General features: G+C 30.7%; 2 protein-coding genes, 1 long non-coding RNA gene and 2 pseudogenes across 3 annotated transcripts; 1 reads left to right on the top strand and 4 right to left on the bottom strand.

The window, feature by feature from the left end:
• The first annotated feature begins 276 nt into the window (after positions 1 to 276).
• On the top strand, positions 277 to 3,429 carry LOC107991910 (uncharacterized; annotated as a pseudogene).
• Positions 3,430 to 7,720: 4,291 nt separating this feature from the next.
• Positions 7,721 to 18,997, bottom strand: LOC103501181 (uncharacterized). Its single transcript, XM_008464695.3, has 9 exons — positions 18,873 to 18,997; positions 18,270 to 18,320; positions 16,163 to 16,279; positions 12,228 to 12,659; positions 10,765 to 11,195; positions 10,156 to 10,255; positions 9,979 to 10,038; positions 9,070 to 9,156; positions 7,721 to 8,275 (listed from the first exon to the last, which is right to left on the bottom strand). The coding sequence occupies exons 1-9, from the start codon at positions 18,915 to 18,917 to the stop codon at positions 7,868 to 7,870; spliced, it is 1,731 nt and encodes a 576-aa protein (XP_008462917.1). The 5' UTR covers positions 18,918 to 18,997; the 3' UTR covers positions 7,721 to 7,867.
• A 14,007-nt stretch (positions 18,998 to 33,004) lies between these two features.
• Positions 33,005 to 43,312, bottom strand: LOC103501193 (ABC transporter G family member 28). Its single transcript, XM_008464712.3, has 15 exons — positions 42,792 to 43,312; positions 42,602 to 42,681; positions 40,975 to 41,253; positions 40,812 to 40,875; positions 40,563 to 40,709; positions 40,065 to 40,099; positions 38,839 to 38,912; positions 37,795 to 38,092; positions 36,517 to 37,135; positions 35,784 to 36,080; positions 34,974 to 35,468; positions 34,386 to 34,534; positions 33,973 to 34,262; positions 33,461 to 33,597; positions 33,005 to 33,269 (listed from the first exon to the last, which is right to left on the bottom strand). Exons 1-15 carry the CDS (start codon positions 43,064 to 43,066, stop codon positions 33,113 to 33,115), a joined length of 3,396 nt encoding a protein of 1,131 aa, XP_008462934.2. The 5' UTR covers positions 43,067 to 43,312; the 3' UTR covers positions 33,005 to 33,112.
• A 2,806-nt stretch (positions 43,313 to 46,118) lies between these two features.
• Positions 46,119 to 57,088, bottom strand: LOC103501203 (uncharacterized; annotated as a pseudogene).
• Positions 50,128 to 50,937, bottom strand: LOC127144263 (uncharacterized). The gene is made up of 5 exons (XR_007815868.1): positions 50,886 to 50,937; positions 50,677 to 50,802; positions 50,500 to 50,555; positions 50,327 to 50,426; positions 50,128 to 50,193 (listed from the first exon to the last, which is right to left on the bottom strand). It is a non-coding gene; the product is annotated as an uncharacterized LOC127144263 (long non-coding RNA).
• Positions 57,089 to 72,089: the final 15,001 nt, after the last annotated feature.

Raw genomic sequence — 72,089 nt, 5'->3', positions numbered from 1 at the left:
ACTGGGAAAGATTCAAAGAGCTTTGTGCTAGCTTTCCTTACCATCATATTTTTGACCCTTTCTTTAATTCAATATTTTTACTCTGTTCTTTTGTCTTCCAACAGGAATACGGTAGATGCGGCGGTGGGAGGAGCTCTAACCGACAAGACCCCCATCGAAGCACGGGAGCTCATTTCTAGAATGGTAGAAAATTCTTAAAGCTTTGGGAATAGAGCATTGGAGCTTGACAATTCTCTAACAAAAGAGGTAAGTGAATTAAAATCACAAATGTTAAATATGACTATTCTTCTTACTTCTTTTGTACAAGGTACTCCTCTTAAAGTAACCAAGTGTGGAGTTTGTGGCTTGGTTGGTCATCCAAATGACAAATGTCCCGAGGTGATCGAGGATGTAAACATTGTTCAAAAATACGACCCCCACGGTAATACATACAATTCGGGGTGGAGAGACAACCCAAACTTAAGATGGGGGAATGACAACCAAAAGCATACACAAGCACCACCCACCTCTTCAAACCAAGGTACGAATCTTGAAGATATTATCAAAGCTTTGGCAACTAACACTCTTTCTTTTCAACAAGAGATGAAACAACAAATGACTCAACTTACTACCGTCATAAGCAAGATGGATGGGAAAGGCAAACTTCTGGCTCAACCGGACCATGCTAATGTAAGTGTCATTTCACTAAGGAGTGATAAGATTCTTGACACCCCCACCACCAAAGAGAAAAAGGTAACTTCCAAACCCTTACCTCTTAATAGTAAGAATGAGTCCAAGGAAGAAAAGGGTGAAACAAACCCCTCACCATCTAATTCTAAAAATGATAAATCTCCTCTTAATGATTTTACTCCTTACATACCCAAACCTCCTTTTCCCTCTAGGTTGGCTCTAAAAAAGAAGGAAACACCCGAGGAGGAAGAACTCTTGGAGATGTTTAGAAAGGTGCAAATCAACTTGTCCCTTCTCGATGCAATCCAACAAGTCCCGAGGTATGCAAAGTTTCAAAAGGAGTTGTGTACCAACAAGAGGAAAACAAAAGAAAGAGCAATGGTAAGTCAAAATGTTTCGGCTCTTCTAAAGAGTAATAATCCGAAAAAATGCAATGGCCCCGGTATGTTTTCTCTACCTTGTGTAATAGGAAATAGGCTAATTTCTCATGCAATGCTTGACTTAGGAGAATCCATAAATGTCATGCCATTCAACGTCTTTAAAGATCTAGAACTCAATAATTTGCAAAAAAAACTAGTGTATGCATATAACTAGCGGATAGATCTTTTATTTCACCATTAAGAATAGTTGAAGATGTCCTTGTGAAAATTGACAAACTAATTTTTCTGACGGATTTTTACATATTAGAAATGAAAGAAGCATGCCTAAAACCATCTCACTCTATTTTATTAGGAAGACCTTTTCTTAAAATTGCAAAAGTCATTATAAATGTTGATAATGGTTCCTTGAGTATAGAGTTTGATGGAGACATTGTCACATTCAATATTTTTGAATCCATGAGATATCCGGATGAATGCTTGTCTTTATGTTCATTAGAATTGCATGATGAAGTTGATGAATTGTCTATACATGATGAATTTTTTGAACAAGAAATGGTTGAAAATAGAGAATTGTTAAAACCCAATGTTGACTATATTTTAGAAAAAAATAATAGTGATAATCTTTTCTTTTCTCCATAGAAACTAGGGATTGAGCTAAAAACTCTCCCACCACACTTGAAATACATATTCTTAGAAAAAATGAATATGTTTTCTGTAATCATCTCAAGGGAACTAAATCAAAAACAAGAAGAAAGGCTTATTGAAGTCTTAAAGAAGAAAAAGCAAGCCATTGGTTGGACTCTTGACGACATCAAGGGCATATCTCCCACTTTTTGTATGCGCTATATTATCTTGGAGGAGGGAGCAAAAGACAAAATCCAACCACAAAGAAGGCTTAACCCAACATTGAAAGAAGTTGTCATGAAAGAGGTACTAAAGCTAAAAGATGTCAGAATTATCTACCCAGTCTCGGATAGTACATGGGTAAGTCCAATTCATGTGGTCCCAAAGAAAACCAGGATGACCGTTGTAAAGAACGACAAAGGTGAGATGGTTCCGATGCGAATACAAAATGGTTGGAGAATGTGCATAGATTACCGGAAACTAAATGAGGTAATAAAAAAGGATCATTTCCCCTTACCTTTTCTTGATCAAATGATAGAATGCTTAGTGGGTAAATCATATTTTTGTTTCTTAGATGGATTTTTCGGTTTTTACCAAATTCCTATAGCATGTGAAGACCAAAAGAAAACAACTTTTACTTGTGATTATGGAACTTATGCATTTAGGCGTATGCCATTTGGTCTTTGTAATGCACCGGGCACATTCCAACGTTGCATGATGAGCATATTTTTCGACTTTATTGAAAAATACATTGAAGTTTTCATGGATGATTTCACACTTTATGGTGATAGTTTTGATGCATGTTTAGCCAGTCTAGAATTAATTCTAAATAGATGCATAGAAACTAACCTTGTCTTGAATTATGAAAAGTGTCATTTCATGGTGTCTCATGGTATAGTTTTAGGACACTTAGTGTCTTCAAAAGGAATAGAGGTAGATAAAGCAAAAATTGGCGTTATACAAAAATTGCCATATCCAACATATTTTCTAGATTTGACATCCCAAGGGCAATCATTAGCGATCAAGGAATACACTTTTGCAATCGGGCCGTTGAAGGCTTGATGAGAAAATATGGTATTCAACACCGTATTTCCACACCATACCTCAAACGAACAGACAAGTCGAAATTTCTAATCGAGAGATAAAAAATATCCTAGAGAAAACCGTCAACACAAAAAGGAAGGATTAAAGCCTCCACCTCAACGATGCACTTTGGACATACCGAACGGCCTATAAAACTCCAATTGGCACATCTCCGTTCAAGCTTGTGTACGGTAAGCCTTGTCATCTCCCTGTAGAAATAGAACATAAAGCATATTGGGCAATTGGACAATGCAATTTATCTCTCTTAGAAGCCGGTGAGAAAAGATTCCTAGATTTGCTAGAATTAGAAGAATTGAGATTAGAAGCATATGAAAATTCTAGGATTTACAAAGAAAAGACTAAACTTTTGCATGATAAAAAAATCCTAAGAAAAGAATTTGAAATAGAGCAAAAAGTTCTTTTATATAATTCTTCTATTAAACTCATGTCCGGAAAGTTAAAATTTAAATGGCTTGGTCCTTTTGTTGTGATTGATTTCTCTACTTTTGGTGTAGTTTCCATAAAAAGTCTTGATATAGGAAAAATTTTCAAAGTGAATGGGCATAGACTGAAAATATTCCATGAAGAGCAATCCGTACAACAATGTTCTATAGAAACACTTTCTCTCCCCCTCTACACTAAAGCCAAAGCACGGTCGAGCAACCAACCTTAAAATTTTTTTGCGTTTCTTGGAAGCAGCCAGACGTCAAGATTTTATCGCCTTCCGTCTTTACTTTTCTTTAATTTCTATCTTTTTAGTTTTTCCTAGATTAGTTTTGCATTGAATAAAATTGAGAGAAATTCCCTTTTTTAATATGTAGGACAATTTCACTTGAAGAAATCAAAGAATCATAAAACGAAGCAACCACTTCGCTTTGAAGCAAGCTTTAAAATCAAAGTCCTCAAATCCAGGGGAGTTTTCTGTTCCTTGGTATTTTCATACATTTTTTACATAAATATGCTTTAAGGACAAAGCAGAGTTTTTAAGTTGGGGGTGGGTACTAGTTAAACTAAGTTGCTAATTTTTTTTCTTCTTTTAAGCATTTGCATGACTTTGGTAGAGTAAAATTGACCAAAATTTTTTTGAGTATTATTCTGAATGCATGAATGGAATGAATGTTGTTTGCTTGAATGAATGCTTGCAAAAGAAAATGCATGGATGTTAATTTTTTTGCAAAGTTTCTTATGATGATTGCCTATGATACACCTCTCTTAGCAATTTTTGTTTTGATTTTAAATAGGATAAAGAACCATTTATGAAATTGAGGTTAATTTTTAAACTTTTCATCTCTTTGACTCATGAATTAAAAAAAAAAAAACCCTTTGTCGAGCCATGACGAACCTAGAAGTCTTTAGAAAAGGATAGAATGCTTAAATTCGCTTGTTGTAACCTCGAAAGAGCGGTCAATCATAGAACCTAGTAGATTAAATCCAAGATTAGAGTTAGCCAAGCCGGAGCTAAGCAAAAAGCTTGCTACCAAAAATAGAATCCCAATAAAAAAAAGAGTACAATTAAGTCAAACGTTAAGATTTTTTCCGTGATCAGTTAGGATTACCCGATGTTAGTGAGGTACGAATCCCTACGGAAAAAAGTCTATCATTTGCCTTAGTAAAACCTGTACAATTCTATCTTAGAATTTTCTAGCTAGTTTCATTATTTTGACTGAGGGCCGAGTTTAAGGAGGGATCTTTCCCGCTTCAGAGTAGAGGGAAAACAAGCCTAGGACATTTTTTAATTCTTTCGAAGCATGTCTAATGAGTCGAAATAGCAAAACTTAGATATTTTATCTAAACATGATTTCAATAAATGAACTTTATTAAAAATCAACCTCAAATTGACTACTTGCTTCTCTTGAATATTTAATTGATAATAAAAAATTACTTTGTTGAATTGTTAAGGTATGAGTAACATCCTTTGCATATTTGTTTGAAAACATCATCAAAATTTTTGCATGATTGTTTGAGTTCAATTTTTGCAAAATAATGTGTGAATCCCTTGCATGATGAATGACTAAATGTTAGCACATTTTTAATTTTCTTGCTCGGGACGAACAAGTCTTAAGCTGGGGGTATTTTGTTAGAGCTATTTTAGACCTAACATTATTAGACTAATTTTTCCTAACCTTTATCTATTTACTCACTAAAATGTTATTTTTATACAGAATATGAAACTTCACCTCGATACGAGTCCAACACCACTGAAATCACTTAATTCAGAGTTATAACGAAGAAGAACGGTCGAAAACAAGTTCAAGGGCAAAACCGAAAAATTGGAAAAGATCGGACGAATCAGATCGCACCACGTGGCATCACCAGATCACGCCACGCGTCTGCCTCAAAGTCGCGTGTTCGAACCCCAGACGCGCCCCTATTTTTCCTTTCATTTTTTCGCACGACCCGGAAACCCGATCTGGCAACCCAATCCACGAACTGGTTCGCGACTCGCGCCTAATCCGCCACGTGTCAAGCCCTCGTCTGTGTGCGCCTCTCCCTTGTCATGAGTTCGAATCTCAACAGCTGCCTTTCCTTTTTTTTTTTTAATTGGGCCAATCCAAGACCCGACCCAAGCCCATTCGTGACCCAGTTCATCATCTTCCCCAAAATTAACTGCAAAATTGTAGTTTTTAACCTAGTTCCATTTTTTCTCCCATTTTCTCTTCTATAAAATCCCTCATTTTTTTTTGGAGACAAAAAATTCCAATGTAAAAAAAAAAAATTCTCTTTCTGATTCAATTCTTGTAGCAAAATTCTTGAAACTTTATCAATAAAAGATTACTTTTGTCAAAGAAATGGATTCTTTCCTCAACAACTCTTCAAGAATTTCATCAATCTTCATGGGTTAAGGTAGTCTTTTGAGACTTTTTCTCGGGTTAAATTGTCATGTTTTCTTTGAGAATTAAATTCTTTTCTATATCTTTTCAATTTTTTATTTGATTGTTTGTTTCCCTTTGCAATTTCTTTTGGAATTTCAATAAAATAAATAAGTTTTTCCCATCAATTTTTCATTGAAATTTCTTTACAAACTCTTAAAGTGCTAAATTTAAATTTTGATTTGCAATGGTTTGTTATGATGAATTAATTGTTGAGATTGTCTTTAATTTTCTACTAATTGAGTCTTGCATAACAAGTTTGAAGTGGGCATTAATTTTGCTAAGGGTAGTGGCTATCCTCTCCTTAGCAAATCTTGATTATGATGAATTTTGTCTCAATTTGAACATGCTTTGGTTGCTGAGATTGATCATGTCTTAATAGAGATTTGGTTACTTTCTTTTTGTAAAAATTCCATTCGTGCATATTCAAGAAAAGATTAATTGATCTTCTTTTTTTTTTCAATGATAAGAAACATGGTAATTGCCCAAGAAAAAGTCCCTCTACTAAACTTGAAAGAAAAACTCTACTTGAATTACTTGTTGTCACTAATCATCCCTTAATGCTTGTTCTTTATTATAGTTCAAGAATTACTTCCACAATCCCCTCCCCTCTTTGTGTTTTTAATTTTCTTTTAGATCCTTAAGCTACTAATCGACCTTATTTACAAATTTTGAAAGTTTGAATCCTAAGTGCTCTCTAGGGTTCGACATCTTTCTTCCCCATACTACTCTTAATTTCCACAAAGGTAAGAAGGGTTAAAAAGATAATTTTGAAAAGTAATTGAGGTAATCCCTAACCCTCATATTTCATCTAGTATTTCTCTATTCTTGTATTCTTTTATTTTAGACTAGGAATAAATTCTTGTTATGCATACTTACATCCATAACAACCCATCATTTTTATAACGCCTTACCTCAAGAAAAAAATCCTATCTTTCAAAAGTCTCAAAACAAAGTAATTTTAGGGAAATTTAAAATAACAAAGAGAATTTAGAGAAAAATTAAAAATATACCTAAATAAATTCAAAGAACAAAGAGATAGGGTAGGTGGCGGCGACAGCGAGCAATAATGGTGGTCAAGGTTTCCTATCTTGGGCAAGGCAACGACAGTAGCGCGGTTTTCATTTTCTCATTCTTCTCCTTTGTTCAAATATGTTATATTTGGAGTTTTTAAAGGGAAACTCCCAATGCATCTCGATAAGCATCGGGAGTTCTCCCATACTCTCGACGAGTTTAGTAAGGAGTAGAGAGTATCCTTCTATCTCCTGACACACATATGCTTGGCATTAGAAGATACACCATCATTATTAAAAAAAATATATATTTCTATTGACACCCCTACGTACACGTTAGAAGATAAAAGGGTGCTCTCCACGCCATTGGTCATTGTGTTGCAAGTTTGTGTCTACTGTAGACGCGTAACATTACGCATCGAGAGATACACTATATATCGGATGAAGCGAGGGATACACTAAATACCGGATACACTATATACCAGATACACTATATACACTAAAAAAAAGTTTGTCTACACTACTGATGCCCCTATGACGGATTGAAGCGAGGGTTTTTCCAACAGTACATAAATAGGTGTCGGGATATGCAGAATTTCTTGTAGTGCTTGTACCCCAATCTAATTAAAATCCAATTTAATTAAACGATCTTGGTACACAATCTTGTACCAAATCTAAATGATTGTTTGAATATATCACTTATCTATTAGTGATATTGGGCTATCTCTATCTATCTGGGATAGACGACTGATTGTTTAGTTATTAGTACACGATAATATAGTGAAAAAAGAAAAAGAAAAAAGCACACAATAATACTTGATAATGAAAAAAGAATAAGGAAAAAATATTAATTTTATGAAAAAGATGACGTCGAAGATGAGAGATGACAAAGAATGAATAAATTATGGAGGAGGAGATGAAGAAATTCTAGAAGGGCAAATATGAAATTTATGAAAAAATTATCTCAAGTTATACGAGTTGAGGTTTTTTTTTTTTTTTTTCCGCTATATGGACAGTAAATATTTTTCACTTTTATTCTATATAGGTAAATTAACCATTAATCTATTAGAAGTAGTTGAACTTCAAGAACAAACCATAAAAAATTGTCATTATGAATTATCCAATATACAAATCAAACCCATCAAAATTAATTCAAGGTAAGAATAGTGAGAAAAAAAAAACCCCTATCCAACTAATTGATCATTTCTCAAATTTAAAGAATTAGATTTTATAAAGGCAAAAGATATTGAAACTCGAAGTCATAAGACAAAGTGTCAATTGTAGGCTGCGTTTTGGGATGCCCTCGAAAGCATTCCACAATTGATTTCCTCAAACTCCCCGACGTCGGCAGCTGGTGACACACCCACTCCACCACCGTCTTCATGTCCGCTGATGAAAATTCCGGCAAGCTTCGAATGAGAAGCTCCGGCACTGCGACTCTCTTGGAGCTGGTGACCACCACCGATGCCTGCAGATACTCGAGCTTGGATCTCTCAAGCTCCGCCACCACCCCCTCGCCACTGTATATTCTCACAGCCGGCGATGAGCGCGTCCCACAACATAGGGCGAATGTGACGTTGGGTTCTGATGATTCTAGGCCGTAGAGCTTCCGAACGATGGCTTCTTTGTTGTCGTCCTAGTTAATAATGGAATAACATATTATTGAAGCCTTTTAGCTTTGGAAGAGATGGATGAAAGTTTTAAATACATGTTTTTGGGAGATGAAATTTTTAGAAACAAAGAGGTATATAAATTGTGTGGTTATCATGGAAACTCAACTTCAACTTCAACTTCAATTGTAATGTTTTTATTTTTCTACTTTTTACATTGTTGAGAAATTCAATCTTCCTCTCTTACCTCTCTACTTTCCAAATTTAGAGGTTGTTTTGACACAGAGTTAATAAGTTTTTAGAGTTTATACGTAGAAGTCAGTTAGTAAGACAAAGTTTTTTGAAAAGTAAAGAAAGAAAGGAAATATGGAGTACTTACTCGAAAAATGTAAAATATAGAGAAAAATGAAAAGATGGACAAAATTACTCGATGATTATAAAAAGTGGAAAAAGAAAGAAAAAATGGAGTATTTAGTTGATAAAAATGTGCAAAGTGTTTACTATTAAAAGTAGTTGGTGGATTAAACGACCATTTATTTGAATAACTTTATCTTTCCCTTTTGCTCTAGATTTTACAATTATCAAAGAAATTCCATGTTAAAACTCTACACTATAAACACGTACGAGCTTATTAACTTTGGGCCAAGCCACCCTTTAAATTTTACTCTAGAGAGGATTTTTTTTCTTTGAATTTTTTTAGTGTCTATATCAAAATTATATGATTATGGGATTGAATCTAATCATTTTCAAAAATGCTAATTAATGTCTTATTTAGTTACAAAATTATGTTTGAAATATTATTTTTGGGATGATGAATTACCTCTATGTTAATAGACATTGGTTTCCTTAAAATGTAATGATCTATGGCTTGTGCATTTATGGTGTTGCCTCCGATGTTAACCATCGCCTGAATTAAAAAATACAAAGAATGGTTGCAAATATAACAATTAGATTCAATATTTGCATATATAGTAACATTTAAAAAAATTATAAATATAGTAAAATCTATCAAAGTTTAACAATAATAGAAATGTATCACCGATATACTTTATTGAGAATATTGGTCTATCACTGATAGACCACAAGAATTTATCATTGATAGAAAGGACTTTTGTTATATTTGCAATTTTTTAAAATGTTGCTATATACTTAATTATTATTTTAAAATTTATTAACTATTATAATTATCCGAAAAAAAAAAACTTCAAAATGTTATTAAAAAGTATATGCAATTATGATTAGCTACAAATTTAGGTTTTTATTCTAAAATATAATGGTTAGAAGTGGCATTAGAGTGGAAAATCATACAACTGAGATACTAAAATCTAATACTAAAACATATATTTTCGATAAAAGAAAGATCAAAGGTAAATTTGAATAGTCGTTTTATGCCTCCACATGTAGTGGTAGATTCCTGAATTTTGTTCGCGAAATATTTATAATGCAGTAAAAATAATCTAGAAAAAAAAACCTAAAAAGTAAGGCTTAAAACTGAGGTCTAGACAATACTAGATAACAATTTTTACTATTTGAATTAATTACTAATATTGATATCATTTTAGTTTTTTTAATATATATTATATAAATTAAAGATTATAAAGTTTAGGTGATGGTCGGGATCTGAGTCTATACTAAGCCTGCTGTCTAAAAAACATGAACAATTTACACACAGGGAAGAAGAAGAAGAAGATTGAAAATAAACCCATTATGATTTATAGGATTTACTTGCCTTATTCATCAAAGTGGCTAGTTTTTCTGGAGAAGAAGGAACTCCATATTGGAGAAATCCCTGAAAAAAAGACCATTATTATTTTGTTATAGAAAAGCTGATCTTAAAAAGGAATTGAATTAGTTGAAATGGTAAAATTAAAGAAGATGGTGCATGTTTTGATCCACAAGAATTTACATTCATGATACAAGCATTGTACATGTTGATCCAAAATGCTAGTTTTTGTTGGTAACTCAATGGCCTTAGATCCACTTTTTGCAAATTGCTCATCAACACCCTGCACCATTCACCAAAAGTGAGACCTCAAAGCCTACAATAATCTCAGAAGAAAGGAAAAAAAAAGGAAAAAAAAATAGACCTTATTTTTTGGTTGTAGGTCTTGAGTCTACCTAATATCTATGACTTTATTTGGTTTAGAAACAGTTTTTATATTTTTATTTTTTTAAGTTGAGTTTCACTTTCATTTAATTTCTAAGTTTCAACATGTTTCAACAAGGGTTAATTGGGTTTTTTTTTTTTTTTTTTTGAAAAAGAGAAAGTTTCAATCTTTGTTTTGCTTCAAACGAGTGGAAGTTTGAATATGAGGTTTTTTTTCATTTTATTTTGGTATGAATAACCCAAAATTGATTGGATCAATGTTGAATGACGTAGCTAGATTATGAAAACAATGTAAGTTAGCATTTTGTTTATGTCACAAAGCAGTGTGCAACGTGAAATTTAGGTCGTCCGTATATCTCTCAAATATTAATTAGACACATGAAGCTTAAAGAAGTGGGTTAAAAATACCTTAGCTTCCTCATGAGAGGGATGAAGGTGGCACTGGATATGGATTTTGGATCCATTGAAGTTGATGTGAATATGACCAAGTTCTTGTAAGGGCCAATATCCCTTGGTATCGATTCTTCATTTTCAAAGATGCCGTAAGGATCTTGTTGCCTCAGTTCTTTGTGTGCCGAAAGGCTTGAGTTCAAACCGTTTTCGACTCGGAAGCTTCTTGAGCTCAAAGAAGAATAATGCAAAGATCTCGAAATGGGACCTGACTTCTCTAGCTCCATTGTTCTTGAGGCTCTTAGCAGCCTCACATATATGAAGTTCAAACATTTCATGATACTCTCTGATAGCTTGTTGGGGTGCCAGTTTTGGATGTTTTCTTCTGCTTGAGTGAGCATTGGCATGGATTTTGGTAGTGGTATGTCTAATGGGTTTCTCTCTCGTTGCTAACACAAAAATGATTTCAGGAAAAAAAAAAAAAATTATCATATGATGGATGCATGTGATTAAACAACTTTTCAAAATGTACCTTTTTAGTTATAAATGTGCATTTAGTCCGTCCAAATTGGACGTTTAAAATAGATTTAGAAGGATGATATAATAAACTTTTTTCTTTTGACTAGAAAAATAATGTCAAGAAGTTCAATTGTTTAGAAGTTATCCCTAAAATTATTTTATATTGTTTTACTTTAATTTGTTCTAATTCATATAATTATTTTAAAATAAATAAACATTTGTAAGAGATGTTCTAAACCTAAACCTAATCTCTTTTGAGAACTTGAAAACTAATAAAGTAAAGAAAAATATAATTATTGTAAATAATAAAACTATTGAAACCATTTACTGAATATAACAAAATTTTAGATTTTATCAATGATAAACATGACTTGTATTTTAAAGATTATTCAATAACTATCAATTCAAGATTAGAAAACGAACCAAAGATGGAATTTTTATGGGATGACCAAATCTTAAATGTGCTAGGTATAAAATGTCTAAATCCTAACAAAATTAACATTTTACTTATGTTATATAAGTACTCAACAACTTGCGTTGAAACTACGTCTTCTGATTGTGGCTTTATCACCTATCGTGAAATAATTAGATCTCTAACGTGATTTGCAGTTGTGGGTGCTCAACCACTACAAAATTATAGTAGAGAGCTCAACTGCAATCTGATTGGGTATCACATTAGGGATCCGAATGTTTTTTGATGAATGAGAAGCCATGATTGTGTGGAGAACAAGTTTAAAGTTGTTGAGAACTTTGTGATGTCAATAGAATATTAGTTTTCATTGGTTTCAAGGTATTGTGTCATTCTGCATTGGCAGACACTTAGGATTTGGTCCTTAGTATAAAATCTCGAAAATGGATGATATGAATAAGGGAAATGATAAATGGAAGAGCCAAAGAAGAAAATGAATTATGTGTAAAACTTGAAAGACAGAATCAAATAAAACAAAATGCAATGTATATACCTTTGGAGAAGGATGTCGGGGGTCTCGCAAAGGGGACGAAGCAACGAGAAGGCCACTCTTTCGAGAAACTGATCTTTCATGGAGTTTAACCTCATGAAGAGGATGATGAGAGTCTTTGGCATCTCTAGGATCTAACTCATTGTTTTTTGAATTATCCAACTTAAAGTGATGATTGAGAGCATAGTCACCCTTGATGGCTTTGCTAATGAAATGAAGAGCCTTAGTGTCAAAAGTTGTTTTGCTAATTGGGTTCCAATTCAATGGTGGTTTATTATTGTTATTAGTTTGAGGTTGTTGTTCTGAGCTCCATTGCTTGGACTTTGTGGTATGTTGTTGCTCAATTTTCAAATCCTTTCGGAGTTGAGTTATTTGAATCTCAAGCCTTGCTATTTCACTTTCCACCATTGCTAATTCTGCTAACATCTCCTTCACCTGCATTCCATTCTTCTATTTAGTCCTACAACTTTAACTTTTTGTCCTTTCTTTTTTAAGATAATCAGTTTAAAGACAATATGTACATTAACAAGTTCAAGTACCAAATACATCAATCTTTTAGTATTATTTATGTTCAGAGACACTAATTTGAGTTATTAAGTAATAATAAGCATATTATGGATGGTTAAATAATGGACCATTCCCCTATGATCCTTTTAATTAAGAAAGGTATTGGTGTTGCCCTAGCTCATATTTTTCCTCAAAAGGTCTCAAGTTAAAAAGGTCATATTAAAAAAAAAATGTAGGTATTTTGTTGAAACAAGTAGCAAATATTAATTTTTTTAAGCATTTCTTAACTATATATATATATATATATATATATATATATATATATTTATATAAATTTCTCTTACTCGTATGGAATATCTATTTCGTTCATGTTTTTGTTTCGAACTTATAAACATTATAATAAATGTTAAATTGGGTTATTTTAACAAAATGAACCCAACTTAACTTAATGTGTCAAGTATTCCCAAAAAAGTACAGAGATTAGAGAAAAATCATATTGATGTAATAATATTCAAATCTTAATATTTTTTATTCATTATACGTATTGATTCTTTTTATTGTTGCAATCTTGTGCTTTATTAACATCATTTTAGTATTTTCATTCAAATTATCCTTAGTTCTTAAATTCTAAGAGCTAGAAATTAAATAAAAAAGAATATCCATATTAAATTTTAACATGTGGAGGGATGAAGAGTCGAACCTCTAACTTTTTCAAAAAAATATATTGGATATCTTTAATATATATATAACCCATACGTTTAGGTTGTATTAATATTCAATCATATTGGTTGTTAAGAATAACAAATATCTCGTAGTTTCCTCTCACACTAATGATAACATGTAATCCCCATCATACTCAACTTATAAGATACAACAACTACCCACTTAAAAATGTTGGCCCCAACAACACAATCAAGATCTTTCAACTTAGTCCTTTAAGATTAATTTTCATTTTGTTGAAGTTAATGTTAATGCTACAAAAGACACTATATAAAGATATTTTTACAACTTAAAAGGGTGCTCACACGTAGACTAGTTAAGATTTAGTTTGGGTTTGTTATACCTTTTTAAATAACTTCTAAAAACAATGTTCTAAAAAAATTATAGCACCAACCAACCTCTTATTTTAGTAAATAAACTAAAATAGAACCAAATATAAAATAATTAATTTAAAATAAAAAAAAAAAAAAAAAAAAAAAAAAAAAAAGAGAAAAAAAGAAGAAGCAAAGGTTAGCATCACATCATGAGTAGAGAGGTCCATAGAGAGGGAGACAAAGCAGAAGTTGTAACTCAAACATGAAACATGTCCCATCCAACATCATCTTTTCTTTTCTTTTCTTTTCTTTTCTTTTTTTTTTTCTTTTTCTCAAAATTTTAAATCATTAATGCACATTTAATTTTATTTAATTTTCATATGACCAAAAACAAAAAAGAAGAGAATAGCATGTCAGAAGCCTAAAAGAAAACCTATATATATTAATAATCATCTGACATCACAAATTTCTGTAAAAGCAATTATTATTCTATTAGTAGGTTTTTCTAGGGTTTAAGCCATTTTTCAACCTAATTTTGTTCACTACTTCAATTCTCAAATTCTGTCTTTTAATTTTCCAAAAACATACCAGAAAATTTGCAAAAAATACCTTGAATTATTAGGTGTTGTAATAATTAAATTCATAAAAGATTGAAAATTGTGATTTCAATCTATATATATGTGATATTTTATTTTATTTTAATATTGATAAAATGTTAATGTAAAGATATATTTAAAGAACAAAAAAATTCAAAACATCAGGCGAGAGCAAGTACGACAAACATATTATAGCTTTTAAATAAGTTAATTGACATGTCTATTCATTATATTATAATAATATATACATAATATTTTATTATTTATTTCTTACGTTTGTGGTTTTTTTATAATATACTGAAAGTATATATTGATTCACTTCTCTTTATGGTACGTATGAGAATGTGAAAATATCAACATAAATATGTTGATAAAAAAGATAATTAATATTGTAGTTAAATCCGGAGTTAGAATTACTTTTATCAACTTTTTCTTTTCCTTACTATGAAAACAAAGACATTTAAAGTTGATACGGAAAAACTAATACAATTTTGAAAAATTATTTAAAATGTAAAAATATTTTAAAATGTAGTAAAATTTTAAAATATTTCAATGATAAATATTGATTATCACTAATAGATTCTACGAGTGTACCAACATTACTGATAGAGTCTATAATATCTATATAGATAGATTTTAAAGCTTTGTTATATTTTATAAATATTTTGGTTATTTTGTTATATTATAAAATTATAACCTCAAATTTGAAAAAGAATATTTGCTCATTGATTCATTTTATATTTTTAAAATATAGACTTAGTTTTCCTCAATTCCATAAAATAGATTTTGAATTCTTTGTGAAAAGAATAATTGATTAAAAAATTATTGAAAAATATTTTACTTTAAATTTTTTAAAACATTCATAGAAAGTGTATAATAACGCAAAGAAACTTAGGGATGAATTTATAAAATATTAAAATTATTTATAAAATATAGCAAAATTCATCAAACTCTTTATAGTCTATTTGAAATTTTTTTTATATTTTGTAAATAATATTCTTTTTTGTTTGTGCTATTCATAACAATTCTCCATTTCGAAAAACCAAAATCCTAAAATCAAATCAAACAACAATTAATGCATAATCACAATATTTGAATATCTTGTAAGCATGAAAGATCGATACTCATACGTGTTACTATAATCTAGATATGTTTATAGATATATAATTGGATGATGAACACATGACATTTACACAAGTATCAAAATAGTGAACTATATACTATATTGATGAGGTATCTTGATGGACAAAACACATCATCAGAAAGAGTTATCAGCTCGATGGATTGATCCAATTTCTTGATGAACAAAAGACATCAAAATCTCCTTTCTTAAATGGCCAATTACATCAAGAAAAGGTTTTTGATAACATATTTTGGCCATCAAGTAAACTGACCCAGTTTTATTGATGGGCCAAAAACATCTCAAAATCTCCTTTCTTGATGGCCAATACCATCGAGAAAGGATTTTTATGGCATATTTTGGCCATTAAGAAAATGATTTTCTTAATAGGCTTTTCAATTTCCTTGATGGAAAATAAAACATTGAAGTCAACTTTTTTTATGGCTAATTATGCCATGAAGAATGAATTTTTGATAACATGTTTGACTAGTTTCTTCGATGGTCAAACTTTCTTGATGGACAAAGACCATGTCTTTACATTAAAAAAAAAAAAAAAGGGCTATATTTATAGTAGTGTATTTTGAATAAATTTTGAATGTAGGTTAAAAATAGTAACAAGATGAATTAAATATAAGGTAGAGTGTTGTTTTAATTTTAATTTATTTTGATATACATACATACCTTGGGAGGAAGCAAATTTGAGATGCCAATCGCAGAACCATTTTGTTGTTTATTGATGCCTTCTAAAATCTCATGCACCTTTTCTTCTTGATTTAATAATTTTTGAAGCATCAACACCTATTACAACAATAAAATCATTTCTTCATTATGCTTACTATATAAAATATTGCAAAACCAAACATAATTTGATTATTTTTTTTTAATCTTATAAATAGGAACATTCCAAAGTATAGAAACTATTTACAAAATATAGAAAAATTTATTAAACTTTTTTTTTAATCTTATAATTTTTTTCCCAATCCATAACATTTTTTCTATAAACATATCTATTTTAGTATTTGAAATTAAAAGAGAAAAAAAAAAGACACGAGGACTATGTTGTTTAACACATGTGTATTAATTGAGTGATTAAATATTGGATTACAAAAATAATATAACAAAGACTAACAACTTAATAAAATTTTGCAACTTTAGAAGGAAAGAAGTGTTATATTTTTCTCAGAAAAAATTATAGACTACTTAAAAGTTCAAGGGATCAAATTAAAATAAATGTTAAAATTTTTTATATTAAAATTGAAAAATTATTTCAAATGATAAAACTGTTGAAAATATTTTTAAATATAGCCAAATATCACTATCTACTAGTGATTAGTGTCTATCGATATTGCTATTTCTAAATATTTTGGTGATTCTGAACATGCTCATTTAAGATAATGTTTTTTGTTTAGTTCATCATTGTTATCGATCATATATGAGTTTTATGGAATTGTTATTCGTTTTTGAATGAAATGAAATTTAAACCTAAATTTAAAATATATATATATATATATATATATATATATATATATATATATATATATATGTATGTATGTATATGTATATATATATCTTTATAAACAAGAAATTGTATAAGATTCAAATTGCAATTTAGTGTACAAAATATAGATATATAATACTTTAGAAATAATTAATTAGAAAATGAAGTAAAGAAAAGTCACCTAAAATCCCCATTATTGAAAGTTAAGTTTTATAATGTCGGTTTCTTTTGATTTAAAAAAGAAGGGATTTGGGTGACTTTGTTCAAAAAGGCATAACAACAACACAACAGATGTTGTAATTCTTCCTTTGAAGCTAAGGTAAACACTATATAATTCTTTTAAGAAAATCTGCTAATAGCCTTTGTGAATGGCAATTTGGAGGAGATTATGTGTCACCCAATGTCTCCAAATCTCTATAATGAAAAAAGGATTGACTATTAATAATTTATTTTACTACAAAAAACAAAAAGAAATCTACCTATTTATAATGTATTTCACTTGCTTTTCCTTTTTTTTCTTTTTTTTTTTTAACTTTACTTAAATTTTTTTTTAAAATAATTAAAAAAAAAACTGTCTTCTGATGGTATAATGTAATTAAAAATAAAAGTTAATTTGATATTATTTTTAGGGTTAATGATTCAATTTTTAAGAAAACTTTTAAAGCATTTCTAGGATGATTGTATTTGATGGATTAGTATGGGTGACATAATCTATTTTCGAGAACTAAACCTAAATTTTATTATATTTGTAACAAATTTTTTTTGTTTGCACTATTAGTATTTTGGGTTTTCATTACTAAAATAAAATGATTATTAAGATATGACTTTTTTTTATGATTACAACAAAGTAAACTAAAATATTTACAAAATATAAAAAAATTAAAATTCTATTGACACAGGCATTGATAGAGATATCGATACAACAAAATTTTAAATTCTATCAAGAGTGGGAGACTCCGATAAACATCGATACACTTCGATGGAGTACGTAAATTTACGATATTTTAACTGTTTTACGAATTAATAGAATAATTTTCCAAAATGGTGATAAAAAAAGTTAATGGGGTTTTGCCATCCCCCGTGGTTGTTCCTCTCTCATGAATGAATTCAACAGTAGAGTACTACTAAGTTAATCCCATCCCCTATGGATCTATGTCTACAGATTCTGATCTTATGAATACATATAAAAACCTTATAATATCATCAAATTTAATTATTTCCCAATATTTAACAAAATAAAATCAACAACTAATAATAACAGCAACAACAAAACTTATACAAATTACAAACCTCTCTTTCAAGCTCTTCCTTTTTTCTTTGCCCACTAAGCTTCTTCTTCAGCTGCATTCCAAAACATCATAAAGAAGAAAAAAAAAAAAAAAAAGAAAGAGTAAACTTAACAATTTAATAAATTATTGTTGAACAATATATATGTATAAAAAATAAAATCAACTATACACAAAATTTGAAATGAAATGTAATCCTTTCAACAACTTTAGCGATTATTGTATAAGACTAACTAATTAACAAGAACCAGTTGGGGTGAAGTCTTCATAAAAGATAATTATAAAAATACACACTAGCTAGGAACTTTTTATTTTATTTTACCATTAAATATGCATGAGAACTAAGAAAAATCCTTTCAAATAATTAAATATGAGATGAAGATTCAAACTTACCTGAGATAAAAAATAGTGTAAAAACGATTTGAAATGAATATACTGAGTGTAGTATATTAATTGAATCAACAATTCACTATATAATTAAATTTGGGGACAAATTGTCATAAAACATACACAATTATATATGTAATTAGTAAGTAATGTGATATATTGTATAGTTTTATATAGGGTAATTGAAATGGGAAAGAAAAAAAAAGTTGAAGAAACTTACAAATTGGGAGGGAGAGTGAGGAGGAGGAGCAATAATGTGAGCCATTGAAGGTCCAAAAACAAATGTAAAATGAAAGAGATAATAATCATATGATTAAAAAGAAAAAGAAATTGATTGGGTTGGTGGTGAAGGGAAATGGGGTGTGTGTGATTGTGTGTGTGGTTGCTGGTGGTGGTGACATTTTATTTGCTAAATTTTTAAAGGGATGAGAGCTTTATCATTTTGGTGGAAGATGGAGAGGACCTATCAATTTTAGGAGAAAGGGGTGGTGGTGCCTTCTTTTTTTCTTTTTAATTAGTTGTTCTAACTTACAATAAATATTTAAATCTTTAGTTCTCTTTTTAACTAAGACACGATTAAAACCAATGTTTTTAAAAATATAACAATATGATAAAATATTTACATGCTTTGTAGAATAATTTGAATAATTTTGCAAATAAAAAAAGCTCACATGTCTACCATGAAAAATACTGAAAATATTTCAGTCAGCACCTAATTAATTGGTCACACGTGTGTGTGAGTAATCTTCTTCTAAACAATCGTGTACAACAATCTAAATGAATGATCTATGATCGTTTAGGTCTTGATATAGGATCGTATAGTTTTTTTTTAACGAGGAGAAAAAGTTTTTCAATTTTAAACGATGGTGTTGACCATGCTAAATGATCATGTTGACTATGGTAAATGATCGTTTGTATCATATATTCACGTGAGCATATAGTTCTTTTTAAACAATGGGAAAATGACTTCAAATTTAAACGATTGTATTGGTCATGCTAAACAATCGTATTGATCATACTAAACAATCGTGTATTGACAATGGTAAGTAATCGTTTAGATCATATTAAAATGATATTTAAATGATTTTGATATTTTTGAACATCAAGAAGATGAAATAACTTCAAAAAATCTAACCGAAAATAGTGAAGATGAAATAGGAGATTTAAATAAAATAATAACTTGTTTAAAAATAGAATAAAGAAAGTATGAAAGAGAATGACGAAGAAATATGGAAGAGAAGAAATCACAAAAAAGGAAGAAGATCTAGAAAGAGAAGCGATGATGATAATCTACTTTTTTTTTAACATTTCATTAGATGATTATAATGTTTAAATTATTGCAATTATTTGAGTTGTTATCAAATTTGACTGTTAATTAACTTGCTAAAACCTAACGCGATTATTTGATTAAGTATCGTCAGGTTTTAACCACGATAATTATATAGTTTATGTGTACATACATATAGTTATTCTTTTTGGGGAGAGATGGGTTTTGATTATTTGGAATAATAATGCAATATTAAATATGTAGGAAATGGTTATTAATGAGAGAAGATTTATATTTTAGTAATTTTTCCTCTATATCAATATTGAAATGTTTTGTCAATACCTCCATGTATCCCTAAATTGAAAAATTAGACATTGATGTTAAAATCAATTGATATCTCTCGTATCTTACGTATACACACAAAAAATAACATAAACTATCATTTATACATTCATCTAAATATAATAAAATTTATACAACTCAATTATTAATTTAAATATTTTATATAGTTTTTTTTAAATATAGTTTTTTTTTCGGGTACATAATCATATTCGTCAATATTGATTAGTTTTTCAATATGTTCACAAACTTAAAATTTCAATATTGATGTCGATATAGATATTTTAATCCTTACAGTTTATCCAACAAAGCGTTAGCTATTGTAACAACTCAACTTTTTATACTAAGCTAAGGTCATTACTACTAAAAGAAAATAACAACTATTTTAACAAAATAGAAAATAAAACTAACTTTTATTGAAAACCTCAAATGCTCGTCATAATTATAAATAAATCAAAGTATGTAGAAATAAATTTCTAAAAATAAAATCCTAGCTCGGACCCTATCTAGTTTTAAAAGAGAAATAACAAAAAAAAAAAAAAACACTAAAATATTGAAATCATAACTGTAAAGTAAAAGCAGAAGCAAAAAGTTTTCATATAGCAACTCACTATCACTTCTTGTCATTCCCCAACTTTTCTCTACCTCTACCTCTACCTTTGCCTGAAAAATTAAATATAGAAATAGTGAACATAAACATATACTCAGTAAGGGACCTACTAATAGTCCCGCTAGGTGCCTGTTACCTTCCTATTTGTGTCCTGTAAAGAAGTACCCCTAAACCAACGTATTCCCAAACAAAAGTAATCTAATGATCCTGTAAGGACATCTCTGGTTTTCGCCAAACCCAAAGGAACATCTAGGACAAAACTGGTTTTCGGTGAACTCGAAAGAACACTTAGGACAAACTGGTCTTTAGTGAACCCGAAGGAACACTTAAAACAATCGGGTTGTAAGTGATCCCGTCGGACCACTCATATACATAACATCTCCATGATCCCGTCGGATCACACAGTTATAAAAAGGTGGTGATCCAAAGGGACACCCTTGTGGGTACGTCTCTAATAGATAAAGTTAACAAAATACCCAATCCATAGCATATAATACATTATAACATCATAAAAATGGCATGAATATTAATCATAACGTTTCTAATCAAGAGATTAGTATTTTATGCATCAACATTAATATAAATCAGTCATCATCATCAACATAACTCAGTAATATATTTGGTATATTATCATTTAGATTTGGTTGTTTAGATATGACTAAAATTTATTTTTTTTCAATTCTATCGTTTAATTTGGTTACACAATCGTTTAGATTTGAACCCAAATCTAAATGATTTTTTTTTCAAAATTTGGTACACGATCGTTTAGATTTGTCTACACGATGATTTATTTTTTTTACACGATTGTTTACATTTGACTACTCTAATCTAAATGAATTTTTTTCAAGATTCTTTATACACGATCTTTTAGATTTTGCTATTTTTTTGTACACGGTCGTTTAAATTTGGTTTCCTAAATTTAAATGACGTAAAAAAAGAAGAGGAAAAGAAGAAAGATATGAAAAGAAATCGCAACGAAAAAAAAAAAGAAAAAAAGAAGAAAGATGATGGAAAGAAAAAAATTGTAGAGAGAAGGAAGACGATGAAAAAAATCGTAGCGACAAAGAAAAGAAGGATGAAAGGGTAAACCTGAAATATTTAAAAAGAATAGCTAATTTCATATGCTTTGTTACACGGTCCATAAATAGTTTGGTGATTTGTTACATTTATGAAAATTACCCTTTTTCTTTCTTATTTAATATCCCTATCAAATCATCTTTCTTATCCTCTTCCCAAAACACAATATATTTCTTTAAATAATTATATTGTCTCTATAATATAATTATTCTTAACTTTCCTAACTTAATTAATTATATAAATCACATATGTATATATAACTATCTATAATATCACCAATTTAAATCAACCAATATCAAACAACTTAAATCAAAACTTTTCAACACCAAAAATTCCAAATTTCAATATTTAATTAAATATTCTTCCTATAATATTTAACTAATTCTAACTTCCACGAAATCAAATAATTTTCCATAAATACCTGGAAATAACGTTCTAATAATTCCAACATAATTAAATCAAAGTTAAGATAATTAATTTTAAATTACCTTATTTTTGGGTGTTACAGCTATCTCCATCTTTATTTGTACGTTGATACAACTTTTAATTATTAATTGTTCAACATAACATGTAAAGAAAACAAATATAATTAATGAACATGGTTTTGCATGACCTCTTGGCAATTAGCTACAATGCTACTAGATGTTGAGGTCATTTTTGAACATGAACTAATGAAAAAGAGTACAAACATTTCTTGGCTCATTTATTTTCTTAAGCTTAATTACTACACTTTTTAAATATAGTCTGCCTTTAACTTTAATTTGATTATTACGGAATTCTGTATTCAATAAAAATAACACTTTCTTTGAACCTTAAAACCACTCAACCCTTCTTTACATACGTTCAAACAAGAAAATACAATGGAGGAAATTTAACCACTTATTACATACACGTAGTGTAACGTATTCTAATTATGAAGGTTTGAAATCAAAACTATATATAGATTTATTTTATTGTACTTGAAGTACCTACATCACTTTCTTGGATCTTTCTATCGACTTTCTATGAATTTTGGATTTTTGTTTTTCTAAATATTTTGTCAACAATTATTATGACATTTTCACGTTTCTCTAACCAATAGTTTTAACGACCCAACTTCTTATACTAATTAAAAGATAAATAAAATTTTTTAAATTAAAAACAGAAAATAAAACAAACTTCAAATACTCATTAAAAATCATAAACCCAGGTACGTAAAGATAAAATTATATAAAATCCTAACTCAGGCTCTATCTAGTTTTAAAGAAAAATAAATAAAATAAAATAAAATGAATGCATCAGATCAATGTCATAAGGCAGAAGCAAAAAGATCCATATAACTCGCCACGGTCACTTCTTGTCATTTGTCAGTTTCCCTGTACCCTTACCTCTACCTCTACCTGAAAAATTAAACAAGAAAGAGTGAGTATAAAAATATACTCAATAAGGGACTCACTACTAGTCCCGCTAGGTGCCGTTAGCATCTTATTAGAGTCCTGTAAAGTGGTACCCCTAAGCTGACATGTTCCCGAACAGTGCAATCTCTGATCCCGTAGGAACATATTTGGTCTTCGGTGAACCCAAAGGAACACCTAGGACAATTGGTCTTTAATGTACCCGAAGGAAACACTAAGACAATCGGGCTGTGAGTGATCCTGTCGAATCACTCATAATCATGTTTATGTCTATGTCATGCATATTGGACTGGTGATCCCATTGGACCACACAATCGTAAAAGGTGGTGATCCCAAGGGACACCCATGTAGGTACGACTCTAATAGCTATAGCTAACAACACAACTTAACCATAGCATGTAACATAACATACATCATTATAAACATGACATAAGTATCAATCATAGCATTCGTATTCAATTATTATCATCATAACATATTTTAATCGGTTCCAACATGAGCGTAGCACGGGTCAGCTTAGCGAAGGTGCAGCTTGGGTGCGCGTGAAGACGACTCTTCGAACGGATGGAGCACACTTATTGAGGATGTTGGGGGACGAACCGTGACGGCAAGTAGATGACCAACGACTTGCGACAGAAACGCTGACGACTACAGGCGATTTGCGAAACGCGAACGCGATGGCGAGGATGAAGGAGATCGGATGGGGACGGAGATGCGGTGGCTGTGACGGATGGGATGCAGCGGCTGACGGATTGGATTCGGTGGTTGTCGAACGGAAAAAGTGGCAGTAGCGGCGGCAGGTTGCTAGGGTTTTTTAGGGTTAGGGTTTTCTCCAAATGGAAGGGATGAAGTGCACAACTACCTATGCCCTATTAAATAATAATAATAATAATATTGCTATTATCTTTATTTTTCTCTCTTCGATTAAAAACCCACGAAATCTTCTCCTCTTTCCAATATTCTCTCTTGTCAATCAAACCACACATTTTTCTCCAAAAATATAAACTACTAATCTTAAATAATTATATTATTTTCATAATATAATTATTTTAACTTTAAACCCAAATAATAATTATATATTTCTAAATATAATTATTCAAAATTCTCTAAAAAAAAACATATACCCTTAAGTAATTATATTATCATCATGAAATAATTATTTTCAACTTCCAATCAATTAATTATACAATCAAATGTACAATTAATTAAATATTTTCACAATTAAGTAACACCTAAAAATTCAAAATTTAACTTAAGATAATTACAATTATATTACCTTAAATTTAGAGCGTTGCAATAATGACAAATATATCAAATCAATTGACAGAAATATAATATTAAATTTACATTCATGAATATAAGCTATAGTGAAGTAATGGTGTAGAAGGACTTGTATTCAAGCAAATTGCATATGTTATTATTATTATTTTTTTTCTGATTCATTGTTTTTTAAAACAATTGATTTTCACTTTAAAGTATTTTATGTGCTTCAGATTCACAAAGCATATTAAATGGTATAATTAAATTTTATGTCAAAACCACCACTAAACTAAGCTAATTTTGGTAATAATAATAAAAATTAACCCATATTATTTGGACTTCAATGCCATTAAGAATAAGAATCGAAGAAAATTGTATTTAAGTTATTTAATTGAAAGTAAATTCAACAGACTTAAATATAACTATCCATGTAACTGTGGAACCAATGATTTACATCTCTTAATTAATGCCATCTTCAGTATTTCAATCATATTGTACAAAATTAGCCAACAAGTTGGTTTGAAAATGTATGGAGAAAATGAGAAATTTATTGAAGTTTCTCTCAAATATTCGAATATTAATAGAAACATTAGATTTATTGTTATCATTTCTATTAATTTTGAAGAAGGGAATTCTCTCTCTCTCTCTCTCTCTCTCTCTCTCTCTCGTTTTTTCTTTTTTTAATTTGTTTTCATTTTCTGTTAACCTAATAAATGTTTTTGAAAAATTTGATTTTCATTTATTATTATCATAAATAATATAACAATGTAAAACACAAATAACACAAAATATTAAATGGTCTAATATAGGCCCTTAAAAAAAGAAAAAGTCTTTTAACATAAATAAAACCTAAACAGAAATGAAGCTATAGAAAATGACAGTAAAAAGTAATAATATAAATAGGAAATAAGTATTGAAGTCATTAATTATGAGAAGAATGCTTGAATGAGTATTTTGCTGTTGTTTTAAGAATGTATTAAATTAGTGAAAGTATCCCTTCAAAACAAAAAGTGGAAGGTACAACAAACCGCCGTTCAGAAACTTCTCCATTAATTAACATGGCCCTTACAAACGCCGTTAAACTGTCTGTCAAAATCATTTTTTCTAATGAATAATATTTCAGTTTCATGGTTTGGATTTAATTATAATCTAATTATATGTTTATGAAAACAATTATGAGCTAATTCTTTCTAAACTTAATTACCTTCTTTATTTTGAAGTTCGCTTTATTTTTGTTTACTCATTCCGACTTAGATACATGCTTTATCTTTAGTTCTTCTAAAAGTCTCATGTCTATGGACCATGTACTATATCTCATTTTTATATCCATAATTTTCCTTTTTTGTATACAACATGAGAGATTTTGGTTTCACTCCGACCCATCAATCATTATCTTGAGCAAAATAACTATATTGAGCATCATATCTATACATTTGACCTTACGACTAAGTCGATTCTTTCATCTTCAAAGCGCTAGGATTATTGGTAAGATATATCACTTAATCATGTCGATAGAATATCCTTTAAGTGGCAAACAAATAATGAGTTATGGGCCTAAGAAAATAAAGTCACGGAGAAGACTAGTGGTTTGATAAGTTCTATCATATTATCATGTACTTTAGAGAGGAGAAGTTAAATTTGACAAGAGCTAGATAAATAAATAATTATTTGAAGGGATTTGGCGTGATACTTTGTTGAAGAAGAAGATTGTTAGAAGTGTGATCAAAGTTTTTCATTGACTGATAAATTTAAGGAATACCGCGGTATATATAAGTATGAATAATTGCTTTTGTTTGCATTAGACAATTTTAAGAGATTTCAAGAACAAAGCTACTCAGACTTATCTATGAAATAGACAATATGATCATAATATTATGGATATATTGATATCTAGTTGTCCTTAACATTTAAAACTATCATTCACAAAACTAATTTTTACGCTATATCACTTATTCACTTTAACAATGTAGTAATCAGTATCAAGTATGCGTTTGTCTGAGAAAGGTTTAATTTTGTGGCCATGATTTTCATTATTAAATGAAAAGATGTCTAAACCATGTACTTTAAGATGAATGTAGTTCTAAAATAGGGTTAAAATGTAAACTTCTCAAAAGTTTAAACTCTTAAAACCCAACCTATGTGAAATTAGACAAAAGTAAGGATGAATAGGAAATTTAGGCTGCGTGGCCTAGATTAAAGACATGCACAACCTAAAGAAGGGGTATATATATATGGGTATGGGTATATGGGTATGGGTATGGCCTATAGATCGGAGCATCTCCATAAAGTTCATTTTGACATTGGACCTTTAAATACAAAATGTCTATTTTAATACAAACAACTCTTATTTACTCGATGCCCACAAAGCTGGAGTTTAATTTGTTGGCCTTCTCTAAATTTCTATGTTTCTTCGGAATATAAAACTAAGAATCATTCCATTTTGAAACATAAAAGTTTTGGTGGTAGGTTTTAGGTAATACATTATGGTTTTTATTACTTTTTGCAATTCTTAATTAAATCTTTCATCTTTTCAAGACAACAGTTCGTTAAAATTTGAACAAAACACGAAAATATTTATACTGTATAAAACAATTTAAAAGTAGAAAAAACCCAGAAACCTACAATCTAAAATAACAAAAATACCCTACAATTAATCTGTCACACACGACGTGAAAAACTTGGTACATTATCGTTCAAATATTGATACATGATCATTCAAATCTTGGTATATGATCTTGTACCAAAGCTAAATAATCTTGGTACACCAATATTGTATCATATCTAATCGAAACGATTGTATACTAGTATCTAAATGATTTTAGTACAAGATTTTGTACCAAATCTATATTAAACAATCTTGGCACATACTCTTGTATCAAATCTAAATGATCTTATACCAAATTTAAACGATCTTGTACTAAATCTAAATGATCTTGGTACACGATATTGTTCTAAATCTAAATGATCATATTGGTATTGATATACGATCTTGTACTAAATCTAAATGATATTGGTATTGATACACGATCTTGTACCAAGATCATTTTGATATTGGTACACAATCATTTAGATTTGTAGTGAAAAAAAGAGAACAAAAAGAAGAAGAATGACAAAATATCTGATAATGAAAAAAAATAAGGAGATGACAAAGAAGGAAAGCAGTATGGAAGAAGAGATGAAGAAACCGCAAACAAAAATACGTGAGAATATGAAGAAGAAGATCAAAGAAGTAATAACATAGATCACCACAAGAAATTGTGTTTTTAGTGGTATACAGAAAACGTCACTAAACGGCAAAAACACGTCACTAAAAGTATTAGTGACGAAGAGCCATTCGTTCCTAGGACTGCCGCTGGATAAAAGTTGTTTCGAAGCAAAACACCAACCATTGATGAATATGCATAGACATTCAACGCGAAATTCAAAACCAACAAAGACAAATAAGAAATTTATAAAAATACAGTGGTAGACTTTTATTTTTTGTTACACGAACTGTAAATATTTTTTGGTCTGTTCTATATATCTAAATTAATCTTTAAAGATCTCATTTTGTAGTGAATTAAAAATACTTCTCATCAACAATGGTGGGTTCTAAAAGAAAATGGGCAAAAAAATGGCTCATTTTCAAAGTAATTAAAAATAATTTTCTAGTGAAGTAAATTAAGTACTTCTCAACTATGGTGTGTTCTAAAGGAAAGTTGGAAAAAAAAAAAAGAAGCTCATTTTCAAAATACTTTTTAAAAATAGGTGTTGAAGCTCCAAATTTTATGGAGTGTTGTGCTTGTTATAATGTTTACTATTATTTGTCCGTACTTTCTCAGAATGTTCTTTCTTTTTCATACTAATTTCTGGGCACCATTATATTAAGTTTTAAGCTCACTTTAATAGTCCATCTTAGGTTTACTTCTCATTATTTTTGTGGCCTCAATATTTTAATCCTTTCTTATATCTACAATATTAAATTTTCATCAATATGTCTATCACTGTTTCCATATTTTCATGTATTTCGATTGATATGGACATGAGGAATGAATCAATATTCTCATTATTTATAAAAATCCACGAAACACTACAAATAAACATCAAAATGGCACTAATATACATATAATATAAACAATATATAGACATGTTTATTTATTTGGAAATACTAAAATATTCCTTTACTAATTTAAACCTGTTTTTTTTTTTTTTTTTTGTGTTTTTCTAATTTTTCTATGGATAATTTAGTTTAACTTCTTGTAAAATTAAAACATTAATATTTCCATTGACATTGATATTTTTGCACGATTATATCATAACTTAAATGCTAAAATAGAAATTGTTTCTTTTTTCTTTTTATAAAAGCTATAATTTAAGGTTGTTCGCACGAAGTTTTCAAATAAATGTGTTTTATAAAGTTGAACTTGTGTTGATGTAAATTTTGATGTGATGTGTTCAATCTCTAGAACTTGATCCTCCGATTCTCTCGGTTGAATGCGTATGCTTGTCTTGACAGAAAGCCAAACACATGATGTTTTTGAAATTGAGGTCTATTATGGAAAATTTTCTTTAGATCTTGGAATATAAAATTGAGATTTTGGCTAGAAAAATAATAAATTTAAAAGGTTTACTTTAAATAAATAACAAAGTTTTATTTTAATGGTTAATATGGCAAACTCAAAAAAATAGAAAAAATATTACTACGATATTACCTTAAATATGCCCATACTCTAGTAAAAAAAAAAAAAAAACTCACCTTCTAAATACAATCATTCTCAAAACCTAAAATACCCCTAATTCAATCACGCTTCCCAAACCAAATCAACATTTTCTTTCATTTGTTCGAACCAAAAACACGAACCGTCCCTGATTTATTGCCGTCAAATCCCAAAATTCCTTGCCAAACTTCACCTTCTTCATGTCCATGTCCATCTCAAACTTTCCATCTCAGGCACGGAATAGTACCCTGCCTCAACCGGCAACACTTCATCATGCTATCCATCAACATCTGCTTAATTGTAAATTGGGAGTACTTTGAAAACAAATCCAAAACCAATTTTATGGTGTTTTTCGGTAGCATGTAGATGAATTTGTCAATGTCAAAGAAGAACATCATACTTGGTCATAAAGTTGTACCGATGCTGACCACCACCATGAATTGGTCGTGATAGTATCCATCGAATTTCTCCTTCATCTGAAAATAACAACATGGGCTACAAAAAATTTAAAATGCCAATAAAATATTTTTAATAAAAAAATTATTAGAAAACGAAAATACCATAACACTTCAAATTAAATTTATAAATAATAATAAATAAATAATAATTTCCAATATAAATTATTAATAAATAAATAATAAATTAAGATTTGATTAAAAGAATCTGAAATCTAAAAAATACGACAAATTTAAAAGCCTAATAACTTAAATTGAATAAGAAGCAATCCTTAAATTTATTAGATAGTTTTTTTCATCTTTTAAAATTAGGAACTCAATAACATATTTTTATTTTTTTTTTATAAAAAAGTACTTTTACTTTACATTTAAAAAACACACAAATATCTAGTCATTTAATGGAAAAAAATTCTTACCATCTAAAAATTAAACCATCTTTTAAGTTGGTTTACAATTCTAATATAATCAAATCAATACTTTTTATTTGTTGAAATTGAAAAACAAATTTCAATTTGCAAAATACAAGGGAAAAAATTAGTGTATTAACAAAAGTGCATCAACAAAAGTGAAAAAATTTTCAATTTGTAAGTTGGTTTACAAGTCTAATATAATTAAATAAATACATAAATACTTTGTATTTGTTGAAATTGAAACAAAATAAATCAATATACAAGATAGAAGGAAAACATTAGTGCATTAACCTAAGTGAAAAGGCATACTTAAATTTTAAATAATTCAAGAAAACTTTACCATTCAAAAAATGAAAAATGTGAATACAATATACCTTGTGCTATTTAATTCACTCGGTAGAATCATTAAATATGCACGGCATAGAATCATTAAATATATTGGGTACCGGATAGTTCACTATTTAAAATATGTTGTGCTTTCAGTAACACCGGCCGATACAGAGTGGACAATCATGAATAAATCGTCAAAACTAGACACAAATAGATAGGAGGACAGAAAAAGTTTACCTTAAATACATTCAACAAAATGTTGAAATGAAGACTCATATGGAACATATATATACCTTAAGGACGCGATAATCGTGATACTGGGCAGTTTCGATCCATGCATAAAATATAGTCTTTACTCATTGTAAATTCATTACAAAAACTTATTAAAATTTTCTCATAGAAAGTACACCTTCTTTAAGGAGGATATTAGATTGTGAGGATTCAAAAGCTTCAAAATCAATTATTTTGGAATTGATTGGTTGGACAAAATGTTTTATTCCTGCTAAATTATTAGAATTCAAATGCACTATTTTTTCCAAAGTGTTGGACATCATAGAGTCAACAACAACACATAAATCATTTCGAAGAAATTTTGATAAAACTAACATAAGTCATGATACATCCCTTATCTTCAACAATTAATTCGAATAAGATTAGAACTATTGTAGCCAAGCTAGTAAACTGTCAAACAAGGCATAGAAAGATTGGAAGAGGGAAAAAGCTTACCTTGATTACAACCAAGGAATTGTTGGAATGAAGAATTGGATGAGGGAAAAAGCTTACCTTGAATACAATCAACGAATTGATGAAATAAAGAATAAGATGGAATGTAAACCTCAACAAACGATAATCGTGATATTGTGAACTTTCATTCTATTTACCATCGACCTTATTTGTTGTAGGTCATAGCAAACAAGAAAAAATTTTAAAAAGTAGACAAAATCTTAGTTCGTAAAAATGGGGAAGAATAAAAATTTTGGTACTAATTTGAATTTTAATTAGTTAAGAAATATGTTTTTTCTTTCCAAAATAATCAAAACTTTTAGATTGATATAAAAAATTCTTTTGATATTTAGATAAATTAAACTGAATATAATAAAACGGTTTTAAAACAATAAAAAAAAAAAAAACAACCAAATATTTATTTTTTTAAAGTTGATTAATGAAATATTTTGATATTTTTGGCAAATAAATTTATTTAAAGATAAATATAATTAGTTTAATATAAATTTAAAATAATAAGATAAACAAACCTATTTTTAAAACGTATTAAAAATACATATTTCGGAAATCTTATTAAAACTATATATTTATGAAATTCTAGTAAAAATAGATATTAGGGATTAGTTAAATTTAACTGTTCAAAATATTAGTAAATATTTATTAAAGATAGTAGGATATAATACAATAACTAGTTGAAGATATTAATGATATGGATAGATTTGTTGCAATTTTCTCTCACAAATAAATCTGTTAGGATAAAATCCAATAAAGGAGTTTGTAAAATACAAAGTGTTTCGCAAATTTGGTCACCTTCCCAAAAAAATACACCATATGTAGAAGTCATGAAATATTACCGAATCAAGGGAAAAATGAAATTTGCCAGAAAGTCATAAATGCACGGGTCAATATTTTGGTAAAAAAAATATTCTGCATGCTTTTTGCTAATTAAATTTCCAATCGGATAAAACCATTTTGCCATTTCACCTAATTCCTATAAACTTTCTCAACCCTCCTCCATTGATAGGGGTTCTTTAGTGAGCTTATGCCTAACTATATTGGATTGAAAATGTTAAAAGAAAAAGCAAAGCAAACTAATCTAAGGTTTTTTAAGCATCCACAAAATATGGAAATAAGTAGGAATAGTCGCAAATATAGAAATTAGATTGAAAATAATTAAGTATATAGCAACATTTGAAAGAACTTGCAAATATAGCTGTCAAAATCTATCAACGATAGAGTGATAGACTTTGTATAATTTTTTTAAAATATTATACATACATTATTCTAAAAATTACTATCCATTATAATTACTCATGACCGTAAATTAAAATTTTTTAGAAGTAGGTTAAAGTATGTAAATAAATATGTAAAAAAGAAAAGATCTAAAAATTATGGGGTTCAAGGGTTTTGAAGAACCTAAGGCAATCATTTTGGTAAAAGATGTGATGTGTATAAATATATAGGTGTGGGCCCATAAATCAAACAAACAAAGAAAGCTGAGTAAACAAGATGTTAGATAGGCTTAGAGTGAAAAGCAAGTTGGAGAGTTTTGAGTGAGTAAAAAGTAATTTCTTCAAAGTGTTTCATCTTTGTAAATTCTTAATAAAAGTTTCTTTCTTCCCTTTCTATCAACTTCTTTAGAAAACATGACACAGAGACTTTCCATTGACATTACATATTCAAAATATATATCGATAGTTCATTTGTTAGATTTTGTGTTCGGTTATCGTTTAAACATCACCAACCTAAACCATCTCACGACTACCTTGTCAGCTCTATAAAGAATGATCTATCTACAATAAATGTCACTTATTTTGCAGTTTAATCTCTCATAAGCTAAAAAAAATATTGTTCTGTTTCCCATTTCTATTTACATGAACATGAATGTCAGTTTCACATTACTTCTTTTGGAAAGTTACCATACAAAAGAATGCTGTTCCACGGCTAATTGCTCCGGTTGCAAATAGACAGATTAAACATTTGTACCAATTCTTGAGATCATAGCGATTTTGCATTAGCGATCCACATCTTGTAATCAACCATACTCCCGAGTACCTAAAAACTCGAAAAAAGAATGAAACTCTAAGTAAGTGAATCTGGGTTGTATCCACCTTTTTGTAGATCATTAAATAATCCAACTACAGTTTGATATTATCGTTCTTTTTTTATAGGTCGAGATGCACTTTAGTATTATTGGATGAAAAATAGGTAGAGAAAGAGAAGTGTTTCCCATGGTCATTGTTTACCTTTTAGCATTGGCTATGACAAAAGCCTCCAAGGCCCACTTTGTGTAGCAAACCTTACTTATTGAATCTACAAGTTTGTTGTCATCACTATTGTGAGTTGCAATGAGCATTAAAACAACTGGAAGGAGCACTGACCACTGCAAATGACACGACAACGTTTGCATTAAGCTTCTAATTGACTTTAGTCTTTATACTTTCAAATGTTCGTTTATTATTGTCAATCTTTTGATTCAAACTTTCTAAATCTTGATAATTAGTAAGACTATCGGGATGGTTCTGCTAAAAAAGGAGGGGCAAAAATCCATTTTATGCCAAATAGACGAAACCTTAAACCTACCTATTTAAAACTTTTTAAATGAAAGTGCCCAGACTTCTTAGACAAAGCAAAGTTCAAGAACAAACTTGCAACTGAACCTAACAAAACCATGTATATGGTAGACACGTCTGAGATAAACTGATGTAGAAAATGAAACAAGTATGAGTTGAAAAGTGAATATGTTGTGTTTACTCACAAGTTGGGCAGGGCCAGGTTCGAGAAAGATGGCTAAAGCGTAGGCAATTCCAGTGACACAATAAACCAAGCAAACCAACACAATGTAATTGTCAGTGATAGAAGATCTTGGATTGTTGAAGAAATAGAACATAGAGAGATAGACCATAGGCTTTATGATTGTGTTGAAGTGATCAATTGTATCTTTTGCAAGAAAATAAGCTAAGCTGCTCATTCCAGATGAACTTTCTCTCCAATAATGTAGTTTATCTAATGAAAATGATCTCAATGCTGCAATCTTGCATAGCAGAGCTGAAATTTAACAAAACCCAACAAAGGAAATAAAAGAAATTGTCAATTGATTAATACAATGTCAAGTGATTATGAATTGATGAATTGAAGAGTATAAAGGAAAAAAAGAGAGTTTGAACTTACAGACAGCTATGACAGTGTATGTATAACCAAGTGAGCCAAATGATTCATCACTCACTTTAGCCAAGGTTCCTAAGCATATCCCAGCAAGCAATAAAATCAAATAATCTACAGCTTGTGTTCGAGCTTCTCGTAGTCTCTGCTTTCCAACTCTGCAGATAATCAAGGGCATACCATTTCAAAATTACTGACGTTAATTTGGGAAAATTCTTGTGTTAAATGCACACTCAACTCAAGAGCTTTAAGTTGGTGGGATGTGAAAAACCTAAGATTGTGAAGTCACCATGGAAACTAAAAGTTAACATTAAGCAAAAGGCTGCATGTTCAAACCCTTATAACCTAGTTTCAGTTTGAATTAAGTTTTTAGGTCTGGTAGAAATTATACATGGTATCCAAGCAAAAGGTCCTATAGCGTAACATCATTTTCTCACAAATTAATTTTGATGATCACTAATTGGTTTCCAAACACAGAGTGAAAGAGCATGTTAAAACATGAAAAAGCAAATTAAATGTACCATATCTAGTCTCTCAGGTTTAGCAGCAATTAACATTATTAAGTGTGTGAAAGGAGGGTATAGTATAGGGACATACCTTCCAAGAAAGTACTTATATTGCTGGGCTACACCAGGGGTCTTACGGTTCGACAAATCACTCGACTTCAAGAAATTAAGTTGGATATGATCTCTCTTCATCACAACAGTATGCTTAACATCTTGCCAAAACTCTCCAGCAAACGACACAGAGTCACCAGAATCGGGGGCACTGGTCCCTCCATGGCTTGAATTTTCACCGGACGTTGAAGCTTCCATGCCCTCAATGCTTTGCAGCATGTCCATGGGGACTGGGTAACCATTGTGGAGCATCCATCTCACAGGGAGTTGCTTGTAAGTTATGCCTGTAGTAGTAGTTGGTTTCACTATTCCTTCCAAAATGTCAATAAAATAGTCAGGTGGGTTGACTCTTTCAGGGACTGTTATGCCAAGAGTTGCAAAATATTCTTCCAATTTCTTTACTGGTCCATGGTACACTGTTAGCCCTCCTTTGGCTAGAAGAATCAACTCATCAAACATGCTGAACAATGTGTAGCTGATGAATCATTTCGAGAGAGGGAAAAGTTATGGTGTTATTTTCAGCTGGTAAGAATGTATACTGATGACAAATATTCATTAAGATCAACTTTTATTTAGAATATGCATTTTCAATTATCACTCCAAAAACTAAAACATATCTTTTATCACTTAAAAGTAACTGAAAAGGTTATTTATTTTATAGAGACCAAAATGGACAAAAGTCAAAAGTGCATAGATTAAAACAAACAAAAGCCAGAACACCGGAGACCAAAATCCTAATTTAGACCGTTTTGAAATATACAAAGTTAAATCTTTTCTCTTAGTTGCTTACCTTGGTTGATGAACAACCATGCAAATGTTTACTCCTTCAAGAGCCTCACGTCTAAGTGCTTTTAGGAGTAGCTGCGAAGAAGAACTGTCAAGACCAGAAGTAGGTTCATCCAAGATCAAAAGTGAAGGTTCCATAACCATTTCCAACCCAACATTTACTCTTTTTCTTTGACCTCCAGAGATTCCTCTCTTCTCCACTGTCCCAACAAGAGAATCTCTCACTGCTTGTAATCCCAAAGATTCAATAACTCGTTCGACAACAAGTACCTTTTCGGGTATGAGCAAATCAGCAGAAAGCCTACACAACAAACCACAAAAGCAATTTGAATAACTGGAAAAAAGAAACATCAACTATCTCAATTCAACTAAACTACTTTTAGGCTGATTTGGGATAACTTTTGGAAAATCATTTAGGGATTGTTTGGGAGATTGTAATGTCCTAAGGATTACTGAATATATAAGGGGTGTTAGAATGATTGAAAAATCAAGAGCAAAACGAAAATGGGATCGTGAAGCATGAAAACAGTGAGAAAGAAGTTGGGTTGGAAACTTTTGAAAATGGAAGGAGTTTGTTATTACAAATCGGACCCGCACCACTCAATCCAACAAATGATTTGTGGATTAAATTACACTACAACCTAATTCCATTACAGGCCTCCAAAAAATCCCTTAATTAGTTTTTTCTTCCCAAAGTCATCCCAAATGCACCCGATTATTAAAAAAGAAAGACATACCTGCATCTCGCACTAAACCAAAGATTCTCCTCCACTGTCAAGTTCCCATGCACAATATCATCTTGTGGGACAAAGCCAATGATTTTCTTATATGAATGAATAGATTCCGTTTTACCATTAATAAGAATCATTCCAGACATAGTACAACCAGTCACTTTTCCAGCTAAAGCAGAGAGAAATGTTGTTTTTCCAGCCCCTGATGGACCCATCACAGCGGAAACTTTACCGGGCATAATTTTTCCAGTAACACACCTCATCAAATGCCTATTGTTGCCTTTTAAAGTGAGCGTTAAGTCTTTAAAAGCAACCTCAATCATAGGCCTTTTCCTAATCTCAATATCGATATCGTTTGCCATTGAGATTACTCCAGAAAATGTCAAATTCTTATTCTGTTCTTGCATGGCTTTCTCTTTCTCAATTTGACCATATGCATATTTGAATATTTGGCTTTGTGTGTGTAATTGCTTGCCCTTTGGTGCTTGCTTCTTTATGTTTTTATCACCTATCTCTAAATTGAAGCCTTCTTGACTATCTGGGTCTTTCTCAATTGATTGCATCATCTTTGTCAGGTTGCTCTTCTCCTTCTTCCCTTTCATTGCTGCAGACGATGAACTACCACCTATTCCATAGAAAATTGGAGTAAGTATTGAGAAACAAATACGTAATAAATCTATAAACTTCAGAAAGTGTTTCTATGTCCAACAAGTACTCAATATTGAGTATTGTGTCAAGTAGATCCTTGACCTATATTGTTGGAATGTCATGGAGCGGTTATCTGACTCTTAAAAGGACCAAACACAAGGGCTCGAGAAAAAACCACCTGAAACTTAATTTATATTTGTTTATCCATTATTTAAGTCTTTGGACCTAAGGTTTAGAGATGTGTCATATATAAATCACTTTAATTCTATTGACACCTCTCTAATGTATTTTTTGATATTTCTCTCCAATAAAACCTAAACTCTTTCTCTACTTGTAGATATAGCTAATCTAATACATTATTAGTGGATCACATACATGTGTATCGATTTCTTCACTACTACCTAACACATATTTGATACTTTTTTAAGTCCTTATTGAATGCAAAATTGAATATTCATGATTTTATAACACTTTTAAAGTTCATGAGCATGCTATGCAATAAAATTGAAAATCAAGAGATCTATTAGACACATTTTAAGTTCAAGAACTTATTTAGGACACAACTCTAAATGTTCGTGGACTAAAATTATAATTTAACGAATTCAATAAAATATTAAAAAAACGTTAAGATATTACCCAATGGTGGCATCGATCCTAAAGCAGCATCTGTTCCAGGCTTAGGTTGGCCAAAGCCTTTGAGGTCTGGCTGCTTTGTGGATTTTCTTCGAGAAAATGTGCGAGAGAATTGTGTTTGTAGCTCAACTGCATGTTTCTTTGCAATGTCTTTTGCAGATTTCCATTTCTCACGTGCTTGTGCTGTTTCTCTTACACTTTGGACTGCTTTCTCTCTTGATTTTGCCTGTCGTTTCTCTCGAGTCGACAGAACTTGATCCGAGCAGTTGTATATAATGATTAGAAGGAAACTTAATCCGGCCTGCCTTCCCAAGTAATCCATCAAAGTCCGATATTGTTTAAGAATATGAATAAAAGATTAAATTTACTTTGAATCGATTATCTTAAACAATTTAGGTCTAGTATTGTTACATGGGGATTAACTATTGACTTTAATTTTTGCATTAAGTGGTAATTCGATAATCTTCTTTTGTTGCTAGAAACATTATCCCCATATATGTTTCTTGGAATAATATTTTCATCAATCAAAATCTCAAATGCATAGATACAAGCTGGAGACATATATACGACACCAAACATACATGAGACGATGGACAAGCCATCTTTCTAAAATCTACAACAAGAATATGGTACAAACAAGTTTATTTGCGTGTGTGTGTGTATCACTTGTACACAAAGAAGAAGGAAAGAAAATTCATTAAGTTTTTTATTTTTCATTTATATATTTAAGAATTATGAGTTAATATATTTGCTCTCAATATCTAATATTGTTTGCCTTATAAGTTTTAACAAGTGTCAAACTTATATTCGCTTGGTATAGCTATTGTTTGACACAAATCTATTGCATTGACAAGTATTTTACACCCTTTATGCAAGTGTTTGGAGTGTCCGAGTTTGGTTGGAGACAAATATCTTACTCAAACTAAAGTGTTTGTGCTTTGTAGATTTTAAATCCCCCTCTTGATAGTGATAGATGACATATTACATTACTTGTATCGGTTTAAAATAACATGATTTTCTAAATGAGGGTAGACTAAAAATACTTACAAAAAGCATGACACCGTATGCTGTGATATTTTGATTAGCCGATCTTGGTGTACATGTTGCCATCCGGAAGCATCCTAAGCATGTCATAAAGATTAGACATATATCTACAACTATAGGTGAGAGGTATGAATTCTCACCTTCATATATTATTGAGTATTAAAGAACAAATAAAACAAATGAGGAAGCACACATCAAGCCGTGGAATCCTAAACTTGAGATGTAACATTTAAAAAAGAAAAAAAATTATAAAAACATAGGTCTATTCTACCTTCTAAAAGAGTTGTTTTTTCCCCCAATAAATTACTTACTCTAAATCTTCAAATACTTGGTAGATTTTCATATATATATATATTTAAAAAAAATGGAAAAAGGAAAATAGTTTATTTTCTTCATGGCATTGAGTTATGAATAAAAAAAAAAAATAAAAGATGAAACTATTTAGAAAACATAGCAAAATTTTAAATAAACTATAGAGAGTTCGATAAATTTTCCTATTATTGAAAATGCTACTTATTTTTCTTTAACTACAAAAAAATACTAGTTTCATGAAAAGCTTACAAATATTTTAATTTGTTCATACATCCACTAGTTAGCACTCATTTTCATCTTTTTGTTTTTTTAATGTTCTTACATTTAAATACAACGGTTTAAGAATTATTTCAATTGAATATAAGAAAATAAAAGGGATTTTTTCAAACATAAAAAAATAGACCTTGGAACAAAACCACTAAAAAAATAAAATTTATTGCATATGATACTTCTATAAAGTATAAATATTTTGGAAAATGTTATACTTTTAACAAATTTCTCAATTAAAAATGTAAAAATAGTTTTCAAATCATGTTAATGATTAAATTTTGTTATAATATGAAAAATTGTGTAAATTTCTTTCTTTTCTTTTCTTTTTTTTTTTGTTAAGAAAAATAAAACAATACAATATGATCAAGTAATATGGAAGGGCATATGTTTATTGTAAAATTCAAATAACTATTGTTATTATAAAGCTTTAGTGACAGACATTCATACAATAATAGAATAAAAAGGAAAATAAATTTCAAAACAAAGTTTCATCTAATCTATTTTATGTCGTATATTACATACATACATACAAACACACACATGCATAAGCATATACACATACATATACATATATATCTATACATGCATAGATACATATACATACATACACAATAATTATCGAACATCTTGGTAATTGAGAAACTTACTTTGTTGAGAAATTGAACCAGTCCTGCAATAATACCTACAAAAGAAGAAACAAGAAAGCAAAATGATAAAAAAAAAAAAAAAAAAAAAACTTTATATAAAATTGTACAAAAAAACCAATGTACAAAGATAAATGTAACACATGATATACCTAAATTTTTTTAATAAAAAAATAAATGTCAAAATACTAAGACTTTCAATAAATTCTAAATAAGATACAAAAACTAAAATTAAACAAACTTCAATATACCAAATCAACTTATTATTTTACTAGCTAATTACAATAAGTAGCACTTTTAGAACAAATAATTTAATATATAACATCATAAAATAGTTGTAAATATAACAAAAGCAATTGTTAATAGGTTTTGAGAATTCGATCTAAATTTTGTTACATCTACGTACTCTTTTAAATTGTGTCTGTAGATGTTTTGGTTGTTTGATCGGTGTATTCACAAGTACTATATAAAGGAAAAGGTTGTAGGACGGAATATCAATACCCACTACTGCAAGGATTTTTTTGGATAGTAGAAGGGCAATAGGATCCTGCTGAGCAAAAAATCTCACTACTGCTCAATATGTCTGCCCAAACATCTGCTCCTCCACATGTGTGATTTAGCTTTCCTGGTGGTAACTGATAATGGTAACTGCATCATCATCCACAACAACATTTCACGAACACTTATTTACGTGTTACACATGTACGTACATGCATACAATATTTTAGAAGGATAGATAACGACACTTACGGTTCACAAACTCCTGTGCTTCTGTTGAGTTTTGCAAGTGGGCAGTAAGAACCCAATGGACAAGCTTTAAGAAAGAAAGAGTATTATTAATAATAATGTTTAGGCTGGAGACCCTGCTCAGTCTTTTCGAGTAGTCTAGTTGAAGAAGAAGAAGAAAACTTACGAATCATACAAGTAATGCCATGGGGACAGAAGAAACCTTCACAACAAGGGCGACAATTTGTTGTTCTTGAAGGTATAACTTTAGCATTTTTGTAATCAACTTTCTGACCTTTCTGAGAACTACAAGCCCAACCAGGTTCACAACCAGAAACCCATGATGACAAATTACAATTTTTGTTTGGTTTTAAGTAATTTGTTCTCTTCGAAGATGCCTTACTGCTGAAATAGCTGTCTAAGTAAAATTTCACTTCTCCTGCTGTGCATATCCTCATCATAACATCTATGTCATGCACCACAAAAAAACCAAAATAACATACACATTTAATCCATCATTAATTATAGTTTAACTACAACTCAATGCTACGTTTAATATGATTTTGTTTTTTTTCTTTTTAATTGTTGAGTAGATTTGTGAAAAGAAGAAAAAATAAACTTGGTGTAGCTCACCAATTGTCTCTAATTAAAAACCATATTGTTAAATTATTATATATTCTGATCATGGAGCTTTTTTCTAATTTTAGACGGAAATGAAAGTTTGGGTTAAAACCTACCAATTTAGGGTTAAAGTCAAGCCATGCTTGGTCTAGTCCTTTTTGTTAAATAGTAAAAATAAATAATTCAATTCTTAAGAATTTTTTTTTTTTTTTAATTTGATAAATGAGTGCGTTGTACAAAAATAAAAATAAATGCAACTTCACCTAAAACTTATATATGACCAAATTTTATTTAAATTCTGATAAACCATTTAAAACAATTCTCTATTTATAGATACTAATAATCAAAATAATAATAATAATTTAATAATAATAATAATAATAATAATAATAATAATTATTATTATTATTAACTCCTAACTGTTTATAAAAGATAACTTGGCCTTATTTTTAATTAGAGCTTTATTACGCACAACTCCATGTTTTCCTTTTATTTATGCACGAAAGTTATATTCAGAAATTATTATTTTTTTAAATTTCCATTTGATAATATATATATATATATATATATATATATATATCATTAAAACTTGTTTAAGGTTATACAAAGCAAACTCAAGTATTTACTTTTAATTACTAATAAAAGATAACATGTATTATGTGGGACTCACACATGCCATAAGTTTACAAAAAATTGTTTTTAAATTCTATAAAAAAAATTGTTTATATATAAAAAAATTAATAAAAAAAATGGAACAATGGCAAATATAACAATTAATATATAACAAATAATTTTTTAAAAAATTACATAGACAACAAAATATACTAGATTCTATCAATCATAAAAATCTATCATTTATAGTAAAAAATGTTTGGAGCAAGAAGTTATCATTTATAATTATAAGTTATAATTATAGTTAGATTATAATATTTTGGGTTAAATGGGTAGATTTTTTTAGTTTAAGTTATAATATTATGTTAAGGCATAAACTATTTTAATTTAAAAAGAAAATAAACATTACACCAAAATGATGATTATAAAATAGAAATTTGATAAATTTGGGTATATTTATAAGTTTTTTAAAAAGAAAGTTTTATATAGTTATTATTATAACAAAAAATGATTAGTGATTGTGATTGTGATTGTGATTAAGATTATGGTATAAGATTGTTGGAAAGAATAAAGGGTTGTACCTGGGTTCTTTTTAGCGCATTTAGAAATGAATTGAGAAGAATTACGTGTGAAATTGAAGGCTCCATCCCAGTCAGCATTCCTATATATTTGGTGGGGTACCACGATAGTTTAGAAGGTGTTCTTGCAATTTGCCGAAACCAAAAAATCAAAACTAAAGCAAAAGAAGGAAGAACAAGAAGAAGAACTAACGCGTCGGAAATGCAAAAACCGAAATGCTTCTGAATATCATCCTTGAAAACGGTGGTGAAATTCTTAATCCGAGCGTTTACAAGGTCTGCCAATATATCACCGCTGGCGGATTGAAGATCAAGACCGCCTTGATCTTCATAATCATAATCCTCCGTAGAATAATCCTGACCCTCAACAAATCCAACAGAAATTAACAACAAAAAAATGGAGATGGAGATGGAGATGGAGATGGAAAAGGAGAAGAGGGTGCTCTGAGTTGTCTTCTCCTTGTTCATGGCGACGCCTGAGAAGTCCAAATGGGGTTCAGATACGAAAAGAACTCAGAAGGGACATGGAAGAGATTAGAGAAATTAGGAGAATGGAAATTTGGAAACGGGTTTTGGTTAAATTTTGGTGAGGTTAAGAAATGGAGGGGAGGAAGATTAATTTGGCGAAGGATATGAGGTGAGGATGGAGGCCAAGAAAAACAGGGGAATTTTAACTGACCCCCCCCCCCACCAACCAACGACATGTCGCTCCGTTTTACGCTTTTTGGAACTTTAAATTTTAATTTTTATATACTCATTTTCCAAATATAGACTTTTTAGATTTTTTCAGATATTCTTTTTTTTTTTTCTTTAAAAGAAAATCTATGCCTCAATTTAGGATAATTCATAAGAGGTGCAGTTTTTTTTTGAAAAAAATAAAGAAAAAGAAAATATGATCACTCCTTATAAAATAGAAATTTAGCTAAATTGTGATATATTTACACATTATCTCTATCTCTACAACCTCTATACATAGAGGTTGTGAGAATAGTGGTTACAAAATCAAACTTAAAAGAGAGATAAAGAAAGTTGGGAAAATTGATTGAGAGGTTTGTGGATGATTTTGTATCCTAAAAAAATTATGGACATTAAATAATATTCAACTATAATTTAGAATATTCATAATACTCTTCATTTAGACATCCATATTATATAAAATAAATATTTCGTTAAAACCTTAAATAAAAAAACACAACGAAAAAAAAAATTGAAGAAAAATTATATTATTTTGTATAATTTAATAACTATCTATTGCTAGAAAAACTCAATGAAAAAAACCATAGTTGAGGGAAAAGTGTAGTATTTCTACCCCCTCCAATAAATACATCATTTGAGTTTCCGCACTAGCTTTTCAAATGTTGGTGTGGGTAATGCCTTTATAAATGTCTACCAAGTTGTCTTTTGAAGAACTTTGTTGAATATCGATATTGCCATTTGATTTTTTTGTCTTCATATAAGAAGAATATTGAATAGTCTCTTACATAATCAACATTTCAACATGATTTGATGTAGTTGTTCTGATCTGCTTCATAAGCTACCAAAATATAAAAAATCTTCTATATGTAGTAAGAAACTTGAGTAAGGTCTAGCTTGCAGTGGATTAGATAAATAACATTCATCTTCATAATCAACTAGATCACAATTAGATCTATTAAAATAAAATAAATTCATATGAACTAATTCTCAAAATTAACAGTATATATATGTATATGTATATATACATATGTATGTATGTATATATATGTATATGTATATATACATATGTATGTATGTATGTATGTATAGTTTAATTTTATTGTAATATCTGTGGAGGAATATTATTTATGTATTAAAATTACTAAAGATATTACAACAAGTAGTGTATAAACTAATAATGATATAAGTGCACTTATTTATCAAAATTATAGTTCTTCATAATCTCAAGTTCTTCATTATCTTTCTAAAACTATATGATATAGTTTTTTAACACCAAGTGAATGAACCACCTTAGAAAAGTTCAATGATATAAATAGTTCATTTATGTATAAAACTGATGCAATTTCGTTTGCTTTATGCTTTATGCTTTATGCTTTATTTGACAAAATGTAAAAACTTCAATTTCTTTATAAAGAAACTTTAGTGTCTTTAAAACCTCTTTAGAAGCTTCTGCTCAAGTCATCAATAATTTACGATAAATCTCAAGTTGTGATTTCTTTACAAAATCTTATAGACAAATAGAGGTTATTTTTACAACTTCATGTCAATAAAAAATTTAATAAGACGATCATATCTCACATTCACGAGGAATGTTTTATAAGAATTGATATGTTGTATATAATTCTTTGATACTTGAATCATATGATTTTGGTCCTTTAATCTTTCAAGGATATAATTATTAAAAGACTCGCATAAACATATAATGATTAAATTCATGATGCATGTTAAGTTTTTCATACACAATCAAGTATATTAGATATCTCATGCATGGTATTGTATCCATCACAGAAGAATACGTCTCCTCATATAACTAACACTAGTTCTCTTTGCAATAGTTATTGTAGAACTTATCTTGTTTTACATAATGTGTCCACATGTTTGATATTCTCTAATGTCTGAATTACTAATTTTCACGATTTAAAAATATGTTTATTTTTATTAAATTGTTTCTTTCTACATAAATCAATTCTTTTTATGTTGCAACGTTTTTAAATATATTTGAGTATATAATACTCATAAGAACATGAGCAACATTGTACATGACATATGATTTAAGCATGATTCCATCTTTTTCTTATCTTGACATATGATTTATTGAGATTTCTTTATTATTCTTATTTGTTTCAAGATTCTTAGGAGTACTCTTATTTAGGATTTCTTCGGGAATATCCATATTCTCAACTAAGTCATTGATTGACTACTTTTTTTTTCGAGGATCTTTATCTTTACAATTCATTTGTCTATCACACTTTAGAGGTGTTGTAGACTCATTAGTACGTACAAATAATTTGTTGCACTGAGATATCAATTATAGATGTCGTCTATGCAACCATTTTATACAATTTGGCCACTTTCTTGTAACTATAAATGTTCTGTAAATGCATCTAACATTTGATTTGTAATATGTTATGAATATGTAACGCCCCACAAATTAAGGTAATTATGAATCTAATTATCTTAATTTTAATTAATTTGTGGAATTATTGAATTTCATTTTGAGATATTTAATCAATTAGTAGAATTGGATTTTGAATTAAATTGAAGAGTGAAAATTTTATTAGAGATTTGATAATTATATGTATGTGTGGGTATATATATATTCTACCATTCAACAAATCTAATCCATCAATATCAACATAATGTTCAATAAATATAATAAGAAATGAAAAAAATGTGACAACAATGCTTGGAATAGGAGTAGGAGTACAAAGAGAGGGGTGAGAGAAAGTTTACACATCTAGAAATAATATTATAAGAGAGGGGTAAGTTTCCTAGAAATACCCCTGACTTCTTTCAACATTACGAAACCCTCTAAGAAAAGGTCTCATGCATAATATCTTCAAACATAATCTGAATTCACAGGATTTTTTAACTTAACGCCATCCATATTAGTCAAAAGTAAAACTCCTCCTGAAAAAGCTTTTTTCACTACGAATGGACCTTCATAATTAGGATTCCATTTTCCTCGATAATCCTTTTGAAATAGAAGTATTCTTTTTAATACCAAATCTCCCTCTCGAAAGCTTCGAGGATGCACTTTCTTATTGTATGCTCGCATTAGTCTTCTTTGGTAAAGTTGTCCATGATTTAATGTTGTCAACCGTTTTTCTTCAACGAAATTCAACTGCTCATAACGACCTCGTATCCATTCAGCTTCATCTAATTTAGCTTCCATGAGAACTCCTAATGAGGTATCTCAATTTCTAAAGGTAAGACAGCTTCCATACCATAAACTAAAGAAAACGGTGTTGCCCCTGTTGAAGTAAGAACTGACGTGCGATATCCATGCAGCACAAACGATAGCATTTCATGTCAATCTTTGTATGTTATTGTCATTTTCTCAATGATTCTTTTAATATTTTTGTTGGTTGCCTCAACTATCCCATTCATCTTTAGGCCATATGGAGTCGAATTTCGGTGATTGATCTTGAACTGCTACAAAGTTCATCCATCATTTTGTTATTAAGGTTTTTGGCATTACCTGTAATAATACCCTATGGGAGACCATAACGACATATCAACTCTTTCTTGATAAACTTGAGCACTACTCCCCTTGTAACATTGCAATAAGATGCAACATCTATCCATTTAGTGAAGTAATCAATGGCCACAAGAATAAAACGATGGCCATTTGAGGCTTTAGGATCAATGAGTCCAATAACATCCATTCCCCATAAAGAAAATGGCCATGGTGCTGACAAGACATGCAATGGAGATGCTGCTACATGGATCTTATCCATATAAATTTGACACTTTTTACATTCCCTTGCATATTTTATATTGTCTGATTCCATCATTGTCCAATAATAACCAGATCTAAGTATTTGTCTAGCCATCATATGTTCATTAGCATGTGTTCCACATATTCCTTCATGAATGTCTATCATAATTTGTTTTGCTTCCTCCTCATCAACACACCCAAGGAGCACCATATAGTGGTTTCTTTTATAAAGAACTTCACCGCTTAAGAAAAAGTTCATCACCAACCTCCTTATTGTGCATTTGTCATTCTCTAAAGCTTCATATGGATATTCTCTACACTTTATATATTGCTTAATGTCAAAATACCATGGATTTTTATCATTTCCAACATTCATGTAGTATGCTGGCACATCTCACTTTGTAATTTGGATTGGAAGAAGTTCAAATTCAAGATTAATATCAAACATCACTACCAAGGTGGCTAATGCATCCGCCATTCGATTGTCTTCCCTAGGAACATGGTCAAATAAAATCTTCTCGAAATTTTGAGATAATTTTGTAACACATTGGTTGTAAGGCATCAATTTAGCACCTCTTGTTTCTCATTCTTCCTTGACTTGATGTATCACTAACATCGAGTCACCCAAAACTTTCAACTTTTTAATACTCATATCGCATGCTACTTGAAGTCCCATAATGAAAGCTTCATATTCAGCGATATTGTGAGTGCATTCAAAACATAACTTGGCCGTTAGGGGAAAAACCTTTCCTTATGGAGAAATTAGCACAACTCCAATCCCATGTCCCAACGCATTAAGGCACCATCGAAAAGCATAGTCCATGTCTCATGATCTATAGCATTATTTTCAACTAGAAATATGTTTTCATCCGGAAAATCAATCCTCATAGGCTCGTAATCTGCTACTGGTTGAGCAGCTAAATGATCAGCAACTACACTTCCCTTTATTGCTTTTTTAGTAACATAAACAATATCATACTCTGACAACAAAACTTGCCATTTTGCAATCCTTCTAGATAATGTCGGTTTCTCAAAAATATATTTTATTGGATCCATTTCTTAAATAAGCCATGTCGTGTGGTATAACATATATTGCCTCAAATGATAAGCGATCCATACCAAAGCACAACAAGTTCGCTCTAACATTGAGTATCTAGACTCATAATCGATAAACTTTTTGCTCAAATAATAAATGGCATGCTCTTTCTTCCCTGATAAATCATGTTGTCCTAGAACACCATCCATGGAACTTTTTAATACTGTTAAATACAAGATTAACGATTGCTTAAGAGCTGGAGGTATCAGTACTGGTGGGCTCTGCAAATACTGCTTGATTTTGTTGAAAGCTTCTTCACAATCTTCATTCCATTTTTATGGGTTGTTTTTACGTAAGAGCTTGAAGATTTGTTCGCATGTTGGTGTTAAATGTGAGATAAATTTGGATATATAGTTCAATCTTCCAAACCTCAAATTTCTTTTTCTGTTTTAGGGGATGACAAGCCCTCACTTTATCTGTGTCTACTTTGATCCCTTCTTCACTAACGATGAATCCCAATAGCTTTCCCGAGGTTGCTCCAAATGTACATTTGGATGGATTTAATTTCAATTGATATTTTCTCAACCAATCAAATAATTTTTGGAGTGTGGTTGTATGATCTTCATCTACCTTGGATTTTGCAATCATATCATCAACATACACCTCTATTTCTTTATGTATCATATCATGAAAAAGTGTAACCATTGCTCGCTGATATGTTGTCTCAGCATTTTTCAAACCAAAAGGTATTACTTTGTAGCAGAATGTTCCCTAAAGGATAATGAATGTCGTTTTTTCTCTATCTTCTTCAGCCATTTTGATATGATTATATCCTGAAAAACCACCAATAAAGGAGAAAGTTGAGTATCCTGCAATGTTATCCACTAGCATGTCGACATGAGGTAAAGGAAAATTATCTTTTGGACTGGCTCGATTTAAATCTCTATAGTCCACACACATTCTCACTTTTTCGTCTTTTTTGGGCACTGGAATAATATTTACCACCAATTTAGGATACTTGGAGACTGTGAGGAACCCTGCTTCAATTTGCTCTTGGACTTCCTCCTTTATTTTAATCAGTACATCAGGTTTCATTTTACGTAGCTTTTGTCTCACTATGTTGCATCCTGGTTTTAAAGGAACTCGGTGTACTACAATATCTGTATTTACACTACAAGAATTTTGGCCTTTAATGTCGGTTTAAAACCGACATTAAAGGCCTTTAATGTCACTTGGCAACCGACATCTTTGTGAGCGTTATTAAAGGTCTTTAATGTCGGTTGGGCTTTAATGTCGGTTTAAAAACGACATTAAAGGCCTCTTTAATGTCGGTTTAAAAACGACATTAAAGGCCTTTAATGTCAGTTTTCAACCGACATCTTTGATGGTGTTATTGAAGCCCTTTAATGTCGGTTGGACTTTAATGTCGGTTTAAAAACGACATTAAAGCCCTCTTTAATGTCGGTTTGTCAGTTTTCAACCGACATCTTTGATAGTGTTATTGAAGCTCTTTAATGTCGGTTGAACTCTGATATGTCGGTTTAAAACCGACATTAAAGCCTAGTTTTTTTATTCATTTACAAATTTATTTTTATTTAATTGTTACATTATTGTCCTATAGACCGACATTGGGTCAATGTAGATAAATATGTTTTTCACACGCCAACAAATCAATGAAATTCATATTATGTTAGAAACTATAACATTTGTCTTTTACATTTGAATACACAAAATAAAATATTAATATTATGTTTATATATACATTCTACAATAGTACATGAAAAAAGATTCTAATACAAGAATTAAATAATTAAAAATCCTAAATGCCTTCTCAGTCTTCAATTTTCAACGGTCGCTTGACCATTTCTACACAATTGCTTAGCTTTCAACCCGATATCACTTCAATTATCTACAAACAATATCCAAATAAACCATTTATATGAATAACAAAGCTGTTTGAAGTACTGAAATTGCAGAAAAGGATGAAAAGTAAGAACAAAATAATTGGAAGAAAAAATGCATACCAAGACCAGAAGCACTGATTGCACAAGATAGGTAAACAAATATATCCCTGATTCAGTGAAAGTGAATAACAGATCCAGTTATGGTGCCTTCAACTGTTAGATCTTCAACTCGACAAATCTGCAGAAACAAGCCAAGCAAACAAATATCAGATTAGACAATGAAAAGCATGTTCAGTGTAATGAATAAATCTCAAAAATAATATTCTCCACACAAGATAACTACTTAGTGGTCAATCTGGCTAATGAGACACCTGAAGAGTGAAGGGCAATGTGGAATTCACGTTACAATCTTCAGGGGGGTGAAGTAGTTCCGCTGGACAATCAGAAAGTTCACAGTAGAGTCGTGGTCTCCTGCAAATTTATAGAAAAGTTAGGGAAACAAAAACGAAATTACTGATCTACGATCATACATTAGAAAACTTACGTCTTATTGGCTTTTGAATCGTCCAAAGGTCCTCGGAGGAATGACTTAGGCCCAACCTTAATATTATCAAGTAGATATTCAACACTTGGTACAAACAAACAATAAAAAAAATGTGCATGCTCTTATATGTACGGTTTAAGCGAATTCTAAACAGTAAAGAAAGTTAATTCAGCTTACATAGATACTGAAAAACAATGATAGTATAAGACGTTGTGCTTCAATAAGATTTCCTGGTCCAGTAAGATTCAAGTATCCTTGTCCATGAACACCTAAATTTGCATTCGAATGTATAGAAGATGACTCCTGACAAAAACAAACAGATAAATGAGCATGATTTACTACATCATAAATTTTAGTCAATAAGAAGTCTGTGAAGTATGAAATACCTTGAGAACCAATAAATTACTGGCCTCAAGCAGAGATGTTGCCACAACATATTAATCTATCAGACTCTATGTGATGAATAGATCATGCATACAGCAATGTCAACTCTCTCAATCTCTAATTCTACCTCAAATTTAAAGGAGGCTATTGACAACCCATTTCCTATAGAAACACAACCCTTACCACACTGACAATCCAATCGTAAACTTCTTCCACAAGGTATGCCAAAGTTGTCCCAGAGTCGATAATAGTTTCTCCTGCATTTGATATTGGAAACATGGTGGGGTTTGGAAACAGTTGCCCACTGAGTGCAATACTCTGTAAATTTAATGTATAGTGCGGCCTGATTTCAATTAAGAAATAAATAAGTTGTGAATAAATGATAAAATTATAAACATATTTCTAACAAAAGAATAAATGAGGAAGGAAACAGGCAAAAGCAAAAATTAGTTGCCAGAGACGAACAACAACTTGTTGAAAGAGTGACACAATAGGCAAGAAGGGTTAAGAACAGTGCAATATTTCTATACAAGTTTCCTTGTTAAAGTAGAATTCATCCCCTGATGAAGGAAGAACAGCCATGAACCATGGAGTTCAAATACAAAATATGGCACAAATAATTAGAATGAAAAGAAAAAACTTTCATATTTTTGAGAATTAAGACAAACTTGGCATAACTCTTCTTTTCATGGAGGCTATCCCTCTTTTGATGTATAATGCCAGTCTTAAAATCTCAAATTATGGTTGGGTCACATAATTTGAGATTTTAAAGTCGTGGTTCCAAACTAGAGATTTTCAGGTGATCTTAAAAATACTGATCGTGAGAAAATAAAAGAACAAAGGCTCATTTCTCATTGAAAATAAATCATAGTTTCCAACATTATTTGGTTCAGTCACACACCTCGTAGAGACTCTGAAGCATTGGCTACCCCTCGAAATTGTGGGAGTGGCTGATTGAGAAACAGCAGAAGTTATCTGCAAGTAAGTGAGATTAGAATCAGAACCAGTTCATATAGATGAAAGCATTATCAAAATTTCCACGGCCACTACACAGCTTGCAAACAGTAGATCAGAAGGAGAGATATATAGCTAATAATGTTATGACAGAAACAAGAACAAGCAAAGAGAGTGAAAAACCGTAAAGATCGACACAAAGATTTACGTGTCATTAACAGTGTGTTAGCTATGTCCACGAGCAAAGAGAGCTAACAATTTTACTACTAGAGAGAAATATCAAACAGTGCAGATACAGAGGTGCCAGATAATAGACTAAAGGCATTCCTACAAATGAAATAAAAAAAAAAAAAAAAGAAAGAAAAGGACTCCGCAGCACTGGACATGAAAGAACGGCCTAAACAGAAATATAACTGGAGTTGCAACTAGCTTCTTATCTTACAAAAAAAGTGAAGGAAACTCACTAGAATTTTTCACAACCCAAAGAATTTTTCTACTGTACTTCACATTTCAACTACTCTGAATCTGACAAAGAGTTAAATACAATATGCAGTTAGCTAAAACAATCCCTTGAGCAAAAAACCCCCCAAAATTTCAAACCATACAAAGTAAATAAAACTAAAAAGAGAGACAAATGGGAAATCAGAAACTTCACCAAATTAAACTTTAGGTCAGCGATGCTCTTTCGAGGAAAATGTGAAATTAGATGGATCTCTGAATCTGGTGTCGGAAATGAAGCGGAAGATTTAGAGAAAGATGAAAAGGACAACGACGGAAGAGATAGAGATGTGGTTTATGCGTCGTCTTCCATGCCATCGTCGCCAAAAAATGCTCTCATTCCGACAAGGTGTAGATTTACACCAAATCATTCGTCGTTTAACGATAACCGGTACCAGAGTTCTTCGATTACAAGTGACAGAACTATCGAAGAAGAAGAGAAAATAGAGCGGTGATTCGACCCTAAACCCTAATGTGAGATTGAGAAGAGAGGGAAGAAAGGCGTGAGAGAGTGAACTAAGGGCTGAGAAGAAATCGAGAAATAGGAAGAGCAAATGAGTTTTAATTTGACTTCTAATTTTATTGATTTAATTTAACAAAATTAAAAAATAATTAAAGAAATTAACTATAGCTTTAATGTCGGTTTAAAACCGACATTAAAGCTCTTTCTTTGATGTCGGTTTAAAACCGACATTAAACATCCGCGTTTTGAAAAACGACATTAAAGATCCGTTTTCATTTTTTCCAACCGACATCAAAGCCCATATTTCTTGTAGTGTTAATCCTGGCATATCCTGATAACTCCAAGCAAAAATATATGAGTACTCACGTAACAAATTAATCAGTTTTTTCCGCGATTCACTAGTCAATGATGTGCGAATTTTTACCTCTTTTGACTCCTTTTAAGAACCCAAATTGATTGCTTCAACTAGTTCTTCGTGAGGACCTAGAACCTCATCTTCTTCTTCTCCATTCTTAACAATTCTGAGAATATTCCCACATCATCTTCATCGTCACTTTCCTTATCAGATTCCATAGTGCATATTAAGGCATCAAGGGTAGAACTAGAATTACTAACATCTTCATTCTTATGAATATTGTCTATGAAAAGGTTTAGACTTTTGTGTTTAATTTACAAATGCAGGAAAGAAAGCAGAGAGAAGAAGAAATTAGAATGAATGAAATGAAAATGCAGAAATTTCATTAAATAACAAGAAAGCAGTACATCAATGTTGTAAAGCAAATAAATACTATGGCCTTGGATAGAGTCATTCGAAAATTAAAAATTTAAACAAATAAAAGCTTAATCATTACTCTTGAAAATCTCTTGAAAATGTAGGTAGAGCTACAATATCTCAATTGTTAAGCTCAAAATCAAGCGGACATGCATAAACTGTGTTGCCTTCAAATGATGCTTCTTGTGCCACTGCTGCAATTGATAAACTTTCCGTCTTCATTAACAAATCATCCTTCAAATCAGAGTTGTGTGATGAGTAACTTATACCAGAACTCTTGAAAATATCATATAATTCTGGTATAAGTTTTATACTTGGATCAAACTCCCCCATCTCCAGCTTTGCCAAACGCTTTTTCTTCTTTTCCTCCTGAAGCCTAATCTTGTCATATATAGATGACTTATAGCCTAAACCAAACCTCCCATCATTGCTCAGTGTTTTTAGAAGTGTCTCTAATTTTTCATTCAAAGAATATTCTCCACTTCCCATTATCCTAGTGGTCATAACTTCAACTTTAGACTTGTGTGGCTTTATCTCTTCATCTACAATTGCTTCCATCATAGTTGCATGAGCAATTTCAAAGGAGCAAAAAAAGCACTCTAATGCTTCCTCTGTCGCCTTAACATATGGGGTTGATACCGGTTTTGTTATTAAGAAATCTTCCTCTCCCATCACGCAAATCAACTTACTCCCAACAATAAATTTCAATTTTTGATGCAATATGGATGGCACCACTCCTGCGGAGTGAATCCAAGGACGTCCTAATAAAAAACTGTATGTTGGTGTTATCTCCATGACTTGAAAGACTATATTGAAAATACATGGACCAATTTTAATTGGTAGTTCAATGTCACCTATTACTTCTCTACATGACCCATAAAACGCTTTCACAACCATAGTACTTGATTTTATGTGTGACATGTCCACGGGAAGCTTCAATAGTGTAGATTTAGGCATTATATTGAGAGTTGATCCGTTATCCACTAAAACTCTTGCAATGATGTAGTCTTTGCACTTCACTTGAATATGCAGTGTTTTTGTATGGCCTAAGCCTTCAGGAGGAATTTCGTGAAGACTGTGGAATTTGAAGATGTAATGTTTCCAATAATTCCACTAAACTTTTCCATTGAAACGTCATGTCCGACATGTTCCTCAAAATATCTAATAACACTTTGCGATGAGGCTCTGAATTCAAAAACAAAGATAATAAAGAAATTCGAGCTGGAGTATGATGCATTTGCTTTATGATCTTATACTCACTTTGTTTTACTATTTTCAAGAATTCATTTGCTTTCTTATCCGTGACAACCTTTTTGTATTTTATATCTTTTGCAATGATAGACATCTCCACATCTTGGTCTTTGCAATGCTCATTCACATTTCTTTTCTCATTTTTCCTACCTTGCTCCAGTATTAAACCATCTGAAGGGACTGTTGAATTATCTGGTTTGTAGCATCTTCCACTTCGGGTTATCCCACTGATTCCTATAATGTTATCAACTGAAGGACCTATTATGACTTGACAATCATACCGCCATGGCACTGCTTTTAGATCCTTAAATTTGAAAAGACTTGGCACTTGGATCATGAGTTTTTTAGGATTGTAGAAGGTTGACTCATTACGACTTTCTTGATAAAAAACTGTCAAAGGTCTTGGTAAAAAGGAATATTCCTTTTCTGAAACTTCATCCATTAAAGCACATATTTTACTATCTTTCATCTCATCTTTTCCTTGTTCTCTATTTACCGTGAGTATCTTTGAATCCATAAGTTGTTGTACTTTGGATCTAAATTTTTGGCAATGTTGGACAACGTGGCCTACAACTCCTTGATGGAATATACAATGTTTGCTTTCATCATACCCTTCATATCTTATGTTGGGGTCTAGATATCCCTGACTAACATATCCTGCTTCAAAAAGACCTTCAAAAAGTGCTTCCATAGGCATCACTATCTCATGGATTTCATTTTTACACTTTTCAACAAGGCCATCCACAACGTTCACTTTTGGATTTTCATGATTAGGCAGTGGATTTTCATTGACATACGGCTTTTCACAAGATTTTTTAAAGCTCAACCATCCAACATTAATTAGAGATTGCACCTTTCTTTTCAAAGTCAAACAATTTTCAGTCGAGTGTCCCGCTCCTCTAGCATGATAATCACATCGAGCATTTGAATCATACCATTTTGGGTAAGGAGGTTGTATAGGAATCATTGGAAGAGGTGCTAGCTATTTTGAATTAGCTGAGGTAAAAGCTCTGTATAAGTCATGGGAATTGGATCAAATCGCCATGTATCTGAATTATTCTTGCTATTTTGACCCTGTACAAATGGTCGAGGAGAATTTGAGTTAACGAGTTTTGGAATTTCAGAGGTGGTATGGGCTGGTACATAGCTATTATAAGGGATATCAGAAACATTGCTTATATATGACGGAAAGTTTTGCTCATATTTTTTCTGCCCACAAATTGATTTGTGATTCCCTAAATTAGGAAAACCAATTGCATGAATCTCTCCTTCTTTCTTCTTAGGTATTGTTCCTTTCTTTATTCCACCATATTCAGTTGTAGCCTCTGCTAACCTCACGTGTTTTATCCCATATTCAATTCTTTCGCCAATAACAATAATGTCAGAAAAATTTGTTAATGCATTACCAATCTTTCGATCATAGAATGGAGCCTGCAAGGTATTCATAAACATAGATGTCATTTCTTTGTCTATTAACGGTGACTGAACCTCGACAGCCATATCTCTCCATCGTTGAGCATATTCTTTGAAGCTTTCTGAACTCTTCCTCTCCATCCGTTGCAAGTTTAAACAGTCTAGAGTCATATTAATGTTGTGTTTGTATTGCTTTAGAAATGCATCAGCTAAGTCCTTCCAAACATGAATGTGTGCATTATCTAATTGAATATACCATCAACTAGTTGGACCAGTCAAGCTATCCTGGAAGCAATAGACTAGCAATTCATTATTATCAATATGTGCCGCCCTTTTTCTACAGTACAATATAAGATGACTCCTTGGACACGATGATCCATTATATTTATCGAATTCAGGAACTTTAAACTTTGCTGGAATGATTAAGCCGACACCAAGCACAATTGTGTTGCATCTATATTTCCATAGACATCAGTCCTTTCAATTGCTCGCAAACTTTCTTCCAAAACATCTAGCTTTTGCTTAGCCAAAGTGTTCTTGTTTTGTCCAATGTCTTGAATTTTAGCTTAAGCTTCCAAATGTTCTATACTTGGAATAAGGGGTGGAACAACATATAGCGGATTCGTAGCAACATAGTGTTGATTGGTTTGAGACTGCGGAACATTCATGTGGCATGGAGTGAATCCTGGAGGATAAATGAGATCATCTGTGTCTTGAACTGGATTGCTTGATTGTGTTGTATCTACGACTTTTCCTTTCCCCATTAAAAACAATTCCAGTATTTTTGAAACTTGTTCTCCAAGATTATTAATCTCTTGTCTCATTTTATCCATGTTCTTATCTTGTTCTTCCATGATTCTGAAAGGAATGAAATTCCTAAAGCGGAAGCGTATGAACGCCGTGCAAGTGAATTTCAATTTATAAAACTAATAAATTCAAAGAAAAATAATAAACATGTCTCTCATGGAGGAAAAGGTAAAAATAAACTAACATTTGTAGAACCAATTCTTCTTCCAAGCTTCAAGACACCACAAGATCTTCCTTGTTATTCTCCAAGTAAAGAATCACAGAGAGTTGTGGGCTTATGTAATTTTGGTGAGGGAATAAGTTTTTGGGAGAATTTTATTTTCTTTTGAAAAATATAGAGAGATCGTAAGATTGTCCTTAAAAAAAATTCTTTTTTTTTTCTTTTAAAACAAATCTTAACAATGGAGTTCCCCTTCTTTCCCACGTAGAATAACTCCCAAAGGAGTTATTCATTTTATTTTAAAAAAATATTTATATATTAATTAAATTAAATAAAATCAATATAAATTTAACTAATATATATTATATTTCATATAATATAAAATCAATATAAATTTAATTAAAATATATTATATCTCATATAATATAAACTTTATATTATATCATATATAATATAACCAATGGTTTAGATCTCTCATATAATCTATAGTTCTAATATGAATCGAATTCAATTTTAACCTATAGTTTATTTATGAATCTTATTCATATTATTATTATTATTTGAATCATATTCAAATATTAACTTCTATCATAAAAACTTTACATTATAATGTATCAAATATATTATATTAATTTTATCATATACAATTTATTCCCTTTAATCAATTTGAACAATTCAAATTAAACCAAAATAAATTTGATTCTCATTTATCCTTATTGAGCTAACAAGGGGACCTTATGGACCTACAGATTGAAGCTCCAATGAAATGAGTTTAATTAATTAAACTCTTTAATTAAATTAATCTCTATTCATTAACTATTAGTCATTCCACTAAAGACTAATAGTTGCATTCTTCTTACTGTAGATACATTTTTTGTGTTCATTAGATATAACCAATCAACAGTGCAATGACCCTTCACAAATTGCTCGTAAGTACAGTTAGGCCAAAAATTACCGTTTTGCCCCTGTAGTTACATCTAACTCCTTAAGTACCAATGATTCCTCTAATGAACAATAATTATAGTCCTACTATAACTGAACTCCTCTCAGACCAAGAGAGGGTGTGGCGCCACATTGTTCAAGCTCTGAAATCAACCCTTAAGAGAGCAATTTCTCTACTTACTCTATATATAGAGGAGTGAATTCCTTCTTGTGTAGCTGTGTTTCCAGCTCCCCAATAAGACGAATCCCCAAAATGGTAGACATATTGAGTCGGCTACATAGGCCACTCTCAACCATACAAATAAAAGGATCACCTTCATAGGCAGGAGTGCACAACTCATTTAGGATTCAGGTTAGGTCACCTATAGTCATTCTGGTGAAATGTAGTCTCAACTAGTAACGATGTTAATAAGAGAGACTATTCATTTCATGGTTCGGTCTTATACAAACTCTTTGTATAGAATATCCGCGCTCTAATGTCTCGACATGAATGATTAGGATCAAATCATTTGTAGCACTTTAGAATAATTGTAACAACTACAAAGCAGGCCGTATTCGTAGTGTCACCAGGATAAGGTATCCAGCCTTATCCATTTACTACAGACCATTTAGGTTATCACTTAAACATGATCCACTTGTATGTCTCCACATACATGTTTAGGTCACAGAAGATAACCTTGGATGTTAGTTTATTGGTTTTGTGAGTTAATGCAACTAAATGTCAAATAAAATAAAACACTTTATTTTATTAGATAAATAAAAAGTTTGTATAATATATACAATTACAAACTACAAGACCACGAGATTTAGGGCATCAACCCCAACAGATTCGACTTTTATACCTAGTATTGTAAGGATGGCAAATTGGAGTAGGACAAGCTATATTTTTTTTAAAAAAAATAAAAATAAAATTAAAAAAGAAGTAAAAGAGAAGAGGGGAAACAGAGAGAGTGAGAAAGAGAGAGAAGCAAATCTTAGTATATAAAATTCAAACAACAATAATAAAATCAAACAAACATAATGTAAGCTTGACAGACTAAAAGAAATCAAACTGAAACTAGAAACAAACAAAACGTAATGAACATCACTCCTATTGTCAATAGCAAAATGAACAATTAATGAAAACGACCAAAATGTCCGAGTTCTCTACATATCATCTTCAAGAATCTATTTAAATCATCTGCATGAGGTTGCATTGAGGAAAAATTAACCCTCAAATCAGCTGCCCATTCTGCAAAACCATTTGCTCTTTTGGACACCATTATGAGAAATTCAATCATCTGATCTACACGTTCCATTAGCACTTGGAAATCTCTTGTTTGCAGATCATAATCAACCTTCATTTGCACGTAATTCGTCTTCAATGACTCATATTCTTGCATTATCCTCTTACTTGAATTTTGAAATGTAGCAAGTTGATAGTGTAAGAAATCGGCATAATTTTTTAGTATCTCATACTCTTCAGAGCACTCGACCATCTTCAGATGTAGGTTATCAACAGTTTGACGCAAAGAATGATTGTGTGCTTCCTAATCCATTATTTATGTTTCTCATTTTCCAATTGATGTATTCAAATCATTTACAAGCTCAAGAAAATATTCCTTCCCACTTTCTAAATCTTTAATATATTCATCTTGCGACCCTACTATTGCTTGTAATATTATCTTTTCATTTTTCAAACTTCTATTTGCTTTATTCATTCGCCTCATCTCCTTATCTAACGTCTTAAGATTCTTTTCTAACTTATCTTGATTTTTTTAAGAAACTCTTAATTTTTTCGAGTTTGTTTTGCAAATAAGTTGCATGATCCATCCATTGACTTGTCTCTTTACGAAGTTTCTCGTTCTCTTGCTCTAACAGTCGATTTTTCTCTTCTAGTTTTATGCTCTTCTCAATCCACTGATTTGGTTGTTCGAAGCTCGTCTCTTTTCCCCTTTCAACTACCTTCCTTGAGATATCTATTATATTCTTCCTTCTGTTTGCCTGCCATGTCGTACCCGCCAGTAACTCCTTCGTAATGTCCTTTGTCTTTTATCTTCCTTACAGATTTTCATGCGCATACTGCTCGACGTTTTTTCCTTGACAATCTTCAGAATTGTATGAAAAATCAGACTCTTGCAGATTATAAGTTGGTGGTATAAACTGTTTGAGCCACACTTGACGCAAAACTAACAATGGTGTATAACACCTCCCCATAGTCCCAAGAAAGACACATTGTAAAAATCTCTGCATCTATATATCACTGCCTCCAAAGGCATCCATTGAGCCTTCCATATGACATTTTCAGAAGTCAATTTTGCAAAGAAAGACAAGCAAGCCTTCTTCCTTGGATTTGTTGGATCCCAAACTGCCATACCAAACTCACTGATTGTGTTGTGCATTAAGTTTCATGGGCTATTGAAATCTAACCTTGGACACCTAAACTCTAAGAAAAATTTGATATGGCTATGTATCCAAATATATAATAAAGGAACACAACAATTCAATTTTCCTTCCCCTTTATTTCTACAATAGTTAAGGGATCGAAAAGTTTCAGCCAGTATAGGTATAATAGGATTGACTTCTCGTTCTATTTCAAAAAACAATTCGATCACTTTCCCATCAACATAACCCTCTGCCTTGGGAAATCACCGCTCCGTAAATGCACAATGCCAAGAGTGTAAGACCTTTCTCTTCATCAATGTATGTTTGCGTCATCTTTATTAGATAATCAAATGGCACATTCTCTTCCCCACCCTTAACTTTTATATACTTTTGAATTTCTGTAGCATGGACGGTTTCATGCACTTTAGTGTGGTAACGAAAGTAAGCACTACTCTCCTTATTATTATTTTTTTAAAAAAAATAATTTAATTTTAGAAAATGTAAAAGTTTTCATGTACCTTTACGAGGTAAACACTACTCTCCTTTAAAGGATGTATGATAAATAATTATTTAAATCAAACTTTTCCTAATAAATCTGTATTGTGATTGAATTCTTCTTTTTTAAAAAAATAAATATGTATGATTTAAAAAAATTTAGAAAAATGCAAAATTTTGTTTAGAAAAAAATAAAAATAAAGATAATTTGGACAGTTTAACTTTCAGAATAAAAAATATGCCAAAAAGACAACGTGGTATTGGTATCAACTAAACTCCTAAAAGGGAAAGACTCTCAGATATATTCCAATGTTATTTTAAGAAATAACAAAGAATTAATCTGCGCGAAAAATTTTCATGTGCCTACACGGGAGTTGAAACCCCTCGAAGGTCAACACTACTTCATCCTCAATTCTAAGCCTAAAGGTTGTAGCAGAGGGCTTGTGAGTGTGTGTAAAATGCTCTAATAAAATTAGTACAAATATTCCATATAAATTAATTAAAAATAAATACATAGTTAAGTGAACCAATGAATTATAATAGAATAATAATAAAAGATAAAAAATGTAAGGGCTCGACTCTCTTACACATTATTCAAAAGTCCCCAGCGGAGTTGCCAACCTGTCGCGACGTGATCGTGACGCGGAGCAATCAACGTTCCTAATGATTTAATCTTTAATATTTAAAAGGTTTGGAGTCGCCACAAATCATATTAAGGTGTGATTGGTCACCAAAAAACAAAAAATTTGGTCTACATAAATTCAGATTTAAGGTTCGAGAGTCAGCTGTGTGTAGGGAAGGTATTAGCACCCTACAACACCCATAAAAATGATTACCAAAATTTATCTGTTAAACTAAATTAAAGAGGTTCACAAAACAAAGTTTTTTATTTGGTATTTTTTAAATGTCTCATGGTTATCAATTCATATCTAAGACAAAAAAAACTTAGGGTGAATTGATGATTATATGGGTGGCATGAGAGCTATTAAAAAAATAGAGTTTAATTTTTATTTAAAAAGATTCTTTATTTACCTCAAGAATATTAAAATATCAAACTTTGATATATTGATCTCCATCATAGGCTTTTAATGGAAAATTTCATGTATCTAAAGAATTAATGAATTAAAAAAAAAAACACTACTCATTCCCATTTTATAATATAAAATTGTTGATATATTTTGTTTAAGAATAATTTACTAATTAATTTCTAAAAATTGAGAAATTTCATGTATTTATAGAATTTTAAGCATAAATCCATAAATGAACATTACTCTTTCCCATAAATAATACAGTATAAGACAGTTGGCAAATATGACAAATAATACAACCAACAATATATGTTGTCAAATAATACAAGTTGGAGATAATATCCACGTATTGAAAAATAAAATATTGGAAATAATATGCTACATTAGAAATATATACAATTTGAGAAATAATGTTTGGAAAATAAATAGTATACAGGTGGTGAAATAAGTATTCCGCCATTCAACAAATCTAATCAATCAATATCAACATATTTAATAAACAGTAAAAACAACATATTAAACTCTAAATTTAATAAATTTAAATCAAATGGCTTAAACCTAAAAAACCTAACGAAATTAAAACACATAGCAGAGGTAATTTGATGTAACAATTTTCAAATGACCTAAACCTAATAAAATTAAAACACAAAAACAGTTTTGATGTGATAGTATTCAAATGACCTAGGCCTAATAAGATTAAAACACCTTAAACCTAACAAAATTAAATGCTATAAGCAAATTTGATGCAACAATATTCTTTTGGTATTCAATTGGTTTAATCTAACAAAATTAAAACACAAAGCAGAAACATAATTTAATGAAAAATAAATTCGATTGGTCTAAACCTAACAAAATTAAAATACCCTAAACCTAAAAAACTTAAACACAGGATAGTGGAAAAATTTGATGTAACAATATTCAATTGGTTTAACCCAACAAAATTAAAACACAGATCAGACGCATGAAAAATAGATTCAATTGGTCTAAACCTAACAAAATTAAAACACCATAAACCTAACAAAATTTAAATACCATAAACCTAACAAAATTTAAACACACTAAAATAAAACCTGGACAAAAATTTGATGAAGGAATATGAGATTTAATTATTATTGTTTTCTTTTTCCTTTTTTTAAAAGAATAAATAAATTCAAATTCAAATCAACTTAATTTAATAAAAATAAAGTAATAAAATAAAATAAAGTAAAGTAAATATAAAAAATAAATGGCCAAAATATGGTATCTATATCCTTAACCTAAAACACAACGTAAAATAGAAAGAAAAAGAAAGAAAAAAAATTGATTCTTGCTCTCCCGCGCATGAACCCTTTTCCTTCAACACGTTTGCAACATCAAAAATGAGGCAACGACAATGGTGAATGTCTGCAACATCGGTAAGGATGAAGAAATTTCCCATTTTACTCATTTTAATTAATTTATCATTTGTTCATTTTCTTCTTGTCGTCTTCCCCATCTCTTGTGACCTCCATTTCAAACACATTTTTCCTCTCCACATTTTTCAAGGTCTTCTTCGATAACCTCCATTTCAAACTTCCACATACAAAAATCCACCACTTTCACCTACCTTTTCCACCTAAACATTGGTGAATGAAGTTGATGCTTATTATGAAGTTTGGAAGCTATGTTGATCGGTTGTGGTGGTACTGTGTTCAGTTATAGAATAATTTGTTGTGGACACCATGTGTTTGTTAAAAGTCCTGAAAGTAGCAGTTGTTTGGTATTTGTAGAATTTTCATTTTTAGCTTCTGTAGTTTAGACAACGATCATCATGTGTTTTTTAAACATTGGGGAATGACTTCAATAATTTGTTATGAACATCATGTATTTGTTAAAAGTGTTGTTACTCATTTGGAACACTTTCGAACTACAAGCATGCTATTAGCACTTTTAGGTACTTATGTTTTATCTCCCACACATCTCTCACATTCAAACTTTCACTATGGGTTTAGAAATCAAATTATGTCTCTCTTAAGTCCTTTTGAGTGTTTTTATGCATGTTTAGGAAGCTTTTTAGGGGTCATTTGGATTGAGGGAATAGGGATGGGAATAACATTGCTAGGAATAAATTATGCCTGGAAATATAATGCATGGGAATAAGATGTCTAGGAATTAATTATAACTAATTCTTAGACATTTACCCTCTTACGATCGTTTAGCTTTCTTATGATCGTTTACCCTACAACCTCCTACACGATCATTTAGCTTTCTATACAATCATTCAACCTCTTAGACGATCGTTTAACTTGTTATATGATCGTTACTCTCTTACGCGATCGTATAGCTTTCTACCTTCTCATTTATGTGAGGCCCTGATCGCGTACCGCCAACGCGATAAAAGACCTATGACAAGGATACTGAATGAAGAGATTCTTGACCATAGAATATATTTCGTAGAAGGAATATGTGTGAAGCCTTAACCAAAAGAAAGGAAGTCTAAGTGAAGAGGAGTATAGGACATCTCACAAGGAAATATGCAAAAGGTAGGAAGGCGACGCGAGAATAAGTGCTTAAGTCTAAGTTCCATTGCGAGAAGGCAAGCAACACGATGAGAATAAGCTGGCAAGGAAGAAGTATGTGTTGAACGCCAAGAGTTAGGCATTTACTATAGTAACGCGAGAAGGTGCCTATGCCTAAGAAAGGAGGTGAGGAAGTGTCTTGTCAAGATGACTTGATCATTCACTGAGAGGAAATAAACATCTTCGATTTAGAACTTTTTGAGAAATTTTAAAAGTTTATACACACCCACAAAGGTTAGAATATTTTTTTTCCAAAATTTAAAATAAAGAATTTTAGTGCAAGAGTTGTGGACCAAATCATCTTTTCTTTAAGTTGATAAATTGACCATACAAGAAAACTAAATAAATAAGTAAATAAACGAAATTTTCACTTATTTTTTCGATTTACTTTTATTTAAGGGTATTTTTTAATTATTATTAAAAATATAAATTATTTATAAAAAATTGTAAAATCTACTTAATTTTTCTTATTATATTTTGTAAATAGTTTCAATATTTTATAATTAAAAATTCACATTACAAATAACATGATGGTTGCCACAATTCTACGAAGAGAAGTTCAAAAAAATTTGTGATTCAAATGTACTACTATTTAAAGAAATTAATTTACCCATCTAAATGAACCATTAAAATAAACGAAATAAAAATACTATGATGAAAACTTTTTTTTTATTACTTTTTCTTTTGTGTGTTATTTCTAAGTTCGTAAGAATTACCAAAATTGATTGGTAGGTGATATTTCCCTCGTGCTTTAATATTAATATCGCTGTCTCTCTGAAGCAGTTCACGTGCTTCAACCCATTTTGAAAAGCACTTCGATGGTTCCATAAACATCCCCACACTCATTCCATATATATCTATTCTATTATTTATATACATTATTAGATTGCACAATCCCATTTATTTCCCTCCACTCCTTATTCCATTCTATTTTCAATCACAACTTCGTTAGGTATCTTATTCTCTCACCTATTGACAGAATTCTCGACCCATAAAACTATGACTACCGACGACGACTTAACTAATCCCCAAAATAAATTGACAGAACCCAACTCTTGGAGAGTTTCTAATAAATAGAGAGAAAAGATATAATTGGGTCAAAACTTAATTTAGTCCCCCACGTCGCGACCATGGCCTATGAATCCCACTAACAAATCAGTCATTTATTATGAAACATCTCTAGTGACCCACATCTAGTCCTTCAATGTCCAATTTCCAAACAAGAAAGTAGATTACTGAACTTTATTATAAATACAGCATAACACAACCTTGCAAAAGAAACTTAACTTTTCCAAGAAAAAATTACTACTTGCTCTCATCTTTATATGTTTGAGATCTAATTTAGATTCGGAGGGTTAATGACAAACATTACGTACATTGATGTGATATCTTTTATTTTGTGCAAAAAAATCTTTTCTCTAAGTTAATTATATGTTAATTATTCACGAACAATCATTGTTACTCAATTTGTTCCATTTTAGTTTGATTTTTAACAAATTCTTAAACTAATTAGTTTCTGCTATTATTTCTCTTTTCGATTATTAACATTTTTCTATAATGTGAAAATATTTTCACGTATTACGTGGATGTTATTTTTGCAAAAGTTAATTTTAAACGACAAATTTAAGATTTAAATTATTATATATGAAATTTCGTTATATTTATAAATATTTTTATTAATTTTATTATTTAAAAACTTTAAGAAAGTGATGGAATTAAAAAAGACCAACAATACTCATCTACCGTCATCAAGTGATAATAGAACAAAAATTATTTTGAAGAAGACCACAGATTCATTGTTTTCGATTCCAAATTAATTTAGTTATTTGGAGATATTTATACTTAATTTGGACCATTTTAAATATAATGGATATATATATATATATATATATATATATATATATTGGAAAAAATTACCCATATAAAATTTAAGGATCAAATCCCAATTCATTGACTTGCGAATTTGAATTGAGGAAATTGTTTAATAGTCTATTATCTTTGACGTAATTCTCAATTTAGTTTTAATCTCGGGTCTACTTATAATATATTAAAAATCATTCACGTGACAAAATCAATTAACAAAAGAAGTTGACATGTCATTATATTATATATTTAGACACAGTAGCATGTCACTTCAACATACCACCTACTTGAAATATGAGGAAGAATAGGCCAGCTTGATACATATTGATGAGTATTACGGGCTATGATTATAAAGATATGTGGTCATTGCAGTTGGGTGGCTTCTTTTAGGTTTGTTTGATCTATTGTTCCTTGAGGTTTGGACTGTTGTAGTGGGTTTATAGGATATGTGGGCTTAGCTATCACTACAAGAAAAGTCACTTTCTATGACATTTGTAAAGAAAAAAAATTGAAAGGAGAGGATAAACAATTGTCATAATATGTGAAAATGCGTTTTTTTTGCGGAAAAAAACATTATTTTCGGATATTGTTTTCCGTGACAGTTACTTAGTGTCATAAAAGGGTGTATGATTTTTTAATATAATTTATTAAAATATAAAAACCTAATTTTATTCAAAAAGCCCAATCCCTAATTTTCCTTTCAAGTTTCCTCTTCTCCTTCCAAAGGAAACCCACCGCGAGCGCCTCCATTCAATTTGCCGTGGTTCCTCCGACGGCCGACCACGGTGCTTCCGCCGACGCACCGACCAACCATCTTCAGCCGACGCCCGTGGTTCCTCTGCCGACGGGCACCCCCCACCTTCAGCCGACGCCCGTGGTTCCTCCAAATCTTTCGCGTACCCGTGGTTCCTCCACCGACGCACGCCCCCCACCTTCAACCGACGCCCGACCAACCATCTTCAGCCGACGCCCGCGTGGCTGTCGGGCTTCGTCCGACGCCCGACCAACCGCTTCCGCCGACGCCCGCACACCCAGCTTCAGCAGACACCTGATGCCCGACACCCAGCCACGACCGACGCACCCAGTCCAGCCTTGATCCGTGCACCCAACCGACGCACTGAGTCCACCCGTCATCCGCGTAGCTTCGAATCTTTCGCGTACCCAGGTTCTAATCCATTTCTTTTTAACTGATACATAATATCCATCTCCAATTTCATAAGGTTCTAGAATCGATTTAATACCCAATTAAATTACAATGTAAATTTTTCTGATTGATGTAAGGATGAGTTTATAGTTTATGAAATTTGTGAATCCAATGTATCAATAATATTGATTACGAATTAGTTAAGAGCCATAGCGCGAAAATAGAGAAGACACTAGAGAACATATGTCCTAATGTTAGTTTCATGAGTGTGAAGTTTATCGATGTTTATAGTTTATGGTGTTGGGTTATTTTAATTTGGAGTCGATAGTGGGAAACGTTATTAGTGTCCTAAATTGAGGATCTACTTTTTTAAAGTTTGTTGGATCATTAGTTTAAAGTTTGTTGGGTCATTAGTTTAAAGTTTGTTTTTGCGATCACATGCTTTCTTCAATTGCAATTATGAAAGGAGTTGTATGTTTTCCTAATAAAAGGAAGATTGCACCAAAGATATATTGGATCTTTATAGATATGAAATACTATAGTTAAGTTACTTATTGGTTAACATGATCATCACTAGTTTCATTTGAGGTGTGCATTGTGTTTGGTGCATTATTGTTAAGAACTGTTATTAGCAAATCTTTGCACAAATTGATCTAAAAAAAACTATTGAAAATATTAGGAGTTTTTCATAAAACGAAATTGTTAAGATTACGGTTTACTTGTAGTTTTGAAAGATCATAGAGCAACTAAGTAACTCAATAATAAACTTGGAAAAAATAATTCAAGACTAAAGCTAGTTTTTAAGGTGGGGAGATTATAACACACATATATAATTAATTTTCATCCGTTTATATTTTATTTTGGACTTCTTACCATACACGAATTATGATTTGTAAATTATCCTCAATTTAGGCTAAATTTATTATTTTCTTATTTATTTTAATATTTATGTATATTTACCCTTGTCATACATTAATGAATCTTTGACTTGGACATGCTTCTACAATTGTCATCCATCTCTTTTGTAACCCAGGTTTGTGTAAAGGGAAATTATAAAAGATTTGGTGTTTGTAACATCTACAGAATGGACAAATCATGGATGATGAAAAATAGAGAATATGATGTAGGAGTTGAAAGTTTTATTCAATTTGGTTTGTCTCATGCCAAAGGTTCTAATTCGATAAGATGTCCATGTCTGAAATGCGGGAATTGTTTACTTAAGGATGTCTCAATAGTTTGATATCATTTGTATGCCAATGGAATGGATAAAAGTTACAAGATATGGTTCTGGCATGGTGAAGATTTGAACTCAGAGACCGTTACCAGTAAAATGGAAAATATAGTCGATGAAAAATATGAACAGAACGATTTGTTTAATACAGTAAACATGTTGCAATCCGCTCATGACGGATCTTGTAATACATCCAACACATTTGATACTATGTTTGATGATGCAAAGAAACCCTTATATCCAGGATGTAAGAAATTCACTAAGTTGTCAGCTCTCGTGAGACTATACAACTTAAAGGTTAGATATGGTTGGAGTAACACTAGCTTCTCCGAATTGTTGTCCATAATAAGTGATCTCATACCTGACAACAACGAAATACCAACTTCTTTATACGAAACGAAGAAAACACTAGGTGCCTTAGGACTCAGTTACCAAAAAATTGATGCATGTCCTAATGATTGTTGTTTGTATAGAAAAGAGTATGCAAACTCGACAAAGTGTCCTAAGTGTGGTTTGTCAAGGTGGAAGATCAATACAAACTCAACAAAGGAAAACAGTGGAGTTGCTGCCAAGCAGATGTGGTATTTTCCAATAGTTCCAAGATTTATAAGAATGTTTAAGAACTTAGAGAATGCTAAGAACTTGCGTTAGCATGCGATGGATAGAAAAGTCGATGGTATTATGAGACATCCAGCCGACACTCCATCATGGAGGTTGATAGATCACATGTGGCCAACATTTGGGTCAGAACCAAGAAATCTTCGTTTAGGTTTGTCAACTGATGGAATTAACCCATTTGGAGATTTATCGTCGAACTATAGTTGTTGGCCAGTTATTACTACAATATACAATCTTCCACCATGATTGTGTATGAGAAGGAAACATTTGATGTTGACAATGTTAATATCAGGTCCGAAGCAACCGGGATATGATATCAACACCTATTTAGCACCCTTAATTGATGATCTCAAAATTTTATGGGAAGAAAGAGTTCGGTGTTTTGATGCGTATAAAGAAGAACATTTCACTTTGCGGGTCGTCTTATTGTGGACTATCAATGATTTCCCTGCATATGGTAATTTATGTGGGTGTATTGTCAAAGGTTTTAAGGCTTGTCCAATATGTGAAGAAGAGACTACTTCAATCAGACTACAACATGGAAAAAAAAATATATACATGGGACACAGGAAATATTTGCCAAGATATCATCCTTATAGATTACAAAAAAGGAATTTTGATGGTAAGCAAGAGCATGGAAATCCTCCACAGCCCTTGTCAGGAGAGGCCATCTACTTTAAACTCAAAGAAATGATTTTTTTCTTCTGGGAAGAAGTGTGGCAAGAATAATAACGAAGGTGGCAATGACTACTGGAAAAGAAGATCAGAATTCTTCGAACTACCATATTGGAAGAACTTGCATGTACGACATTGTCTGGACATAATGCATATTAAGAAGAATGTACGCATGAATATAGTAGGAACATTGCTTGATTTACCAGGCAAAAGTAAAGATGGGATGAATAGTAGACTTGATCTAGTGGAGATGAATATAAGACCAGAATTGGCACCAATGGTTACAGGTAATAGAACTTACATACCTGCAGCATGTTATACATTGTCAAGAGAAGAGAAGTATCGGTTTTGTAAGACTTTGGCTGAAATTAAAGTTCCAGAAGGATATTCATCTGTATGACAGCATTTAACTGTCATTGTAGGTCCTTTTTCTACTAGTGTATGCAATTGCCTTAGGACGTCACAACGAATGTGAAAATAGCACTACTATCAAAACGAGAGAATTAAAGATGTGTTAACACACTAGTGAAATCTATGGAGACGACATCTATGATTCTAGCATCAAAGTGAAAATTTTCAATTTTACCACATTCAACATTCTCATGATAGGGTGCTTGATGGTGCGACTTGTTGGTATATCTGAATTGAAATTCTCATGGTTAATAGAATAATTTTTTTATAAATGACTTTCTACCATGTTTTAGGGCATGTGGTCGTCCGAAATTTGTACTACACACAGATGAGTGAGAAAAAATATATGGAAAAAGAATCCAACTTTTTCTTTTTTACTTTTTCTTTTTTTTTACTTTAGCAACATATAGTTGTTAAGATATTTTTTGTTTTTTAATGAAAGAAAATACTAAATATAAAAGTATAAAAATTTACAAACTATTTATTCTTCGTGGAATAAAATATTTAAAAGATAAAATTTATTATACTTGATTTTTCTATAAAATATAAATATTTTGTCAAATACTCTATTATTTATATTTTTCCTTTTTATTACTTATATAATACTAAAACAACTATTTGTAATTTTTAAAACTTAGCTAAAGTTTTTAAAATATTGGTTAGGAAGTATATATAAAAAGAAAAAAAAATGAATTTAGAGACAGGAAGAGTGTATATAGAGTTAACTTTTAAAAATTAAGAAAACAAATAATAAATAATTATGAACAAAATCTAAATAATGAAGTAGATGAAAATTGAAAATTATGGAGATAGGAATCTAATTGCAAAATAATGGAGAGTTTAACTTGTGCAATTTTCCTACCAATACATTAAGAAAAGTTACAATGCAAGCATCATGTCATCTTCACACTTCATCCTAACAAAATAAAATAAAGAGAGAAACATGTCACCACAGTTGACAAAATCAAAATAATTTTTAAATTAATATATTTTAAAAATAAGTTTAAAAATAAAAAATTATTGACAAAAGGGTAAAAATAATATTTACAAAATACCTAACTTGGAAGTTATCGTTAGATTTCAAAATTTGTTATATTTTAAAAATATTTTGATACATATGTTTAAATAAAATTTTCATATCGCATGTTCCTCATCTATCACTGTATATTAAAGATAACTTATTCTCAAATGAGTTTAGCATTGAATTTTTCTTTTTATTTTTGATTTTTATCATAGTTGTATTAAAAAAATAATTAATTAATTTAAAATAATATCCCGAAATTTCAACTATCTTTTTGTATTCCTTTTTTCACCATTTACTATTAAAATATTTAAAAATTGAAAAAAAAAAAGACAAAATTTATCTTAAAATAATTTGGTAGAATGTAGAAAATTAGATAACAAATTTTAACTAAGAATTTAAAAAAACTTGAATTTTTTTCTTTTGGATAATAAACCTAAATATTTGAAAGATATATAACTTAAATTACAAGTTAGTCTTTCAACACATTTATACCCGACTTTACTAAAATTCTGAACTTTAGGGAAAAAAAGGTTTAATATATTCTTAAATTCTCAAT

This window comes from Cucumis melo, chromosome 12 (assembly GCF_025177605.1).
Source record: "Cucumis melo cultivar AY chromosome 12, USDA_Cmelo_AY_1.0, whole genome shotgun sequence".
NCBI lineage: Eukaryota > Viridiplantae > Streptophyta > Magnoliopsida > Cucurbitales > Cucurbitaceae > Cucumis > Cucumis melo.
This window is presented reverse-complemented; position numbering and strand designations above follow the sequence as displayed.

Coding starts and splice junctions, on each gene's coding strand:
- LOC103501181 (XM_008464695.3), bottom strand. CDS start 18,917: ATGGCTCACATTATTGCTCCTCCTCCTCACTCTCCCTCCCAATTT. Junction 18,321..18,872: donor CTCACTCTCCCTCCCAATTT/GTAAGTTTCTTC, acceptor TTTGGAATGCAG/CTGAAGAAGAAGCTTAGTGG. Junction 16,280..18,269: donor AGGAAGAGCTTGAAAGAGAG/GTTTGTAATTTG, acceptor TTGTTGTAATAG/GTGTTGATGCTTCAAAAATT.
- LOC103501193 (XM_008464712.3), bottom strand. CDS start 43,066: ATGAACAAGGAGAAGACAACTCAGAGCACCCTCTTCTCCTTTTCCATC. Junction 36,081..36,516: donor TGGTTTAGTGCGAGATGCAG/GTATGTCTTTCT, acceptor TTTGTTGTGTAG/GCTTTCTGCTGATTTGCTCA. Junction 35,469..35,783: donor ATGGTTGTTCATCAACCAAG/GTAAGCAACTAA, acceptor ATGATTCATCAG/CTACACATTGTTCAGCATGT.